The 72,089-nt window shown below is 35.5% G+C and overlaps 3 protein-coding genes across 4 annotated transcripts; 1 reads left to right on the forward strand and 2 right to left on the reverse strand.

Annotated features, from left to right (window-relative positions):
- The first annotated feature begins 3,780 nt into the window (after window positions 1-3,780).
- On the forward strand, window positions 3,781-5,850 carry LOC110795092 (protein OXIDATIVE STRESS 3 LIKE 1). Its single transcript, XM_022000067.2, has 2 exons — window positions 3,781-4,268; window positions 5,279-5,850. The coding sequence occupies exons 1-2, from the start codon at window positions 3,961-3,963 to the stop codon at window positions 5,775-5,777; spliced, it is 807 nt and encodes a 268-aa protein (XP_021855759.1). The 5' UTR covers window positions 3,781-3,960; the 3' UTR covers window positions 5,778-5,850.
- A 2,966-nt stretch (window positions 5,851-8,816) lies between these two features.
- Window positions 8,817-41,426, reverse strand: LOC110795093 (myosin-15). Its single transcript, XM_022000068.2, has 38 exons — window positions 40,970-41,426; window positions 39,366-39,509; window positions 36,891-37,036; window positions 36,568-36,724; window positions 35,707-35,765; window positions 33,785-33,941; window positions 32,288-32,437; window positions 32,080-32,216; window positions 31,398-31,544; window positions 31,215-31,316; window positions 30,852-30,909; window positions 30,372-30,473; window positions 29,910-29,947; window positions 29,679-29,805; window positions 29,393-29,566; window positions 28,315-28,446; window positions 27,073-27,182; window positions 25,327-25,387; window positions 24,133-24,310; window positions 23,424-23,629; window positions 21,083-21,202; window positions 19,786-19,884; window positions 19,222-19,443; window positions 16,283-16,422; window positions 14,988-15,099; window positions 14,470-14,520; window positions 14,310-14,396; window positions 14,012-14,182; window positions 13,751-13,903; window positions 12,272-12,448; window positions 12,024-12,155; window positions 11,019-11,089; window positions 10,850-10,949; window positions 10,699-10,755; window positions 10,543-10,599; window positions 10,349-10,429; window positions 10,004-10,086; window positions 8,817-9,475 (listed from the first exon to the last, which is right to left on the reverse strand). Exons 1-38 carry the CDS (start codon window positions 41,090-41,092, stop codon window positions 9,322-9,324), a joined length of 4,575 nt encoding a protein of 1,524 aa, XP_021855760.1. The 5' UTR covers window positions 41,093-41,426; the 3' UTR covers window positions 8,817-9,321.
- Window positions 41,427-58,301: 16,875 nt separating this feature from the next.
- On the reverse strand, window positions 58,302-67,329 carry LOC110795094 (LRR receptor-like serine/threonine-protein kinase ERECTA). 2 transcript variants are annotated; one of them, XM_022000069.2, is made up of 27 exons: window positions 66,304-67,329; window positions 65,631-65,769; window positions 65,281-65,352; window positions 65,109-65,180; window positions 64,943-65,014; window positions 64,785-64,856; window positions 64,602-64,673; window positions 64,430-64,501; window positions 64,274-64,345; window positions 64,120-64,188; window positions 63,958-64,029; window positions 63,703-63,774; window positions 63,471-63,542; window positions 63,260-63,331; window positions 63,107-63,178; window positions 62,951-63,022; window positions 62,791-62,862; window positions 62,639-62,710; window positions 62,475-62,546; window positions 62,321-62,392; window positions 62,173-62,241; window positions 61,998-62,069; window positions 61,777-61,850; window positions 61,282-61,413; window positions 60,618-60,971; window positions 59,676-60,046; window positions 58,302-58,974 (listed from the first exon to the last, which is right to left on the reverse strand). In XM_022000069.2, the coding sequence occupies exons 1-27, from the start codon at window positions 66,413-66,415 to the stop codon at window positions 58,606-58,608; spliced, it is 2,985 nt and encodes a 994-aa protein (XP_021855761.1). In that variant the 5' UTR covers window positions 66,416-67,329; the 3' UTR covers window positions 58,302-58,605. The 2 variants fall into 2 exon arrangements, with proteins under 2 accessions (XP_021855761.1, XP_021855763.1); XM_022000071.2 differs by having other exon boundaries at window positions 61,282-61,410; window positions 66,304-67,141.
- Window positions 67,330-72,089: the final 4,760 nt, after the last annotated feature.

Below are 72,089 nucleotides of genomic sequence, written 5' to 3' on the forward strand. Positions count from 1 at the left end.
GATCAATATATTGGTATATCGAAATATGGTGACCTACAACAACAACATAATTTGTCGTACGGTTAGCTTCTCGATATATGTGACGTGAAGGAACTTCATCAAATTAATTCAATATATATTTAACATCATCCATTAGCAACCGAATCTTCCATGAGTATTGTGTTTTTTTCCTGCAAAATAGTAATAATTAGTAAGTTAATTATCATCTTTAATGAAATATAATGAACATTATGTTCCATAACTAACAAAAGATTGTTTTCCGTATAAATATTTACATCGTCAATTACCATTTACTATCAATTTTATCATCAATAATGGAAAGGGACCACATCCATTATGATTAATTCCATTTACTTTATCATTTCGGCTTTTTTACATTTTTTTTAATCAGGTGACATTTTAAGGATATATAATAAGGTCTACAAACTCTTATAAAATACGATTGGTTTTAATTTATAAAGTACTCCGTAAATGTTTATGTTGTTGTTGTTGTAAGTTACGGAAAATGTTTGGTTGACTCTAAGGATTGGCAACCCCTAAAATACATGTAACATAAAATAATATACAAGCATAATTCACTACAAGAAATTGTATTATTAATGACGGGAAATCCCGTCGCGAAAGGCCAATAATCGTTGATTAACGACGGGATTTCCTGTCGCGAACCCGTCATAAAAAGGGGCTGTCGTTAATAGAAATCCCGTCGTAAATCCATCGTAAATCCATCGTAAACCCGTCGTAAAAGACATTTGCGACGGTTATTCCCGTCATTGTTTGGTTGTTAGCCCCGTCGCAAAAGCCTTTTGCGACGGGATTTTTGACCCGTCGTAATTAGGTTGTCGTTAAAGATACAAATTCTTGTAGTGATTAATTGGAGAGAGAAAGTGTTGTATGTAAAGTTTCAATGCATTTGTAACCAATCAAAATTCAATATTGAAAGGGTTACGAACCCTTAGGATTACTCTATCATTGTCTGTAAGTTACCATATTTTGTATATCAAATGATTAACTCAAAAGTAAAGTGGTTTTATTGTATATTTTGGTCAGATGGTTTAACGTAAAGCTTACTTGAAACCACTAAGTTCAAATAAGCTTGATTAAGTTTCTCAGTAAGCTATAAAAAAAGTGATAATCAAGTGTATATGTGGTTTAACATTAGTCCTCTAGCTTTCCCTTGTACTCCTCTCGTTGTTTTCACTCATTTAATGTCTAGCTAGATAATACAAAATATAAGATAATTTTTTAATAAGATAAAATGAGATAAAATAAAATAAGTTCAAAAGTTATATTTTACAACCAATAATTAAGGGCAAGAATTGATTAAATGAAAAATAAGATAAGAGTTGATAAGCTATTTCAGATAAGATAAAGATTAATAAGATAAATTCAAGGCCTATTATTAGATAATATTTCGTAATTCGTATTTATATAAGTGAACTTTAGGTAATGAAAACACTATCTTACTTGACTTATAAGAAGTTGTTCAAAATAATCAAGGAAATGGTGTGTCGTAGCAATTTGCAATCACCTACTAGTACTTGAAAACCAAAGAGGATAATCAAGAAGTGGTTCAATTGTATTTGTTGATTCGCGCGCTTCTTACAGTTTACGACATTATCTCATACAAACTCGTACACTTTGAGATAAAATTAGTATATTTATCCCGTGTCATGCATGACTTTTGTTATGTTTTAAAGCTGAGTTAAAATTTTAAATGTATCAAAAAAGAGTATATTCTTTCATTTCGTGTTTCACTAATGAAAATGGAAATGTAAATTGATATATTACTTGAAATTATTAGAAAAATTAAAAGATAAATGGACATGAAATTTATTGAAGGTTAATTGACATAATTTTTTTTGATGATGAAGAGACATGACATATTGACATTGGACAAGGAAGGGCATAAATTTAAAGAAAAAATGTGATAAGATGTTTTTAAAGAGAGACACATTAAACTTCAGATTTCTTGTAAATTTTTCTTCTATTTAATCCGAAGTATTTGTATAGATGTTGGAGTCACATACTCGCACGAGAAAGAGGCATGCAAAAAGGATTGTGAAAAATAACATTAAGATTATGGTATAATATGTACGGAGTATCAATTATATCCTTTAATCACGTAAAACGATGAATATAATTAATTTAAGGAAGATTTTCACTTCTTCCGAGGATATCTATTTTTAAAAAATGATGATTTCCTTGGAAGAAGTAAAATTTTCCTTGAATTTATTACTTCCGCAACGTACCCATACACCACCAAAGCATCATTAATTGAAATAAAGCTTAAACGTTTGATCCGCATTAAAAATGAAATAAACTAATTCACAGAATTAGGGTTGTAACCTTCGTAATCAAGAAAGAGAACAAAACTTAACGATGTTCGTAAAATAAAGAGTTACAATCATAAATGACAATAAAAGAGTTGTTACAAGAATTGGATACAAGAGACAAAAATGAACTTAATCAGGGAATTTCAAGAGATAAGAATGAACTTAATCTTAAAATATCAACACTATGACCATAATATGTCTATATAGTATATATCACATCTGACCCGTGATCAAACAAAAGCTCAAAATAAAAGACGTTACTCCAACGCCACTTCACAATTTTCCATGTTTGATTTAAGGGAATGAAAAATCTATACTAGTCCACATATGATTTGACACTAATGGTTTCAAATTAACGAAAAATTAGATTAGTGAGCTACTTTTCTTATTAATTATCAATTTTAGGTGGAATTCTGTAGGACTAGAATTCGTTACAGATCAGACAATGTCGAGTTAGGTCAATACATACCATTCAATTTTGGTTTGGATCAAGTCCACTCATCAAATTATGAGTATATTCCCAAGTGTGGTCAGGTTAATCAAGTCTAGTCATACCCTTTTCTTGTTTGACAATTAAAGGTTAGTTGTTATCTATTAGCCGATTTGACTAGTTGTTAGATGTGAAGCTGGTTGAATTAGCCAAGTGTTTGTGTAAAATATTTGGTAAAATAATTAGTTGTTACTTGTTAGATATTAAGTGTATAATGTGTAAATGGTTATTAAGGATATAATTTGATGTAGATAAGTAATAACAATAATTTATTCAATACGGAGTAATAGGACAAAATTGTCATTTCACACCCGATTCTTCAAATTAACTTTTTTAATGCCAAAACTTTCTTCCCACATCTTTTAACCATACACTCTAAATTTAAAATGGTCAAACCTCTAATTCACCTAAATATTTTTTTTCTCTTCTTAAACCCTCTCATAACCAAAAACTCTATAAAAAGCCTAAAATCAAACCACTCCACCCGTATATCTTTATCACTCTGAGTAATATTGTAGTTTCAACCAGCAATATCACAATATTATCTGGAAAATCAAGTAACTAATTAAGACCATTTCAACAATAAAAAAAAGATAATGATGTTAAACATCTTATGAGTCATCAATCAATCATTCATGTAACCATTTCAAAGAGGATTACATTTACAATTTTTCACACCTAACATTGTAGATTTGTAGACTCAAAATCATCAAATAAAACCTCTTTTAACCAAAAAAATAAAATAAGTACAGCATTAATTTTAATAAATTAATTTATTCCTCATCTAACATGGGGCAACCAAGTGGATAAGTCTTTTGGATAAGAACACCACATCGTGTCCTTTTATCTTTCTTTTACTTTTTTTTTAAAAAAATTCTTACATTTTATTTTTCATTTTTTTTTGCCATAATCTTTTGGATTTTATCCCACATCCTATAATTATCCCCCATTATCCCCACTTTCTTCTCTCTTTCTTTTTCTCTCTCTTTGGAAAAAAAAATGTGTGTAAACTTCCTTCTTTACTCATCTTGTTGTTCTAGAGTTTTTCAAAAAAATCACAATAATTAATTTCCATAAATTATAATTTTCCTAAATTGTTATTATTATTACATTTAACTACAAAAATTAACAAAAGGGATGTCGATTGCTTTGGGTAATAATCGTGTGGAGCAGATTTCTGGTGGGTTTTTACGCCGGAATAATAAAATGCAGCCGCCGTATAATCTGCCGCCGATTTTAGATTCCGGCGATCGGATGGTTGTTAGGGTGGTTGATAAGGAGGAGAGAGAAAATGGTTATTTAGATCCATGCAGTTCTTCTTCGTCTTCTTCGATTGGGACAAACAGTGATGATGAAATTGACGAAGAAAATGAAGCTGAGAGTAAATTGAAGAACACCTCTTTTGATTCTGCTGTTGATGCTTTAGAAAAAGCTTTACCCATCAGGTATATAATTTTTTTTTTTATTTGGGGTTTTTAAAATTTTTGATCTTGCTTAACTTACTGCTGAATTTAGTATGTTTTGCTGGGAAATGTTTGTAATCTGGTTTGATTTTGTTAGATTTGATTAATTATCTTAGTGGGTGTTTTTGTTCTTTGTTGAATTTATTGCTTAATTTTACTAGTAGTCTTAAATCTGAAGTGGGGTTTAGTTTGATTGGGGTTATTTTGTAGCTTGAAACCAAAATTTATGATTTTTTGAGGTTTGCATATTAATTTAAGAAAATTGGAGTTAAATTTGTGGGAATATTGAAGTTGGTTTTGTTAGAAATAGTGGATTTTTTCCTTTGTTGGTTGAAAGTTGGAAGTTTGTTGATGTAAAAACAGGATGAACTGATCTGAGTTAATTTTGGTGGAAGAAATTTTACCAATTTGATATAAACAGTAAATTGGAAAGGTGACAACTTTATTACATGTTCAATCAATCAATCAATCAATGTTCGATGTTCAATCTATGTCCCAGAATTTGGTCTATACAATCAAATTAAGATCTTTGAAAGTGGTAAAGTGCTTGATTTTGATTCCTTTTGTTCATTTGAAAATGAAAAATTTCTAGGAATCTTTCTAAATGATCCATTTATTCTGATTCGACGACGCGGCGGCCAGATTCAGTTAAAATTTCATATTGTTCATTGTTTAATCCATTGATTGTGACCATTTTATGGTGTAAATGGTCAATAATGTGTAGAGCACCCATGAAAATGCATGGAAGGAATGATGATGCCTTCACAAGAAAAGGTCACCAAAGAATATATCTTTTGACAAAAAAACAACTTCCAATGCCTTCATTTGAGACCCTTAACCCTTTAATTGTTCAAAGTTGGGTGTTTTAAATGTGTTTTTTTGTTTTAAGACCTTTAATTGTCCAAAGTTGGTGTTTTTTTATCATTGAATTGGTACATATTCTCTGAATATTCTCAAACATGTTAAGTTAAACATATTTTCCAACATTGCAGGAGAGGAATATCCAATTTCTACAATGGTAAATCAAAGTCCTTTGCAAGTCTAAGCGATGCTGGTTGTTCATCTATTAAAGAGATTACTAAACCAGAGAATGCGTATTCACGAAAACGTAAGAATTTACTTGCATATAATCTTCTCTGTGATAACAATGGCCGGAAATCCTTGCTCAAAGGTCATGGAATTGGTGGTGGTGGAATAGCCAAAAGACCCACAAACACTAACCGGAGCACATTAGCACTTGCCGTTGCTATGAACAATCGAGAAACTACTATTGATGAAGATGATGAAGATGGATTTATCCCCGAATCGTATGGTACGAACACGAAAAACACGTCTCCCTCGTCACCGTTATCGCCTCTTCCTCCCGCGCCGTGGCGGTCGTTTTCGCTTGCTGATTTGCAGCATTGTGGTGTTAGTGCTAGTGTTGTGAACTCTAACATGTCTTCTTCCCCTTCATTTGGCAAAAGGACTAAACATGATCAAGTGTCTTGACAGATAATTTTAGACTTTTGTTAATGAAGTTTAACTAATCATATATAGTATAGTAGATGATAACACTTTCTTATGATTAATCATGGCAAAATGTTTGCAAATATCTGAATCAGAGATAAGTTTTTCACTCCTGGGAAAACTCGTCCCAGAAACATGTATATCAACCTGATGAATGACCCTTCAAAGATTCAAATCAAAGTCCTCCTATATAAAAGTATGACAAAGAAGAAGTTTAAATATTCTTCAATTCTAGACAAAAGTTCATATGGAATACTCCGTATAAGATAAGTGAAATTTAGTGGCAACTAAACGCAGTGTTGTTAAGGGAGGATATGGAAAAGGATAAACTGATACAAAAATTATTTTATATCACAGTAAAAGTCAACTCATAATGTTTTTAGTTTATTTTTTTTTGGATTCAGGTGAAGAGAGGAGCTCTAAAAAAAAAAAAAAAAATACTCCCTCCGTATTTTTTTAAGAGATACACTTGCCTTTCCGGCCGTATTTATTTAAGAGATACACTTGCCATTTTTAGTAACTTATCAACCCCACCATCTAATTAAATAATACATCTAATATACCCTATCACCCACCATCCTATTAAACAAATATTTTCATAAACCCACCTCACCCTCCACCCACAAAAATGACATGGTCCCCACATATTTAATTATTAAAATATCTATCCAACCCCACTTGCTTTATTATTTTATTTCATTCAATTATTCTTCTTAATACCCGTGTCCGGCCAAGTGTATCTCTTAAAAAAATACGGAGGGAGTACAAAGAAATCAAAACAAACTACAGAGTATTGAGGAACTAAACGTGGCAAAGCCATGCCTCTCACGTCCTCATCTAAGATACGACTAAGTTTTAAAGGAATCAAACCTAAAATCTGAAACTTGCTAGCTTGTATGATGCCGTGATTTGCAAGCCAATCACCGCCCTGTTACCTTCTCGATACACATGAATTACTTTGGTATCCCATTCTTCATCATCCATTAGCATTCGACAGTAGTTTAAATGGTGTGCATTCTCTCCCTAACCAGTTTCTCTGCCGTTAAAGAATTGTACACAGGGTAAAGTTATTCGATACATATAAAAGTTATCTTTTTTTTATTTTAAGCAAAATATTCCCCTAATCAAAATAACTAATGATATGAAGTATAAAGGTAAAGTTAACTATTTAACCCTTTAAATTATTTTTTCATTTTTTATATTTTATCTATCAAATAAGGGTATAAATCTACACTCTATAATGTAAACTTTTCAAATATTTATATGCAACCAAATAACCATTATGAACTACTCCGTATGAAGTACTCCGTACTGCACTATAGGTGTTGTTGGAATATACGAAGTAATAGTCTTTAAGGAAGACGATGACTTCTTAATGGCTTACCTAATTGTGCTTTATTTAAGTAATGAGTTGGGCCTAATATTTGGGCTCGGATTTGGACTTTTGGCTATCCTAGTGTCCGGATTGAGTTTAGTTATGTAATGAATAATGAGAAGTGAGAACCACATATTACATACTTTCTCTGTTCTTATTTGTGATTTATACGTAAGAAAAAACATAGTCATCGTCTCAATAAATATTTTTTGGATATCAACTTTTTATAATTTTTTCTTATCCATAATTGAAGATATTAATGTTTGAAATCGTGCATTGGCAAACGTGACTAAATAACTGTGTCATTTAAATAAGAACAGAGGAAGTATATGTCATTTAAATAAGAATAGGCATGGTTGTTAATTTTGGTGGAATTTCGAAGCCTTTACGCAAGTACGCTTCCATGCGATAGGGAATTTTGCTTTATTTGGGAGGTTAGACCTTCCAAATGCAACTATGGGAAAAGCTGCAATTAACTAATTCGTATAGTATGAGAATCTTACAAGTTAAGGTTCGAAATGTTGTAATCTTCAAAAAAAAAAGGTTCGAAATGTTGTAAAAAATGGACTAAAAAGGGAAAACTCATTTTTCAAGAAAACATTTTACACCAAACTGAACAATCCCTTAATACCAAATATGTTTTCTCAGAAGAAAGAGAGACTAAATATGTTATGCTAATGTTGATAAACTTATTTGTGATGTTTTCCACTTCTTTATGTTGCAAAGCATGTTGGAGTTTTCCTCTCCAAGTGATGCTTCAAAAGAATAAAAATTGAATTGTCCCACATTGATAAAAAACCCACATGCTTCCTTATTTAAATATCCCACTACCCTTTAATGATTTGTTAGAAGACTAGAGAGGTGGGACTAGTAACCACACACGCGCGCGCCGGGCTCGGGCGCGTTCGTGGGTGTGGGTGTGGCCCCTTTTTCTTAACCGTTATTATTTTTGGTCACGTAATCTTTGCAAGATTGACGTAACGGTTAATTGATTTTCTTTGACGATTTGATTTCCGTCAAATATATTATTCCGATTTATTGCTTCAGTTACGGAATCAATCAAGGACTAATTGATTGTGCTTCCGTTTTTAGCTTAACCGTTTTGGCTATAAAACGCGACCTTCCCTTCCAGATAAAGACACAGAAAATTAAGATCTTCCTCTTCTCCGAAATGAAAACACAAAACCACCATTGTTCTGGGCATTGCTTAAGGGTGTTCTCAATCTAGTTCTTCGTCGTACACCGAAGGATTGGAGTCGTGTATCCCTGGGGGTCGGTTGCTACGAGTCCGCGTGTACTTAGCGGGGCAAATTCGACTTTAGGGCAGTGATTGGTGTCACGCCACGACATTGTTACAGATAAGCTTGTTCTAATTATTGTTCTTATTAGTCATAGTTCCTACAAAGCATACTGAACTCAACATAACCACGTATATTAAAAGGAAGCAAATGTAGTTGCATAGGATAGGAATACACGGATTGAAAACATTTTTTTTATTTTTTTTGACGGGAGGATTGAAACCTAGTTATACTCAATTGAATCAAGAAATGTTGTTCGTAAAAAGCAGACTAAATATCAGAGATTCCTAATGAAATAAATAACATCTTTGAGAATAAAGGCTTCAAATTTTTTAAAGAATAACCAAATTTACACCAGAAAAAGAAAAAATACTTCCAATATGCTGGTAAGTTAATCAAATGTCTCATTATGCATATCAGGAGCTGAATTGAAGCTCCATTATTACCAAGCGAATCACTGATTTCAATATTTACACAGTAGAATCATAACCCTATTCTTCTACAAACTAACGCGCTGCAATACCTACAGTTTATGTATATACAGACAAATTGACAAGTAAATTACTTGTGATCTTCTGGTGTATGAACACTAGTAGCTACATCATTTATAAGGTTGTCCATTAATAAAAACTAAGGGCAACCTTGAGTTTAGAACCAATTATCACCCTAAAAATGTTGATACTTCCCACTACCCATTTAGGGCTTTGCCAATGATTTACCATTGTTCTGTGATGATTTATCCTGACTAGGTGTTTTCCTTGTTGTAAATTCATGTACAAACTCATAAAAGAATAGGTGTAATGTGCTACGCATTGGCAAAACCAAATCTCTGAAAGTGCACAGCTGAGCTTACTCAAGTAGCAGCCGTAGGGGTCGAACAAATTGCTGGAGTGTCTTCGAGTAAGAACTTTGCTGCAGGAACATCCGATAAACATGTTGGGATTTTGACATCCATTGGTTCTATAGCTGGGATGGCTTTTGAAATATCTTCAGTAGAAAAGGGTATGCTGCAGAATAAATAAAAAATGTACACTAGGTCAATTGCAAGCAATATTATACACCATGATGCTAGAAAGATATATGTTGGTTTAATAACCAAAATAAGTCGAATATATCAGAAGGTTATCCCATGATAAGTTACAGTGAAGATAAGTCATAGTATTTCCAGCTTTAGAGCGTTACATCAATAAAAATTCTTGGATTCCAGTAAGCAAAGGAAATCACAAGGTTTACGCATGTGAAACCTCAGCCAAGAGAAGGATAATAATGATATATACTCAGGAAGTCAAATACAAGAAGTTAATAATAAAAAAAGCACATTCAAATTGGGGCACGAAAGATAAGTTAGGTGAATGCCAACATAACCTTTGACACTAAAGCACAATGGAATTCTAAACTAATCAAGGAATTTGAGCAGCTGAGACACTAAAAAGATGAATTTATGCATTTGGATTCAAATTGAGACAAAATGCACCCGGCAGCTCAACTTTAACAATGTTAAGAGCGAAGTTTGTATGTGGCAAAAACACGTATACCTTAGATCATCATCCAACAAGAATGAGTTCGTGGCTAGATTCTGGCTATCTTTATTCAACATGTCCCTCATTTGCGCCACAACCTGACAACCAAAACCAATTTTGTACGCTTATGAGATGTCAAAAATGCCATTTACATTTTTATATACCCACCGTTTACATTTTCTGAACACATAACTATTGGAGAGCTCATGTGCACTTTCAGAAGAAAAATCTTTAAGTGAAAATGCCAGGCAAAAGTAAGATAAAATTTACAATTAAATAAATTATCCACTTGACATGGTCAAACACAGGCAATACAGTGTACCACTTAAACAAATAGAGAGGATCGGGAATGCAGCTAACCTCATTGGAGACACTTTGGGTGCCATATTTATCATCCCAGTACATAGTGCTTATTCTGTATATTTGTCTTACTGTTAAGGCCTGACAAAGAAGCAAACAAAGGTTTCTAACAAAGTTCAATGCCAAGATTAGAGAATTTTTTTTTAATAGCAAAAGATCTGAATTTCAGTCTACAGGAGGGAAAAGGATCATACCGGGCATAAATCCTGCTTAATCTCTTCAAGAGACTTCTTCCTCTTTTGATGTATTACCTAAAGATTATTTCGTGTATCCCAGAAAGTCAAAATATATCAGAAAATCTTCATAGACCCAGTTGTAAAACTAACATACTACTTCCACACAAATCATACCAGAAAACCAACAGCTTGCCTAATATAGTTCAGCTCATGCCAGGCAGTCCCTGCAAACTATAATGGAGACAAATGAAGTTTCAGTATGACATAGCCACTCTGATCAGTATTGATCAAAAACTGAAAGAGAAAAATAAAAAAGGGTATTTACCTCCTCTGTAACACTCGCAATCCATTTCTCTAGTTCTGCTAAACCAGATTTTACATACTCGCCATTCGAAAAAGTGCAGCATTCACGTCGTAGGAGAAGGCTGCAAAAAATTGCTTAAGCATAAAAGGCAGAACTATGTCTAAAACAGCTATACCAATAAATCACTTACCTATTGAAAAGAGACATGTTGATAAAAGAGAACACCTGGGTGATTAGCTTGCGGATAAAAAAGGAGGGTACCTAAATCAAGTTTTAAAGTCGGCATAAAATTAGTAACCCAATAAACAATCATCCTTTAGTCGTTGAAGATAGCACCACAAACAAGAGCAAGTCTTGAAAAGCAGTAAAATAATTACTAAACAAATCAGCAATAGAGGCGATTTGCGTACGGAAAATATTCTTTGTTCAAGTACTGATGTAGTGGATGGTTTTTGTAATTTTATTTTTATACAGATAATGTTAGACTCTGGCCGTAGTTTGCAGAGGAAATTTGCCAAATGGAAACCCCCCTCCCCTGAAATAAATGAGAGAGAAAAATGGTTTCAAGAACGTGCATTAAATTCATGTTGCATGCAAAGACAAACTTGTGCTCATAGTATCATATGCATCTTGACTTTAGGAATTATATTAAAATATCTTCAAAACATACATTTCCCAAGTCAATATGCAATTCAACACATAAGAATATTATTCTCAGAGACAATACAAGCAAAAGAAAGAACTCGAAGGCAACAAAAGGAGAACAATTTTGTAATATGTGGCATGGTCAAGCAATTTTATTGATTATGGTCAAGACCCATATGATAGAGAAGGCCAGCACACCTGAACACTCATCATTTACATTTACATAATAATAATGCAGCATCAAACAATTAGGCCCTTGAAAGTCAAAAGTAAATTTTCTTCCATATAATTTTTTTCGGAGATTGTTCTTGTTCTTTTTTCTTTTTTTTAAGGGGGGAGAGGAGGGAGGGGGGGTGTGTGTGTGTGTGTGTAAGAAAGAAACATGCGATGTCACTCTTCAATCGTGAAATACGGGAATGCCATTGATATCTGTCCACTTCCATTTTAAAATTTTAACTAACCTATAGTATTCCGACACTCAGTAGCAAAGAAGCAAGAAGCAACACCATAAATATCAGCAGGAAGGAAAAGGACAACAAACTCTGCATACATGATTTTTTTGTAAACGATTCATGAGGGAATCCAAGAATTGAATGATGCTATCCCATTGATGACTTGGCAGCTGCTGTGGTGCACCACCAGGCGATCTGGATGACTTTCCACCTCGTGCAGCTTTTGGAGCCTACGTAACCAGTCCAGTAAATTACCAGTTCAAAGTTGTTTAAGAGTGATCTTTTTTACAAAGAAGATCTATATATTATATCAGCTCCACCAGTTCAGGGGATCAAATACACACACCTGTATGCAAACTCCTAACAATGGAGCTATTTCTTTCTTCAAATTATCACGAATCAAGCCAAATATCTTCTCAACGGAAGCTGTTAACTGTTGCTTAAACAGGATTGCTGGATATCTTGCCTCAACGTGCGATACACCATCATCAAATCCAATAAACTTCAAGGGTGTCTTTATACCCTAACATGAAGAAATTGAGCATGAATAAAAGGAGAACTTCTTTAGACAACTAGTTGAACATACATTGCAGTTAACAGCACAAATTTCCACCAACTCCATATCCTAAAATGAGAACAGTGCACCCCATTACACAGAAAGTAATTGCAGAGTCAGAGTAAGAAGTAAAGGAGGGTTGCCATATACGAGTATGTCTTCGTTTCAGTTCAAGCCTTCAAGGAAAGCTTATGGCCAGACAGGGCACCAACATTAACTATCAAGTGATTTGAAATTCAGAAAAGATTCCCCCCCCCCCCCCCCTAATTAGGTTCTGTTCTATTACCAAGGCGGTAATTCCCTGAGGTCTTTTGAACTCTTCTGAAATAAAATAATCTGAAGAATACTCTTAATCACATCCTCCTTTCAAATATAATACAATGAACACGACTAGCACACAGAACATTAGAAAAACAATAAAAAGTACCCTTGGTCACATTTCACAAAAAAAAAAAACTCCGGAAAACAGATAAGTTTGCACTACATACTGCAAAAGCATAAAAGATGTTTGTAAAAGAAGTCAGATTCAAAAGTTTTTTGAACATAAATTCACTCCATGTATAAATGCACCTGACCACAACCCCAATTCTGTTGATGGGTGGCTTTCACCAACTATTTTCGGGATTACCAGAAACAAATCACTCTTCCACATAAAATTTCAGTGTGAAGAAAGGACCATGTCCAAGACCTTCACTTCCTCATGAATCAGATCAAAACTGACCAAGTCACCTCCACTATGGCAAATTTGAGCATAATACTATGGCTTATTAGTCATACGACAACATCAGCCAGACAGCCACATCATTGTTTATATTACTTTTAACGATACAAGAACATGACTTATAAATAGTTAAACGTATACTTGTGAAATAAAATATGATTTTCATTATCATCTTAATAATTTTGCTACCACGTACCAGATTCCATGCTTGTAACACCAAAGAAGATTGAAGGGCTGAGCAAGGACACAGCATGATACACAAAATATCTTTTCTTGTTTACTATTCAGTAGTAAATGAAGTGCACAAAATTTTGTATGCCACGTCAACTAACCAAAGCCTTCCTTTACAACAGGGGATGACAGAGGCATTAAAAAGGAAGTCAATAGCAATCCTTTGTTCTAGGAAGATGCCTCAAATTTGAGAAGTACAACTACTTCCACAGGAATATACCCTTCTAGGAACAGAGTTGAATAAGAGAAGTACAGTCACACAAGATCAAAGAAACAACAAAAGTCTTTTAGCAAGTAGTTAGCAATAATGCACTTACTTGTGCAAATCTTCCACTTAGACCAGCAGACCCAGCAGCACGATTTGAGGCTGCATTCAAGAAACTATTTGATCTTAAACACCTTTGTAGGATGCATAAAAGCGCTGAAGTATTAGATAACCAATAGGCCAATGTTTCATTCTCTTCTTCCACCTGAAAGCATTACGAGAAAGAAGAATCAAACACTTGAACACATCGTAAATCAACTTCACCTATCATTCAGAAAAAGTTTAAGATGAGAACAAACTCTGGACATCTTACCTTCAAAGCATTGTTAATACACTCAATAATATGATCAAATATGGTTGTCCTCTCTGACTCAAAGGCATGCCAGTGAAGAAGACATTTATAAATAACACAAGCAGCCACAGGTTTATCATCTTGAAATCCCATATTTTCCTTGATGCATTTGGAGAGGAACTCACAATTTTCCTGCAAAACAAGCCAAAGGTTTTAAACAATAGCAATAGGCATGAAAAATATTTTTTTTATCTACTGCATTGATCATATAATGTTTTCACTTGAGATAAAGAAAAGCTCAATTACAACTAACATCAACCTGGTGCCTTTCAACAGTCGGTTTTGACCAACGTGATTCCGATAGTCCCTGAGGAACTGTGTTATGTTTCGTTGGCGTGGGTGTCTCCTGCATAGATCAATTCTTCAGCATAAAAAGCGTCAAATAAAAAATAAAAAAAAGTTGCTATTGTATTACTTACATAGATGGACTTCTTTTCAAGATATGGAAGACTCATTGCACTTGAGTACATCTAAGAGAAACAGCAAACTATTAGAACCATCTCAATACAAGGCATGGAAAATCTATAAGGTGGAAAGAAAAAAAAGCAGGAAGGGGAAAAACTACTGATAGAAAATACAGTCATTTCAAAAATAAATTTTCACAGAAATGATAATCAGTGCAAAATGTCTAAATTGTTGAGCATACTATCTAAGCCCAATGACCAGTAGACCTGAAACAGAAGTTCCATTAGCATGCTGCCTTACACTGCACAACAAGATCTAAGATTTTTCCAGGCCTCAAGCTTTAAACCCTCAATTTCATCAGGAATTGGAAGATTAAATTAGGTGAACCACAGAGTCTGAGATTTCAATTAACTAGGGCAAAAATAGGCTCATAAGGCCTCATGTACACTAGGACATGATTAACAATATTATAGATGTTAAGATGCATGGAACATTGATGAATGCACACGAGAACCAGTAATGACATACTTACATCAGAAAATGATTTCACAAAACCTGGACGGTTTCTCTTTGGGGAGAGGTTCAGTGCCTTTTGCCTTAACACACGATTTTCATTTTCTGAATTTGACAATTTGTCCTCCATACTGCAACAGATAATTCATCGTATTTGTCAGAACTTCATGAAGAGTATAATACCAACAGAAAAAAGCCAGAGTTTAACTGGGTGAGATATCACTAACACCACCCATGTCACAACTGACAAGGTGTCACCACTCCAACACCAATGTAAAATCGGGAATATGTTTTCAAAAATTGTCACTAGGGAAGTTTAAATAAAAATCTAATGGGAAAAGGCACTTTAATCTGAATGTATTTGTTTTTCATTTTCCGGGGCAGGCTACGAATCCATGTCCAAGTTCTGAACATGCATAGACACACTCAATCCTGTGGCCTTCTACAATGCCGTCAATAGTAAATAAACGCACATAATAACCATTCAAATAGTCTATGGCTAGAAACTTAAACAATAACCTGATCTGTAGTGCGCTAGTTAAATTTCATACTATTTCCTCAAGATTTTTTTTTAAAAAGGAATAACAATGCAGAATAAGAAGAAATATCAGGGTTGAAGATGGTCTTTGCCATAGTCCTCAGAGATAATAGACTAATATTTTAATCTGTGGACGCTAAGTGTAAGGTTAAGAAACATAAACATTCAGAGACTTTAGTAGACCTGATAAACATCCTTTGGCCATAATCACAAAAAGTTAAATTAAATGTCATGTTCCTATGCAATTTTAAAATACTACAGAACCTTCATATTTAAGGCACCCATACTTTTCGCGATCTATTTTTGACCATTGATTTACTCTCACAAAACTTAGATCAAATTATACACTAACAATTAACTTGTTGCTAAAAAGAACATTCACAAACTCCGTACTACTGATTTACAATTTTCATCACTATACGTTAAACAGTAATGTCCAAAGTTCAACCTCAGAAAGCAAAGGTATATGATGTGGTAACAGTTTTCATTCCTGAGATCTAGAAGAGCCTTAAATGTTGCAAATGAAGTACTCCTATCACACTATTGAGCAATATAGCGAGCTTCAGAAACTCCTCAGTTTACAAACAACTTCAAGCTTATTCCAAATTATATCCTGCATCCCTGCAGATCTGAGTTCGTAGCTTTCTCTCTCCACTTACACCATAATTGCATGAGTTTGCGAATGTCAACATACGCAATCAAGATATATAATCGCATCTCAATAGTAAAATTTAAAAGATAAACTTCCAAATAGCACAGTCTACTATGATATAGACCTTTGCAAATTCTGCTGCAGTTGTTCACAATTTTGTTCAACATCACGTAATTTTTGCAAGGTCCGGTTATTCTCTTTCTGAGCACTAGCCAGCTGAGTCTCCAGTAATAAATTCTTCCTCTCCAAGTCTTCTAAAGAACTCTGCAGATTTGCACACCACAACTTTAACCACAAGCAAACTAGTATAATACTGAGCAAAATATAAAGGCTCAAATGCGTAGTCAAATTACTTTAACACTCAAGCAGATGCTTAGCAAATTTTATAATAAGGAAACAACAAATTTCGAAAGTGCAGGAGGCAGTAAGCAAAAGTATCAGAAAAGGCTATCTAAAAAAATGCTCCCTCAGTATTCTTTTAGTAGTTACAGGTTCACCGGCGCAAATATTAAGGAAGCTTAGTTGATTTTTGACAGAATAATGATGCAAGTGGAGTAGTTGACAATCAAGATATAGAACAAAAGCAAGTGAGGTAAAATTTTTAATCCAAGTAAAGGGAGTGGGGTGTAAAAGTTACAAAAATTGGAATTGTTTATGTTTGTAGTGGGCCCTATCGGAAAGTAACAAATAATTGAACAATTGGGGAGTGAAGTGTAAAAGCTACTAAAAATAGAAATGTAACTCCTAAAAATTACTGCCAGAAATAGTAATTGTAACCCCCAAAATAATACGGAGGGAGTAACATGTCCTCCCTCCTTTTACTGTTCTACTCGCTTCCCATTTTTGTTCTACCCACTTTCCAATTATGTTAGATCTTAATTATTCTACTCACTTTGCTTTATTTTGTTTTGGCATACCCCTGTACCATCATACCCCTCTCTTACTTTATTAACATTCTTCTTACACCAACCCACCTTTTTACACTATCTCCTACTTTATCCTATATCTTACATCCACTAACCTTTTCAAGATTGTTCTAACTTACATGTCTGCAGAGTAAACGAGTAGAAAATAAAAGAACAGAGGGAGTATATATCTGTATTAGAAGTTGCGTGTCGAGCTCATGCATGTACCTTGCAAGGTACAACGAAGTTACTTTTTTGCTCATTCGTAGCCCCAAATGAGCAAATGAGAAAAAAAATTAGCCTTGGTTGTACCTTGCAATACAACTGGTTGGTTACTAAAAAATTGTGTGAGTTTGTCATGGTAATAGACTTCATCAATACCCGCTGTTGCTCACGATATTTCCCTTTGAAAATGAAATTCTGACAGAGACTCTCTTTCACCAATCCAAGAGAAAATTGAAACAGATGAGTGAGGAGCGAAGTATAATAAGTAAAAGCCGAGGAAAATGCTCCTTGCCTGTCACCCTATATAAATCACCTGCCTTGACCAGGGGATGAAGGCCAAAATGTCTGAGATAAACTTCCCAGGGCTAGAGAGTATCAAGCATGAGTCCATTCTATATTGCTATCACATCCCACGCATTCCAGCAAAGAATGCACTTGTCTCTAATCATACTATGCTACAGAAGTTCAAGTTTATGGCAATCACCGCTCATGCCATTTTTCCAGAAAACGAGATGATTTTATTTTTTGATGCAAACTACCATACCCAGAAAAGAACCTTCTCTAACCTCCGACCTATGGCCACAATAGTTTAAAAGGAAAAACTAAAGGAAAATACAAGATATAACAATCTTATGTGATACTTCATCTACTCCCTCTGTATTTATTTAAGAGATACACTTGCCTTTCCCGGCCGTATTTATTTAAGAGATACACTTGCTATTTTTGGTAACTTATCAACCCCACCATCTAATTAAATAATCTATTTACACCACACCCCCACCCTCCATCCCCTAAAATGACATGGTCCCCACTTATTTTACTTATTAAAATATCTACTCAACCCCACTTGTTTTATTACTTTATTTCATTCAATTCTTTTTCTTAATACCCGTGCCCGACCAAGTGTATCTCTTAAATAAATACGGAGGGAGTATCACTCAAACCACTCATGACCTCAGTTATCCTGAACCACGTATTTATGAGGGAGGGGGATGTAAATAAGATGGTATCAGAAGAAATTTTCTTTGATATAAGGCTTGAGACCAACATTTTAACAAGAATTGTCAATCAAGTTCGCCTCAGAAATCCTATTATGATAACAATACCACGAGTACAGGAGCAAATGTCTTACAAAATCAGAAAAATGTTCCGTATTTCACGTGTCCCAGCAAGTCGGCAACTGCTTCAAAAAATATAGCCTTACTTGGCAAATGACATTTGGTTATATTTTTGTATCAATTTTCAGCATTTTACTGTGGTCAAACAGAACCCAACAAAACTATTTGGTAAAAATGGTATTTCAATCAGAAGAAAAGTAAGCTCAATAGCCACTCTGATAAGTTAGACTGCAATAACTTGGCTATTAGCAAATAGCAACCAATAGCTGATTATAACAAACATCTCTATAAACATTTAATGCTAAACCCTAACTAAAAAGATCATAGAAAAAGCTAATACTACAAACTGGTAAAAACAAGACAGTTGGACCAGTCAGAAACTTACTGCTTTCCAAAAATGCATAAAGAGCCCAAAAGTGCCTGGCTCTTGAATAGTTCTCATAACCAACTGTCAGATTGTGTTCAAGTTACATAAAAGGTAATCTTATGTTTCAACTTTCAAAGACAGACCATTTTTTCTATAAATAATATCGATTTCTTGACTTGGACTTTAAATTACTTGGATAATTATGGGTGCATAAGAGAGAAAGAGAGAGATAATTTAGGTTAACCTGATTGGAAAAAATTGAGCAATGTATACGAAATGACCCAGGTGGTTGATGCACATTTATGGGTCACTTTGTACACTTTTGTGTACTACTTTCCCTAAGTTATCATTCAAGCCCCCGGAAATGTTCAAGTTTACATCTGCCAAATGATATAAAATATTCTTTGTCTATTTTAATGCACCAGACATAAGCAGTAAAGAAACTGACCTTCAAAATTGCATTTTCCTTCTTGAAATCTTCCATGTTCTGAAGTTGCTTTTGTAGCTCATATTTTTCTTTCATTGACAGCTCCAAGTCACTCTGACGCTGCACATTCTTGTTGCCCTGTTTAATAGTATGTGACTTAGCTTCCTTTAACTCAACATTGAGAGCATCTATAATCCTCTGTCGTTTTGTTATTTCAGCCACTTTTGTCTCTTCAACTGAAACCTGCAGTTTGGGCAATCTTTTGTTTAAAACAGACATTAAATAAAAAGAATGTTTTTCTACAAACACTCCGTCTGAACAGAACTTGTATACAGATCACTTTCGCAAACCCATTTGCTTTATCCATGCATCAAACATTCAAGCCACACAGACAAACACATAAGATGTTAACAGTAAAAGTCAACCAAACTAAACACAAATCAAACCATACGATAAAAGCTACAGCATTCTCCATTGGCCGTAGTTGAAAATCACTTCCAAGATAATATATTCACAGTCCATCTGAGTGTGGAAGTGTCTGTGTTTGGAGTGAAGTGAAGCAGAAAATAGTTGAGAATGCAATACCCGTAATCTCTTCTCCAAGTGCAACCTCAGAGTCAGATCTTCAAGTTGCTTTTCAAGTTTAGTCTTTGCCATACGCAAAGCACCAGCTTCATTAGCTTCCTGAAAAATGAAAAGTTTTTACAAATTAATAATTTGTATTTTTTGAAGAACAATTAAATACAGTAGATATTTAAATGCCAACCAACGATTTTATTCCTCCGATAAGCTTTACAATACAAAAAGTCATACTGTATTACTCTGCAGACCTAGTCTATTTTACACCTTCCCCTCCAACCCCAAGTTTTCACTCCACATTCTTAAGATAGAAAAGAAAATATAGTATAGCCGTTAAATACAAAAAACAAGAGAGAATGACAAGAAAGGCGACAAGAAATCCACCAAACTAAAAGAAAAAAACAGATAATATCCCCAATCAAGCATTATTCTGGAAGAGCTACTTGAAATCATAAGCATACTAGCCAAGACACTTGATCCATGAAGATTCTATTCTTCCTCGTCACCAAAATAAAATAACAAACTAGCAAAAGCCTGCTGCCTATAAAATGTAGTGCCAAACATCTTCCAAACCTCCAATACTGCCCCATCAGTGACCAAAAATCCGCCATAAAAGAATTTGGTTTCCAATCTATCCATCAGCAACAAAAGTCCGGTCTCCTCATAGTTCCAAACAGCAACAAAAATGAATGGATATAAAATAGAGTTGTCTCTCTCCCAAAGCCCATACTTCCTTAGAATCATCTCTCTCCCCTCCCTCAAGGTCAATTACACACAAAATTTATCTCGTAATTGAAGAACGTAGCAGAGATCGTATGATAAAAAATAGAATCATAAATCAAACACATTCGCAAAGATCTTATAGCAATACTCTTATATAAAGAACCGAACACATTTGAAGTTCTAAAATGCTAAAAATTTAAACATCAGAAAATTCCCACAGAACAACATACCCTCATAGCTCCAAAGAGAAACAAAAATCCAGTCCCCTCAATAAGTATGCATGCAGTATTCCTTAGGCTGTCTTCCTACTCAATTATTAGAAAGAAAAAACACTTCCCCAATCTGGTTGCTAAGAACCCTTCACTCACTAATTCATCATAATGAGCACACCAAGTTCATCCATAATCAAAGTGAAAAGATCCAGTGAAAAATTACAATAAATACACCTATCAGCGGTTAGTGAAAATGAAGCTATCTAAGATTCTTCATTGGAAAACTAGTAATGATAGTGGGTGCACTGCAAAAAATACAAGATGCCAAAGTAAAAGGAAAATGCCACTTGAAAAACAGGGAGGCATACTTGCTTGAGCCTTTTGAGTATACGTCTTGCCATTCTACGTCTCCAAAGACTCTGTACAAAAACAATTGATTTCTGATGTTGACAGAAAGCTGATTGAACCTTGAACATCCTCCAGTGAGCCTACAAGACAGATATACATATACAGGGGTATACTGTTTCAGTAACATAATCCACTCTGCTGACAAGACAGAAATCACAAACATCAACTAAATCCATAAAAAATTTGAGGCATTGAAAAATAATAGCCCCGTTTTCCAAGACTCCAATCAACACGAATACATCCCCTACTAAACTCCAGAATGTCAGCACTTTGTCTTCGTCTTTTCTAGACCTGATCAAGATGAGCCCGACCCGGATTTTTGCAGGTTTGGGCAGGATTTTTCGGCCCGGCCTGATGTTTTAAATTTGGGGGGGGGGGGTTTGGGAAACATAAAACCACAGTTTTTAGTTATAAATTTGTCCCGGCCCGAATGGCCCGATATTTTAGACCCGAAATAGCGGGCGTGGGCACATTTTTTGACCCGAATCTTGGCCCGACCCGACATAGCGGGCTGATGTTTATGCATCAACCCGAACCCGGCCCGACCCGCCATTTGATCAGGTCTAGTCTTTTCAAAGCATTAATCGTAAGTTAAATATATGTAAAAAGAATGCTACTCCCTTGTTCCATATAACCAGTTCATTTAACCAACTGTTTTTGTTCCATATTATCTGGCACTTTGTAACGTAATTCAATTTGTCACAACAAAGCATCAATGAAAGAGAATCAATCGGGTTTGAATGCAGAACCAATAACTACTGTTCTATAATTAGTGTACAGAATGAAAAGAGAGCGAGAATATGATGAAAGGAGTAAAATCAAAGAGTCCTTAAGAGTACCATTTATCTTACACAATGCACACATGATAAAACAATTTCAAATCTAAATTTAGCACAAGTTTTTGCCAGCAATATCTTTTAGATAGCATAGCATATGAATGCATCGACGATCAGAGGTTCTTAAAATCTTTTTCAGCAGGGAGAGGCCATTACAGAAGAAAAATCCACCAACTCGATAGATCATCAGAAGAGACAATTTATTTGAAGTTAAGGGAAAGGAAAGAAATAAAAAAAGATACGGAGTATTAAATATCTAGTTACCCGCTTGGTCGGGGAGAGGGAAGTATATTTAGTTTCTTTCTTTATATTTGGTTGGTGCTAGATACATTTGTCAAGACCTTATAAGCCTTTTTTACATAATTACAATCACAGACAACCTAAAAGCAATAATGCTCTCTTACCCAACCATTCTCAGTGCCCTTCCTCCATTATCTCAGCATTCATCATCGTCACTAATCTCTAGGACATGGCCTTTAGTGATCAAAAGAAACAATACGACTCCCAAAGCCTAGTGGTTTCTTATTTGCTGATCGACTTTTTCTATTTACTGTATGGTTGGAAATTGAAACCAAGTACTGAAGTACTTCATCATATGCATCATATGCCTTTTCCCAAATTTATAGATAAGACAACCCATTCAGTATCTTAAGTAGATGCTGATTAGACTCTTATCTTAATTTGTGAATCGGGTCATACTCTTTGATGTAATGTTCACCGGTCATGCAACTTAAGGCTCAGTCATATTGATATTGACGATAAAAGTTTAACACAGAAAAATACAATTACCAAAATCATATGCGATGATATGAATAGATGGACCAAATTGGTTAAAATCTAACATAAGGGTGATTTGGACTTTGGAGCGATGAACAGGGGAATTTTTAGTTCTGTAAAGAACGGAAAGGGAAAAAGAATATTGCTTACACTAGTCGGTAGAGGGAAGGATGTCAGGTAAAATACTTATTTAGACTTAAGAAAATAGTCTATTAGCATACACTGGTCTGAAGTCTGAAGGAATATCAAATAAACCAAACTTAAGCATTTTGGAGGAAAAAAATAAGAAAAAAGAGTATAATTCCTGACAATTACTAGACACGTCTTATAATACTTCCGCCGTTTTATTTCAGTAGACATGTTTCTTCAAGCACGTTTTCCAATGCATGATTTCAAACATTAACATCTTCAATTATCATCAAGCCAAAGTCATAAAAAGTTGATATTAGGAAATATACGTCGATACAAATCTAACAAGACCCCACATGAGACATGTCTATATTCTTTTATTAAGTATAAATCATACTCCGTAGGAGGAAGTCAAAGTAACTTATGTGAATAGTGCCAAAGTCAAACATGTCAACTAATAAGAAAAGGAAGTAAGTAGGTCATTATAAACAATTCAGATCCAGATGCAGAGACTAGAATAATTAGTAAAAGACACGCTGTGATTTGAAAGAAGTTGGACCTGAATGAGGGTTGCAGCTCTATATTCCTTTCCAAACAAAAACCTTTGTCGATCTGAGAATCCACGTATGCAAGATTGAATTACAATAGCTGAGCTGTACAGCTGTAAGTAGGCAATTCTTGATAGCCATCCACGCACATACTTCTGCAAAAAGATAGCAGCAAGTGTCTCTCTTTTTTCTGCATACATTCTTCTAGCAAGGCAACCTACAGATACATAAAAAGCAAGTACATTATCTAAGTGAGATGTTAATCCGTAGACAAAAAAATATTTTGACACTTCTTCCATGCAGAAAAGATACATGCATTTAGCACTCCTGAGAAATGATAAAGGTACAGGTAACTACATGCCTTTATGAAACTAAGGAAGCATGAAGGGTAAAATCATAAAAACAGATAAACAGAGAATGCATTTTATTGTTAAGAAAACCTGAGACAGTTCAGAGTCCACTAATTCAAATAATAACAACTTCCAATATTTGAGAAATGAACATCCATTTAATCATCAAAACGTAAAAAGTGTCAACACCAGCATTATTCTACACCAAAACGTCAAAAACATGATTACTGACTCATTATGCCACAGGCTCAGAACCAAACAGAGACAATGATTTTGAGACTAGAAAATTCATTGTGGCAGAAGAAGAAATGTGGATTGAAGTTATTAGAACGTCATGCTTGCAAGAGCACATTGTAAGGTATGAATTAACCTCTGCAATATGCTTGGACCGATAATGCTGCAGCTCGAGTGGAAATGAAATCTCTGCGTGCTATGTACATTTTAAAACGACCCTGTACATGTCTGGCAGCAGAATCTAAGACCTCAGTCCTTCGAGCATCTAGTACGCCAATCTGACCAGCTCGAAGGAAGACTTTTGACTTCCCCAACTGTCAAAATAAAGAAAGGGAGAAGGAATAAATCACAGAATACCAAGCATCTTACACACAATAAAATTCAAATTTAGAATTTTGTGCAAAAAAGAGAAAGAAAAAGGGAAGAAAAAGGAGATAAATGATGTTCAGCAGAGAAAAAAAATACAATACTGCACACGATAAATAAACAATCCAAAGGTAGGTCTATCATTCAGAAAAATGGAAGATAGACATAATCAAACTTTATATTACTTGTGAAAAGTTGTGAAATTTGAAGATGAAAACTTATTAACAAAAATTTGAACCCAGACATCACAAAAGTTTCCCAAAGTTCAGCTATCTATAATAAAACCTCGTCGTTTACCTAGAAGTACTGGAAGATTCCCTTTCATTAGAGAAAAATAAAATATCATTAACTTAAATAGCATCAGATACAAAAGTGGACAACGAGTTCTTGTAGAAATAAAGAGAAAGAAAATCCATTCCAATTAATGGAACATATTTTATGATTACACAAAAAATTGCAGACTGGTAAATCTATTCAATATATATAACACCCAAGCGGAGAGAAAATAGCAGCCAAAATATCTTGTCAATCAATGAAACCGAACAACAAATCTCAAATCATGATATATTTGTAAAAGATATAAAAGAACCAACGAACAATACACAGCTGAAATTATGATTTCTTTCTTTATAAAAAACATGTCTTCGGTAGGCGCATTAAACAGTGTGTTCAACAAAGACTAGTTCCATGCACACACATGCTACAATGGAAAAATGTCTTGCTAATGCAAGTAACATATTTAGCCATAAAATCAAGCAAAGGGAAAAGACATTTTTGCAACAATTTGTTGAGGAATACGCTAGACCATATTGCAAAGCATGTTGCTAATTGAAGAGCAAACTACTTACATGTAAGCAGACAATCAAAAAAATATAAATTTTGGATTTGACTGGATATGTGAGATTCATTGCCAAGCCCTGAAGCTATACACAAACATACACACACAAAGAAGTGAAGAACGTACTTGGAAATTTTCAAGCTTCAACTTCTGAAGGATTTTAAGGGTTATGGTCTTTTCGTCATAGCTGCAGCATATATAAAAGAAAAAACATCAACAGAGTGACAGCACTAATTCTATCTCTAAATAAGGAATATCAGGAGCCAGGTCTGTAAAATAATGTGGTGAAAAATAACAAAATGAATAGAAGAAAAACAACTTGATCCGATTGCAAAAATCAAAATCAAGTTGCACTACTTCATTATGGCGTTTCAAAGTTTTTATAATGATAGTATTACTAGGTTCTCATTCTATTTCTATAAATAAAGGAAAAACATCAGCACATATGTAAGCAGTGTCGGAAGCCTTGGAGCCAAAAACATTTCCATTACGAGCTCTATATGAGCATACCACAATAGCAGCTATGTTTAAGCATTTAATATATATCCCAAAAGCAGAAAAACTAATATTCGACAACACATAACGACTCACGATTTTGTCATAAGTTCCCAATGTAATACCATTTTAATAAATGTACTACTCCCTCGGTTCATTATCATTTGTCCCCATGAGAAGCGGTTAATATCCATATAGATTTTCCTTTTCCATGTCTCAATGCAGGCTTTTTAGAATAATGCAGATTTTATCTCTCCGTTCTAGCTAATTTATTAGCTAACACACTTTGATACTTCAAAGTAATAAATAACCGGGCATCACCATGGAGTACTAATACGCGCCCTTTGGTCAAGTATGAACCTACTCCGACAGCTAACTTTATAAACGATCTATAGTTTCCAATTATAATTATTTGCCAAAAGAAATATCTGGTAAAGCACTTCAATTTACCACATCCTAGAATGACAAAGTGAACGTAAGAAATAATATTTATCCATAACCCTCGTAGAGATAGTTATCAAAACCAGCATATATCACACACAATTTACTTTTTCAAAACAAAAACGGTGACCGGAAAGTGTTATACAGCGAATTTTTTAGTTTTTACCCTTTACAATTCCCCAGTTTTAAGTGTTTCAATAAAACCTAATGGCGTAAGAATTTTTTACTTCATGGTCTCCATCCATTCCAAATTAATTGCAAAAATTTGCCTTTTACGTTCGCCAACACACAACTTTGACTATTAATATCTTTAAATATCTATTCACTAAATTTATAAACGATGATAATTTGAAAATATACATTAAAAAGTATTTTAAAACAGTTCATGTATCAAAAAAGAAATTACATATTACTCGTGGTAAAGTTATTTGGTTTAAGCATATGAACAATGAAAAAGTTAAAGTCTTGCTTTTGAGACGAAGGAAGTACAATATCATAAAAGCAAGCATGTACTGGAAATATTACGGAGTAGTATTTTTTGTAGGAGTACACATATCGTTTTGATTAAAAACTTGAAAATTAAAAAATAAAAGTATTCGGAAATTTGTAAATATACAAAAAACAATGCTCTTTAAAAACAAAGTTTATTGCAAAATATAAAGTACTTTCGGAGGGGGGGGGGGGGGGGGGGGGGAGGAGATAAGGAAAAGGGTATATTAATTCAACTTTCATTTAAAGAAACAAATTATAAAAATTGCAAGGTACTGAGACAATACTTATCATATGAGCACCCATCATCTTTCATACTCTTTTTTATTAGTACAAAGAAAGAAATGTAAAGCAAACTTCACCATGGATTCAAAAATCACAAAGTGCAGAGAACACATTCATTTTGGGAAAAGAGAGGATAAAAACAAATAAAGTTATGGTCACAACCTTCCATCTATATATTCTGGCACTAGAAGTCCAAACCGATCCACAAACTCAGCATAAGTCCTCCGAGTTGGATAACCAGCAAGACTTATCCGTACTGCCTCCAAAACACCCTGCACATAACTACTGTATTGAGCCACTTGAAACATGATGATTAACGGAATTCGGTAAGGAATTTAAGAAGATACACAATTTGAAAAATATGAGGCACTAATAAGCTTTTTTCCTACTTAAAAATAAGGAAACAAAAATGTTGACAGGTAAATAGATAAAGGGTCTCAAACTTGTAATTGTATATGCCTTGAAATAGGGAGGAAAATAAGACAAGCACGAGCTTTCCACATTCTAGGACGTCAAACTAGATCTGTTTCACCTGATGTGACAGTCGAATGTGTAATTACAAAGTAAAGTCCTTCGTTATTGTACTGACAGAACATGGTAAACAAATATTTTGTCCATTGAAAACTTGTACTACAAAGTTAACTTCACGAATTATTACAACATTTAGGTGAAATACATTTTGGTACAAAGATTTAGAGCAGAATACATGGAGGAGTCCATTACTTCGCACCTTTAATGCCTATCCAATCAACGATCTGACAGAAACAGTACCACCCGAACCAGAAATAGAGGGATCGTATAACATAATGATACAGAGCTACATGAATGAAATCACTCCGAGTGGTGGTATGGTATCAGTTGCAGCATTCCCTAAATATTTTAAGGAGCTTTTCATACACCACATACATCGAAATAAGCATATTCAATGGAGCTATTCCCACCCTTTACATGGGCTTTAAGTGACGAAATTCTCAAAGTGAATGTAAAAGGTACTTCTTTATCTTTGAAGCTCTTAAACTATTAAAGCAACATTACAACAGTTTTCAAAATATCAAATTGGTATTAAGTTCAGGGACAAATAGAAACAAAGGAAAAAGGTGACAACAAATAGCAATTATACAAAGAGCAAACAGTTATTTTCTTCAATATCTGAATATCTTTATTTCCCCTAAATCATAAAGCAGATTGCCCATATTTGACTATTTGTAATGCTGATAACTTTCTGGGACTAAACAAGAAAAAGAAAGATAACTCAAGAATTATTATAGGTGAAATAAGAACACTTTGCAATAGTAGAGTCCTGCCTAACTAACAGAACAGCTTGTAAGCAGCATCGCTTAAACAGGATTATCATTGCATCTAAAATATCATTTGCAAAGCAGTAAGTTGCATCTTGAGACTTACCCCACAGCGCAATTGGTGCAATATACTCTGATTCTCAAAAATATTAGGTCGATTTAATGAGTTTGGCTTGATACAACGAATATAGTGAGGTTCCGTACAGTTAAGAGTCTCCATCAACGCTTGGAGTTGTTGCTATACAGAAAAGAAAAGAAAAAACATTGAAAAAAATTATTTGGATGATCATAGTGGTAAATCATAGAGGTGTGAATAGAAAAAACCTCAAATTCAATTTGCACTGCAAAAAAAACTGCATTAGATGTAGGGCTGACAAAAAAAAATCCACTCGCTTTTGATTAATGATCAAAATAGAAAACTTTCTTTTTTTTTGCATTTGGACTTTAGTAATTTTATTTCCAGTTTCAGATATTTGGTATTGGAATGACTTGGACAAGTACCCAACTAATTCTGCTTCCAAAAATTCGTAAACTAAAACCTGAATCAAGTTTACCAGATCCGAGTTTCGGAACCTCAAACCGGATTCGGGACTCAGTTCGCAATTTGAGTGCCCATAAAATTTGCTCACTCCTAATTAGATGACAACATTCCAGTATATACCAATGCCGCCAATTTTCCAATTAAACATAGCAAATTGTTTTATATTCATAGAAACCTCGGCTTTCACCTCTGGCTCCATCAAAAAGTACTCTTAAATGGCTAATTTTCATCCTGACGCTAAAACTTACCATTATTTATCTTATTTGGTTCAGAAGGAAAGCCATCCCTACAATTTCAGTTTGAATCAGTTGCTCTTTCTAATATTGTACATTATTAATACAACAGGATATATAATTATCTAGAAAATTAGAGAGCATGTGAACAATGAAAATCGATACTATGAAACTATACTTGTGGAAGCTACTTCGCCAACAAAATGCATAACATGGGGATTGGGACATGTTAGAAGACCATGCATGAATCAACAACATAATGACAAGTGATACCAACTCAAGAAATTGTCATTAAGCCTTCAAGAAATTACAGATTTAGCTTTTCTTTTTGAAAAATACTTCCTTCAGGAAACATGCACATGATTACCAAATTCACAGCCAAGATTTGAGAAGTGATCTAATCACAATACCTTAAATTTAGAGGATACAGAGGAAAACTTGTAAGATGATCGTGTTGTCTCCTCAGATACAGAAGGAAAAAGACCAGCAATCAATGGGCACTTGGAGGAGGATAAAACATGACAGTGCTCCACAACAACATAGTCACGGTTTTTATCAAGAAATGTTTCAGTTTGATAAGTAACCTAGCAAAAACCAAATATAAGAGAAAAAATAGATTAAAGAGAAACTTAAAAAAAACAAAAATTTTAAACAAACATGAAAAGAATTATATATGTTAAAGAGTAATGGACATACCTTGCCAGCATAATGAGACACAGTAAAATCCGTACGTGAGAACCTTGCTTTCTCCAACCTTGAGTGTGACGGGAAATTTTGGAATAGTTTGGTTGTAAAAGTCTCATGTGTCGACTTTGGAAACATGCTGCAAATATAGAAACCAGGAAAAGGATAAAAAAAAACAAGCTAAATTCCATTAAACAATTATACACGCACAATCAGCAATAAATTTTGAAGTTTAAACAGTACCAAGCTTCATCCAGAAGAGCAATAATCCCAATTGGTTTCTGCAAAATAGATACACAGGGTACTTTATAAGCAAAAATGTGGGTAACGCAGACAAGTACTATGCAGAGATTTCTCTACTTGGACAATACAAAAGTAAAGCACCAAAAAGAATACTCAAAAGCTACAGCCTCGGGCAGGCCTGGATAAGGCATGCTCCATATATTATAATTTGTCAAAGAGCTTACAAAGGGTGCTCCCAATTACTTTTGTCTGCTTTTTCAGATTACATAAAAAATCACAGGGAAGGGTATGAAACTACAGAATATCAAAAGGAAGAGTGAAATTATGAAGTGCATAACTTTATCAGACAATTATCAAAAAGACAATAAGAGCCACAAAAGAATACGGAAAAAATTAACAGTGGTTCATCACAACACCTCAAAGCATTATAAACTAGCAAAAAAAGAGTGTAGGAGGAAGCACCTTCTCAATCAAGTCTAGAACATCCTGATTATCAACAAACTCAATGTAGCTCCAATTAATCTCTTCTCGATTATACTCTTCCTGCTCCATCTTAAATACATGCTGGAAAACACAAAAACAGTAAGATACTTAAAAGAAAAAAAGTACTACGGCTACCTCCGTTTCCCATGTTCTAGTATTCTACTCACTTTCTACCGTTAGTCTGAGTTTTACTCATATTTACCTTTTTCCCTTTACGCCAACCTTTTATACATTCTTTTTATCATATCATACACCACCTTTAGGTAACCTATTATACTTATCAAAACCCCATATCTCTCTCCTCCTAAGAGTTAACGTACTCCAAAGGTGGACCCTTTTTTGAGTTTTCCTTGGTTTATGTTGCTACAGACCTACAGTAAATGAGTAGAACTAAAGAAAGTGGAGGTAGTATTTCACTAACAGATGGACCCATGGGGAATTCAAGTTATCACCACGGACCTCATTAAAATGCTGTTGGAGCTTTTCGTTTGCAAAATTGATACAGAACTGCTCGAAACTGTAGAATCAAAGCATTGAATATAAGCTTATGCAAAAGACGGGTAGAGCCACCATTACAAACTTGAAAAAATGGCGAAAAGGACCGCAAACTCTTGTTGAACATAACACATAACTAACAAAGTTGCCATAAAACCATAGACAACTTAGGTTCTGTTTGTTTCAACTTGTTTCAGAGTGATAAGTTCAATCAAAAAAAAGTTTTTCAGAAAAGTTCAGACAAAAGTCAGAAAACAACCTTCTTGGAAAAAGACAATAGTAACCCCCACTAAAAAAGTTAAAAAATATTAAAACAAAGTAAGGTACCTGTTATTCTTAAAGCACTCAAAGCCATATATATCCAAGAGTCCAATTTGTACACGAGAATTTGGATCTTGCCCAATAGAACTATTCATCTTCTCAACCAGCCTGAACAAGTCCCACATTATGTAAGTTTCAATTTCTTTTCCCCGATAATTTTTTTCTGAAACTACTTTAAAATGAGCATACCAATCAAACAAACGAGAATAAACAGTCTTAGCCAAAGCATCACGGCTAGCCAAAGCAGCATTACAATCCAAAGCTTTAACAATGGTGCCCTCACGAGTTTGAATGGATCTTGTACAAAGAGATGAAAGCAAAAGACTAACATCACACCTGTAGAGAAACGTAGCCACTCAATTCAATCAACTAATAAGCTAAACATGGAAACATATCCAAAACAAAATAGGAAACCAACAAAATCATTCAATACGTGCATAAAGTTAAACTAAAGGTCTTTTATAACAGAGATTTTATTTTAGGAAATGCAGGTTCGATTTTAAATAAATAGATTTAAAAAATAAAAAATAAAGGGAACTGAATGTCAATTTTGGGTTCATTTTGTTTGAACAAAAGGTTCTTATTTTTTGTTAATTTATATTTTAGCTACCGGGGGTTCTTTTTTCAAATACGGGTTCTTTTCTTTTTGAACTGAATGATGTACTCAGACATAAAGGAACTTTTCTTATTAAACTGAGTCGGGTTCATTTTTCTGCTCAACGATAACATTAGTACCAAAGGTCCAGCATTTCACATTTATCAGTTTAACTTTGTTGAAAACAAAGGAACTTTTTTAAACTGAAGGTTCGTCAATACATTTTAAAACCCATACTGAATACTCACACATAGTTTTGCAAAAAGAACAACTTACTTAAAGAGGTCAGCGGCCATCTGAAGATGGAAGCCAGATATCTGGTCCTTTATTATTGAGGAGTCGTGCTCTTTTCCAGGAGAAAATTCTACATTACCTAAATGCAGAATAGCAGCCAATGCACGAAATATTGCTTCCTGTACAGTAAAAACCTTGTCAAACAAACTGAAGGAGATGTGAAAATGCTAGAGAAACAAACTATTATAACCTGTTCATCCTCGCTTATGCCAACAATAGTCATTGCCCTTCGGGTTTTCATGTATTCATCTTTATTGCTGACCCCTTCTAATTCATATATCTTACTTTGATTTAAATAATGGAATTGCCTTGGATGTTCCAGCTTATACTTCTCAGAATCCTGCTTACAGGTTTATGAAGAGAAGAAGAATAAAAAGCCATCGTATGATAAAGAAACCCAACTGATACTTGAGCACAAAATAAATTAATGATTCAACTTCATAGCTAAAAAAAGAGATCAAGATGTCTTCCTAAATCATAAATGAACATCTATTTCCTTTGCTCAACATATCTGATCTTAAATAAAAGACATCACACCTAGCTTGTATCGATTTGATAAGTTCTCCATCACTCACAAATAACAAGGTTCGTTGTTGAGCACTAACCACGAACAATCCAGAGTTCAAAATAGGCAATAACCATCGGCTTACTTAGCAACACACCCAAAGATTATGATCACAGGACAATCTCAATCTAAGACAGCATTCAAGTTCGACAAACCAAAGTTAGCAAACTCGAGAAAGAATGTCATGCCTCATCTACTGCATTCGGCAGGAACTTATTGGAGTGGGAGTGTGCGACAAAGAGAGTTAGTGGAGGGGTACACATCTAGACCTGGCAAATGGGTCGTTTGGATCTGGTTCGGATCGGGTCCATTCGGATCGGGTCATTTTGGGTCACTTTCACTTCGGATCGGGTTCGTGTATGGGTCGAGTCCATTCGAGGTTCGGGTTTAATTCGGTTTTTTATGGCCGGATCGGGTCGGATTTGGGTCAAAATTTCGGGTCATTATCAGTTCGGTTCATTTCAGACCGGATCATATCAGATCGGTTTTTTACGGTTTAGTTCAGATACTTTCGGGTTAGATCAGACTTAATTTTCTTGTTTAATTTCAAGTTTTGATTTGGCAATTTCGCTTTAGATTTGGTCATCATTCATAAAATATTCAATTACTTTTAATATTATATATAACAATATTTGTTACAAAATAATTAAGGGATAAGCGTATACAGTTCGAGATTACTGGTTTACTAATAATAATAATAATGGATCGGATCATTCGGATCGGGTCAGTTTTTGCCAAGTCTATCCACATCACATGGGTCGAGGGGCTGAAATTTCCATTTTAAATAAATCCTTAAACATGGAGAAAAATGATAGGAGCACCAAGTCACCAACAACCTTCAGGTGAAAAGTAATATGGCAATTACTTACATCATACTATGCAATGGAAAGAGGCAATATGTGCCATACTTTAGCAACATTTCTGTTCTTTTTTCTTCATTTATTATTGGCAAAGGATCGTTTTCTAGAAACAACGAATGATCAGGAATTAATTATGAGATCTGACCAAACATAGTCACAACTCAGAAGTCAGTACATCACAGCATGACCAACCTACTAAAATCAAGAAACCACTGTATAATCGCCAATAAACCTTCACAAATATCAAATGTCTGAAATTTACCTCTTGAGATGCGCAGAGTTGGTAAAAACAGTGATAGTTCCTTTCAGGATCCGTAATTTGAACAACACGAGACCGCTCTAAAAGGTAGGTCCTAATTGCAGCACCAGATATTCTACCATTTACATCAAATTGTATCTCCACAAACTTGCCAAAACGACTGCAAAAAACAATGGAGAACAATATCCAACCTCCGGTAAGGTAAGTGGAAATGGAGAAAGACCAAGATAACAAACTGAAAAGGGAAAGACATTCAACAATTTCCTTCAACTTCACAGCTGCTTTTCAGGACCGGCAGTTATATTACTATTTTTTTACAAATTTAAGTGGATTACATTGCTCAAAGAATCCAGTCAACAAAGATCAGGGAATCAGGTGTAGAGTTCAAGTGTGTGCTTCAGTCATATTTTTCCCAAGCCAAGTTTGATCATTAATCAAAGCCCTCATACAACAACATAAAGCTCCACTGACAATGCAACTTGTTTTATATTCAAAAATGGGGCCGCTTATTGAAGATTCATAGATGTAAGGACGCAAGAGAAAAGGCTGGTTTGTTTTCAAGTGACAACTGACATTCTGTTACATCAACTCATCAAGTAAAAACCAAAACCATTGCAGTTATCTTTTCACTGATGCATACATGGATACCAAGGATAATATACCCTCTATCAACCACCAATTACTATAGTGATAAATCAATCATCAGGTCTGCATTCTCCATTCCAGTTATGTTCATAGTAGCTAAATTCATTAACAAGGTCAAGCTATCAAGCTAATTACTATAGTGATAAATCAATCATCAGGTATGCATTCTCCATTCCAGTTATGATCATAGTAGCTAAATTCATTAACAAGGTCAAGCTATCAAGCTCAAGATTACGCCCATTATTGTCTTTCCTTCACAAAACCATAATAAGTATTGAACATTAACTGAATTTTAAAAAGTTGAATTAGAAACAACAAATATCTCCACAAAAAAAATAGATCTAAACTTTCATACATATAACAATAACAACAACCAAGCCTTAGTCACAAAATGATTTGGGATCGGCTAACATGAATCGTCATGCGGAATGTGAAACAAGAAAAGTAAAAGGTTAAATCATGCAAAAATGAGAAAGTGAAGTTGAGGGTAACGAGGCACGAAAATTAGGGAACAAAAAAACAAGATAGGTCGGTTTAGAGAAGAGGCGCAAATATGTTATGAAAAATAATAAAAATAGAAAATGAGAGAAGTTTGCAAAGGAAAATAGTAAACAGAAACAGAAAAAAAAAGAGAGAGAAAGAGAGAAAAAAGAAGTCATGTTGAGTCGTCCGCATATATTATCTCCCTCCACTCTGCCCTCCTCCCTTCAAAAGAAAACTTTAACTCCCCAATTGCAACTAGGTTGGAAATTGTAACGGTAACAAGGTTGTGTAGAAAGTTGCAAAACACTACATAGAACTCATTATCATTAACTCAATGTGTAACTTTTTACCAAATAGTTTGGCAAGGTGCTCAATTGCTCATAAATCAGATCACCATTTTTCCTTTCACGGACGATATTATCATTCATCAAAACATGGAAACATTCCAGCTCTGTTTATACCTTTAAAAAGATGAGTAAAATAAGTTACAACTTCTAATAAGTTCAGATAAGGGCTACTCAAGTTCAATTCACGTTTAAAATAAATAATAATTAATTTGGATTCCAGATCCTTAATAGTAGATCTCTTGTCTTGGGATTTGAGTTCTTCCTAAAACCTACACTTTTTTATGTTCCAAAACGTGGTGATAAATTCCAAGAGGCTCAGATAAGTTCCAATAAGTTTAAAAAGTGAATTTTAAGTGAATACAACAAAGACTAAAGGACTTCCACATGTACCACACAATAAAAATAGAATAACACCACATAAATATACCAAAATACAATGTGCGCACAAACCTTGAGTTATCATTTCTCACAGTCCTTGCATTACCGAATGCCTCCAAGAGTGGATTAGACTAAAAGACAAACAAACAAAAATTAGCAAAATGATCATATTGGTTGAAACAAGTCACACATGCAACGCATAAAGTTAACCACTAAATCAAACTATATCGTGGGATACCAATAGAGGGCTCTTTTTTTGGACCGCGTGAATACCAACAGAAGCTCTTGTCAGCATTAAATGTGCTTTTTTTGTTTGAATTGATGAATGATTAATCTACACCCATATCTGAATCCTAATTAACGAAAAATCTTTTTTGAAAAAACTGAGACCTAAAAAGTTAAAGCTGTTACAATTAAAGACCATAATATTTCTAAATATTTAGAATCAAGTTTTTTATTCAGGTTGAACCGTTGAAATTATCAAAAACATTCATTCCACATTGCAGTAGCTGTGAATGACTGGATGTTAACGTCAAAAAAGATGGTGCTTTGGTGATTCCACAATCGTTATCGAAATCACATATCCCCCAATAAGCTCTAACCGTCATGTTGGACCAAGCCCCACATTCACATATAAACCTACAACTATCCAAGAGGGATATAGCATGTGCAACCCTGACCAAATGGCTGGATGTGCGTGGGAGCCAGCTATAAGAAATGAAAACTCATATCATAAATGAGCAGCATCAATTTCATTTTGCACACTTCCAGAGTCTTCCCTGTACAGTATAGAGGGCCAAAGACACGCAAAATCACTGCCAGGAGAGTAGAGTGCTTTCATATCCTTTCAAAACAAGAACAAAACAGAAGATATTTGACATCCTAAAAAATGGAAATTCATTACACTAAAAAGATGACTAATTGAAGACATACTTCCAGAACTTGCTGCTCAACTGATCTTTCACTGCCAGAAGCACGCCCACCCATATAAGCAAGATACTGCATGATTAATTTTGTGGTCTCCGTTTTTCCGGCTCCACTTTCTCCACTGACCAATATAGACTGGCTCTTGTGCTCACTCATCATTGCTCTGCATAACGAAGGCCAATCCAAAATCCAAGTACATCATTCTCTGAAGTAAAATTTACAAGTTAATCTATCTATGAGGGCCACTTCAAACATCAACCATCAACCGTGTTTCATAGGTCAATTCCAAAAACGAACATGTCTAGTTTCTATGTTTTATTACTAGATACCTATACGCGGCATCAGCTACTGCAAAGACATGGGGATCTAGCTCACCAAATGGCGCTCCCTTGTATTGTTCCATCATGTGTGCATTATAAAGATGTGGAAGTTTAATGAAAGGATTCACAGCGATCAAAATGCTTCCGGTGTAAGTCTGCCACAAACAAATTGCAAAAGAGTATGTCATCAATGAGGCATTAAGGGATATAATGAATAGGAAGATATCCTACTAACAATAGTGTTCAGCCATAAATCCACACACGCATGCACTCACGCGCACACATTCACTATTAGTACTGCACATATATCTACTTTGGTACCAAAACAATAATGAAAACATTTCAGATGTTAAAAGGGCTATAAATTCAAAAATAGCCTGCGGCAGATACATATGCAGTATGCATGAAAGTAAACTAAACGTAAAGAACATCGTGACGCATCTATTGCCAGGATTTGCCACGAGGTCGGCCTATAGTTATGACAATAACGGCATGTACAGTTCAACTTGTTTTGACTTACTTGAGACAAAATAAGTTCAGATAAATTCAGACAAATAAGTTCAGACAAAACAAATTGTGACCCTCACATGTTCAGCAAATTTCTCCAGATAATTTAGATAAATTCAGATATGTTTAGACAATAAAGTCAGATAGAATAGACCCTAAACCTAATGAAACAATAAACAGAAGCTAGGAAAAGATTGTCATGATCTATCAGTTGTAGCAACATGGGCTTTCCAAATAATAATCTTTTGAGTAGAAAATTCCCACGGTATTCCCATGTTAGCCGACCCCAAATCATTTTGGGACTAAGGCTTTGTTGTTGTTGTTGTATTCCCTGAGAATATATCTGGCTTCATTTGCATGTTTTAGATATTCATATTGGAACATAAATCCAAATACGACCAGCTCGCATAAACAAAGAGAGCCGTCAACAAACAGACCAAGGCAGAATATGCCATAACCATAATAACATTTCAACAATGACAACTGCAAAATGTATAAGTGGGCTTGATCCTGCCTTATAACCTCATTCCAATTCTTTGGTTTAGTTCGTTTCCTCTTAAATTCTTTCCAGGTAGTCTTCTTGCATATCCTTACATGTCACCCTAGTTGCCTTCTCTTAACATGCCTGACCCATCCAAATCATACTTCTAGCAACTTGTTCACAATAAACAATTAAAACATTACTCCTCCTTCTCATACCAAATCATTCTTCATTTATCCATCCTAATGTGGTTACAAATCCAACAAAACATCCTAATCTCTGCAACCCTTAACTTCAAGACTTGAGACTTTTTAGCTGGAAAATACTCAACCTGATAGAACTTGCCATGAGTTTAGATGGTCTGTTTTAAGTTTTAAACTTTTAACCACAGAGAAATCCCACGGAAAGGGAAGGGAATCTGAGCCATCCATTATAGTTGTGATGAGGAGGAAACTTCATTGGCTCAAAACTAAAGTAATAAATTTAAAGATAAGTAGTTGTACTTTCCTATGGAGTCAAGGTATCCAAAATGAGAACATTTTGAACTTTTTCTCTGACTTTCAGTGAATGAACTAAGGCAAAATGCAAAAAGAAAAACCCTGCATCACACTTCAACCTATTGAGAAAATAAAACAGAAGTTTGGAGGGGGGAAAACATAAATGGATCTCTTAATCAACTGAAAACGATATCTTTTGGATTTATTCAGAAGGAGTTTCGAATGAGCTAATGCTGAAGTCTTTGAGTTTCTCTTCTCCAGCACCCAGTAAAACAGCCAGATAAATAAGACCAGCAAGCAATCTGTCAAATTATTTATGCTATCGACGCCTTTTAGTAACAATTATAAATTCAAAGCAGCCATCAACTCCTTCTAAATGTCTAGTATTTTTATCTTCCCAAATCCAGCCCAACCCCTCCAACTCCCCTGTCACAATCAAGTCATTATTCCTTAAGTTGCTACACAACTACAAGAACAAGAAGTTCCTGCAACACATAAGATTTTTACCTCCCAGATACAGTTTTTCATTACTTTTAGACCTATCAAATGCCAATTTTCAGATATTCTTTCTCCAAAGTACTCGTCGATTATCTTTATTATCTTGAGATCATTCATCTTCACATTAGTAAAGAGCACTGAGATCATTCCCTCTAACTATTCTGGTATGTCTTAAAATAGTTTTCACTTATCACTACTATGTATAAATATATTACATACTCCCAAAATGGCCCTCATTTAATAAGTGATCCACTCGGATAAATGATTTTTTTAGTCACATTCAATGACATCAAATAGGGAGTAAAGAGTAAACACCCATATCCATTTATTACAATGTGATGTCACTATTAATGTTACCCTCTGACAAAAAAAAAATGGGACTTCTATAAAGGACAAAATATAATACGACAACAGACTATGGGAGCATGCCATTTAGATAGTAGTTATGCCATATACCACAACCGGAGTATAAGAGAAGGGCAATAAATGCATTTTACTCACATATATGCTGTCCAATGCATATCTTCTCTCTAGATTATATAGAACTCCAGGCTCATTCAAGTACGTCAATTTGGTCATGTCATCGACTCCGCCAAGATCCGCATCTGGATCCCTTAAAAGCAAATTTTCTGGAGAAGATAAAACCTGGAAAACAAAACCAAAATAGCTAAAATTTGGAGGAGTAACTACAGAAATATGTCCAAGATAGAACTACAAAATCACATAGATTCGTTGTTTGGATAATTAAGTTTTACAGACTAGTAATTGGAAATATACAGTGAATTGTTGGTCTTATTCTTCTTTGATGAGGATGATCTCAGAAACTCAAATAGCCAAGGGCCTAAGGCATCAGAAGTCTTTCTTATTGACAAAAGAAAAAGAAAAACTAACTTTTCCAATGATTGAATGATAGGCAATATAAAGGGGCCACTATAAAAGTAACACAAATTTTCAAAATCTATACAACTTGAGTTACACAACAGACGAGGCAGTTCCGGGGAAATAGCATGAGCGTGAAACAAAAAGAATTTAGACACACAACTCAGTCAAAGAAAATTGGGTTAAAAAGCAAGTCCTATTATTCCTCTTCAACTATATCACCAGAAGACAGCCAAGGCAGGCTGCTACATGACTTTCCATCTTTCATGCTCCACAGAACTCACATTAAACACCTGTAAGGCTTTAAGTGATCCAGATGTACCAGGACAAACCCATCCTTTGGCATAGGAACTAACACAATGAGTAGATAGCCAGCTTACAGTACGACAAATCGACAACAGATCGCTAACCATCTCACTGCTAAGTGTTAACATGACGCATAATGCACTTCAATTGCATACCTAACTAATTAACTATCGTGATCAATACATCTCAATCGCATCAACTAAGCAAAGCCAGTTTAGGTTTTTTGTAGCTGTTAAAAACTCATAACCCCCTTAATAAGCTCTCCTTTAGTAACTCTTGTGCCGCTTTTAATCTCAAAACCAATAATACCAGACACAAAATCTAATGTGCCACTTTTTATGTTTCACATTTGTGTCAATACTTTGTTTCTTCTCTAGCTAACTTTAAGGCTCCGACGCTTATTTTAATAAAATGTATAGAACATATTAAACCAAACCGATCAAAATGAAAGGCATATGAGTGGTAATTGTGGTACATAGAAGAGGGACTGAAGATTATGTTCCCAGTCACATATATGCTTCCCGTCCCAGATTTCAAGCACCAAGAATTCCGACATTTACTTGTTCAACAATGAAATTCAGTTTTCTTCTAACAATATTGCCTTTTGCTGCCTAATGCGCTCAAACAGAAATGTCCACTTGCTTTTCGTTAAGTATGCTTAAAATGTAGTCTACTTAATTCATTCTATTCAAAATTTGAATCCCTCAACAATTAAACCACGAAAACTATCAAATAACAAACTGCAACCAAAATTGGCACCAACCAGAAATCAATTTTAGTTCTCCATCTAGTTCACTTTAGTCAAAATCAGTGGGGCACACTATTCACACCTCCAAATAAACTTATATTTGCTTGTTTTGCATAGATTATTCATCAATTAAACTAAACTTCCAAAAAAAACAGAATAATTACAAGCTAACCTTTTTTCCGGAAGAAGTAAGAACTTGAACTTGTTTGCCATTAAAATCAATCACCTCAGCTGGAATCCAAGCCAGCTCCTTATCTTCAACCCAGACATTTGAACCTTTTCGAAGACTACTCATTTTAATTTCTTCAATTTTGAGCTCGAAATTTCATAGAAATGCTGCACAATTTGCTCAAAACTGACAATTAACCGACAAATAACCTAGAATATCATGGTATTCAGTGAAATTGCAAGTTGAATTGGGAGAATTGAGAGGACGCATAAACCCTAGAAGAGAGAGAAAGGGGTGAATTTAGGGGCAAGTTGAGAAGTTCCCGCCTTCGAAAACAAAATTGCCAGAATGCCAGGTAGTGCATACGACGGAAGTTGAAGAAAGAGGAACGTTCGTACTTCTTACATGTAACTAAACAAATGTTCGTGTGCGACACGTCAACTTTTTTGAATTTTGATTTTTGTTTGAAATATTCTGCAAATCTGCTGCCCGTTTTTTGTTTTACGGATGAATACGGAATACTTCGATTGTAGGGCGGTTCTGCCGTCCGAATTCGGATCGGAACGGACTCGATTGATTCGAAAATTATAATTTTGTAACTGATAACTAGAAACAGTTTGTTTAGACTGAAATTAAATCGGTTTACAAGTTTGTTTATAATTGGGAATTTGATTGGGTAACACTTCATATAGGTTCGGCTTTAATATGTTCAAAGTGATATACGAAACAGGGTCTTCAAAATTTGTGAAAATTTTGAATAAAAAAATATGCATAAAAGCTTTGCAGTTTGGCGTGTAAAGAGTATGAGCTTATTTACTTGGCAGAAAAAACTCTTCTATACTTTTTTTCTCTTTACTTGTTTAACGTGGTGTAATTCTCATTATGTGCAAAAGTTATTGGTAAACCATACAGGGGTCTTTTATTAAACTACTATCCTTATATGCACGCAATGTGTGCGAATATAAGAAACATATTGTGTTATCACATTTAACCTGAAATAACATGTAAAAAAATATAATATAAATGCGATGAATGCCAATATAAGAAACAGATAAGTTGGATAGAGATGAACGCAAATAAACAGATTGATTAAAATGGTAAGAATTTATTTAAGGGGCTAGATTGATTATAATGCTTCTTTGGGTTTTCATATTATGTAGGTTGTCATTATATTCTTTATTATATAAGTGTGGAGGGTATTTTAGTAATCCAAGGGGGATACCAAAAGTGGATTTACTAAAATAACCTCACATCTTTACTTATATAATAGAGATAACACAGGGACCCTACATTAATTGGGTCTGCCCTGACTCCACATTGTTGTATTGCTACCACAAAAATTCATGTCTACAACATAATCGTACATGCATGTGTCATGTGTGAGTTGTATCATGGTCGGGTTGGTGAATCATGAGCTACTACCTCCGATCCATGGACAGGATTTGTGTTGAACGGTATAGACGTGTGGGGGTGGTGGCTTTAGTTTGAGGTTTTGACTTTCTCAATAACTTCTTATCTGGACTCTTTAATGCCTTTATTCTGTCTTGGTAGAGAGACAAGGCATCATGTTGGCCAATGTATGTTGTGGCCCCTTACAGGGTCAACTCCCGTATTAAAAAAAAAAAAAAAAAAAAAAGGTTATCAAACTAATATTAAGTCGCTTTATAATTGTGTGGCCCTTTTCGACACCCCTTAATAATTGACTTTGGATTCACCTTTGTGTGGCTCTTAAGTCTTAACATCTTTCTTCATTTCTCTTCTTCTTCTTGTTTGAGGGGTATTAGAGATGATGAGGATTAAGAGGTTTGATGATGATGAATTTGAACACTAATGAGCTTCCTTTCAATCACTACTTTTCCGGCAACGACCTATAGCTCTTTTTTTTTCTCATTTGTTTTCCCATGCATGGTATGATGGTACTATAATCGTCTATAGGGGTGTAGCCAATGTATAAATTAATAGCGCATTTTGGGAGTGGATTACAATTTCATTGCACTAAGAAAGAATTTGGGCCTCAACTGGGCTTTGGTTCACCTCAATGGCAAGACCCTAATCCAAACACGTCATTTACTTTATAATTTATTTATTTTTATTTTTTTTGCTGACGAGTTACTTAGGGGTTTAGGGCTCATTCGGTATTAAAATGATCAACAATTTTTGTGCAAGACCATTTTATCGAAAAGACTATTTAGATTGCTTAACTAATTGGTTAATGTGCTTAACTAATTGGTTTCATTGTTTAACTAATTGGTTATATTGCTTAACATATACGAAATATGACAGCTTATATACAAGTTTGTATAAAACACTAGAACATATTACATGCCCCGGTTGTACGGTGTACCTTCTCAAAATTTCTCTTTACATGTGAGGAGAAACTGTGACAGGGACCACCAATGAGTATAAAAATACCTTGGAGACACAGTGCACCAGAGTTTACCTAATAATTTTCAATAAAACCATACTCTAATGTAGTAAAAGAAAGTTGTGATTTTTTTTAAAAGGCAAGATGAAGTGTCATATTAGGTCATAATTCCATACGACTTAATCTGGCCCGAATAAACAGGTTATACGCTTTAAGAATGAAAAATGATAATAGGAAACCCTCTCAAAGGGCCCCTAGTGGGAAATAACCCTCAATCTTTTGATTGGAAGGTGAAACCTTTTCCACTAGGCAGAGACATTGGTAGGTAAGAAGGTTATGATAATTGTTCTAGTATATGAAGTGACATATTGTAGACAAGAGTCTTATACAAAGTAGAAAGAGTATACCCAAACACTAAACAATTTGTTTGGTACCATTGAGATCTTGACCTAGTAGAGTACTAGTCTTATATGCACACGATGCGTGCGAGATAATATCAGAACTTTAAATTTTTTTATTGCAACTAATGACCAAAAATAATACGAAGTATGCCACAAAATTTGTTCACAAAGTTCATCCAAAGAAAAATTATACATCATCCCTATCTAAATAGTAACCGACAAAAGTGATCTCTTTCACCTAATTGCATATGCTTAAAATATATTGAGAGCCTCACTCGTGTACCCACTTTGAGCATAAGAAAATATCTCTATTATATCTAAGCAATAAGATCCTTTGGATGAAGCTGGTCAAACAGTGTAGCCGAGATGGGTCCGCTTCACCAAACTTTTCAGGCATGTAAAATGTTGATAGTAAGTCTTGCTATAAGCAAAGGACCGTGATGGAGAAATAAACAGGTAGAGGCTCAAGAGTTTCAAGCATTCTGCAGCCAGCGTTAAAAAGTAAACAAAAGACCAACTACATGTTCTAGGTAAGGTCAATAAACTGTTTTTACACACTGACACCAACAGCCAAATCTGTGAACGAAGAATGAAGACAGTTTGTACCTGCAGTTCATCAAAAAATCTGTGAATGAAGAATGAACACATCAGAATGTTTGTACTGAAGGAAATAATGCCTTTGGTCCAAGTATGCATTCTATGATAAGTCTAATAAATGCGGTTCAGTATTAATTAACAAGTTAATAATTCAGTGAGATCAAGTGAGCTGAATGCCTAGCTAGAGGCCGCTTCAGTTCAAGTGGAATTAATGATATTAATCCACAGCTTACTCTTGACTGAACCCGTAGGGTCACACAAATAGTACGTAAACGGATCAAGTATTTAATAGCATTAAATACTCCATCTATGAATATTCGGAACCGACGGATCTTGGTTTCAGTGGGAGCTAAGATCGTCACAGGCAAGAAATGAATACTCCGGAAACGATGATATTGCCGGAAACGGAAATATGGATCGTATCGGAAATATAAATATTATCCAAGTCGTAGATGTTGCCGGAAACGGAAACATGGTACGTATCGGAAAATATTATCGGAAATGGAAATATTGCCAGAATCGGAAATATTGCCGGAAACGGAAATATTGTCAAAATCGGAAATATTACCGGAATCGGAAAATAATTCCGGAAACGGAAATATTAAATATTTGTTCGAAACGGAAATTAATTCCGGAATCGGAAATATTAAATATTGTTCGTATCGGAAATGAATTCCGGAATCGGAAAATTTAATCGGAAGCGCATCGTACGAATAAGCATCGGACGAGGCCTGCCGGACGAGGCCCAGCACGAAGCCAGGCCATCGCCCAGCAAGCCAAGCGCGCCGCACAAACAGCAAGGCCAGGCCCAGCAGGCTGCGCGCAGCGCGCAGCGCGCACAGCGCGCACAGCGCGCGCAGCGCGCAGCGCGCGCGGGCGCTGAGTGGGCTGCTACTCGCGCGCACGCATGAGGCCCATCGTGGCTGTCGTGCGTGTGTGTGCAAGTGTTTGTGTTCGTGCACGTTTCCTAAAACATGCAGAGTTCGGTTAATGATTAAATTCCTAATTCTATTTGATAAATTAATTAAATTAGAGTTCTTGTAGGATTCTAGGTTTGATTAATTTGTATCTGAATAGGATTTCGATTCCCTTTCCATACCGCTATAAATATGAGGCTAGGGCTCACAATTTATAACACAAGTTTCAAAGTATTCAAAGTGAGTTTTTGAGAGAAATTTCAAACACACATCTTGCTCAAATTGCCGAAATTTTCTAGTACCTTAAGGGCGATTCTAGTTGGTCAATCTTAAGGCGGATCCGGACGTGCTGTGGACTATCTACGGAGGGACGACACTTGGAGTCCTAAAGACTTGTTCTTGTTCGGTTCGGGCGCAGCTAGGGAAGGCACGCAACAAAGAGTATGCATCTATTCTATGCTAAATGATTATGTGTAAATAATATGTTTTCCTGGGTTTTATGGTTTTTCCGCATGATTTATGAATTGTCATATGTATCATAACCTAACAGTGGTATCACGAGCCCCTTATTATTTTCATAATCTAAATTGCATGAACATGGTTAAATATTACAAATTTGCAAGAATTAAAAGGGGTGATTAATTTTCGTAATTGTTAATTAATTGCAAATTGCGTTTATTTAATTATACGTACGCAGTTTTTCGGCAGTTTCTTCGTTACTCATCCGAATTGAGTGATTTTTGTGTCAATTCCGCATGTAAAAGGCATTCTAAAATTTTGACAAAAATAGTATTTTTCTGCCGAACCCAGAATTCTCAAATTCGAAGCCTAACTATGACTTTTCGAAGGTTTTAGTTTTTCGAATACAAAATTTCGTAAATTTAAGATGTTAAATTAAATATTTGCGATTCTTGTTGATAAATCTTGAATTTTTGATTGACCTACTGCATATGTTTAACAAGTTTGAATGCCTAGTCTTGTTAATTATGCAATCTAATTTGTAATTATGATTAATTTGTTGAAAATTAGAATAATTTAGAATTAATTTGATTTTCATAATTAATTGTAATTTAATTAGAAACCTATGATTAAAAACCACCATAAAAATTGTAAATTTACGATAAATTTTAAATTTTTATGACCTAGACTTGAATCCATAACAATCGGAAATCAATTGGATAATAAATTTTCGATTTTTTCGCCCTAAAATTATGAAATTAATATTATTTATTAATTTGTCATTAATTTTAAATATAAATTTTAAATTTTTATGCGATTCGTTCATAAAACTTGCACGCACGAAGCAATGGACGCTTCGTGTTACCCTTAAGGGGTGTTGTATAATGCGGGCATGCGACGACGAGCAAGGGAGCTCGTCGCCCGTGCGGCACGAATGCAATGAGCAAGGGCGTAGTGCACGAGCACAAGGCAGCAGCCCTGCCTTGTGTCGTGTGCCACGAGCAATGAACGAATGGGCATGGGCGAAGGGCGAGCCAAGGCAGTCGCGTGTGGGCAGCAAGCGAGCTGCGCCACAACGCGCGCTGCCTCGCACAAGAGCGCGCAGCCTCGCGCGCAGCGAGCGCAAGCTCGCATGCCACGAGCGCTGCGCCCAGCATTACTCGCGCGCACAGCGCGCGATGTCGCGCCCCAGCGAGCGATGGCTCGCGCGCACAGCGAGCGATGTCGCGCGCCCAGCGAGCGATGGCTCGCGCGCCCAGCGAGCGATGTCGCGCGCCCAGCGAGCGATGTCGCGCGCGCGCACTGCGAGCGATAGCTCGCGTGCGATGAGCGCTGGCGCGCGCAGCGAGCACCAATGCGTGCGGAGGCTTGCGATAGGGAAGCAGCAGCTATGCGACGAGCGCATGGGCTGCGCGCACATGGCCAGCAATGGCTGTGTGCGTACGGCCCATGGGCGTGCAACGCGTAGGGTGTTTGCGTTACGATTAGATCGTTTTGAATGTTTAATTTGAAAATTTCAGTTCACGTAATTTTAATTAATTTTAAAATTAATAATTTGAATTATTTTCTTGGATTTTAATTTTGAATATTATAATTATAATAAATGTTATTTATTCTAATTATTTTACTAAAATTAAAATCATGAATTAATTTAAATACGACTGAAATTAAATTAAATTTTTGGATTCAATTATAAATTGATATGAGCTTTAAATTTTAATTAAATTTGTATGTTTCCGGTTAGACTAGAAATACATTTTTATGTTTAAAATTGGTAAAGCATATGAATTTATTGGTTTAAGTGGGAGCGCTTTTTAGTCATAAACTCTTGATTAGGTCTACAAATCCTTAAGGTTAAAACAACTTGATTAGAATTAATAAGGACTGAATAATTGGTAGATTATTGGTGCCCTTGATTAATTGCTGCAAATGTTTACGTGATGCATAATGTGTTTTACTAACCAGCTATGTGGGCCATTCATGATAATGAATGGGTGAATGGTATATATTGTATATGTACTGTTTTGCAGGTTATGAAGTGACTAGTATGGCCCAAATAGGATAGAAAATATGGTCTGCGTACCATTAATTTGAATGTAATTGGTCTAAAGTACCAAAGTTATTTTTCAATTCAAATATGGTCTGCGAACCATCAAATAGTTGTAATTAGTTATAGCTTATCCTATTTGAAGAAAATGGTGCCTCCCACGGAGATTTTCAAGACGGACTTTGAAGTCAAAGCTTCAAGATGAAGTCGGGCCATACTAGATCACAAATATCTTATGCATGTTTTAAGTTATTTATTGTCTTTAAATATGTCTTAAAATGCATGAGATCAAAAGCTTGATTATGTTGCATGATTAAGGATTTTAGTTCACTTAAAATCTAACCAACATAGTAAGAGCCTTAAGTTCCAAACTTAAAAATTGAGTTAAAAGGTGCCATGCCAAAATATACACTTGCTTGGATATCCTTTACATCAATCTAGTAATAGTTTTCGCTCAGCGAGGTGTTACTTATTGGTCCTAAAGGGGCAAGGTACACAAATAATTGTGAGTACATGTTAGTTTTGGTGAAACTCAACGATATAAGTAAGGAGTCCTTTTATGTCGTGGCAAATTCGATAGGTTTACCTAATAAGTTCTTAGACGTACCTATCAACCAAGAATAGTTTCTAGACTATTAGCAAAAGGCTTTTGCTTACCTAAGATGTTCTAGGATTAAGTCGACAAACTGTGCTTAGTTCTTCAATGATTTTAGGATCTTGGAATCATTTTATTCACACCTGCCGGAACACATAACTTGAATAAAATGCTTAATAAACATTGAATTATGCATGTATGCTAGAATTTAAGTTTATTAAGAGAAACTGTGAATGGTTATTTATTTGTTTATTCTTTTCAATTGTAGTTTTTAATATGGCAAACAACAATCAAAACATCATCATGGGTTCTGAGCTTATGGTCAAGCTGAACCTGACAAATTTTCTTGAATGGGAAGCTAAGCTAGTTGAAATAGTCAAACTCAATGGACTTGAGTATGTACTGTCACATCCCATGCCAAGCTACTATGCCAGAGACATGACCCCTGAGAGGTTTTACGCCTGGGATGCGGATCTCAAAAAGGTTATGAGTCTCATGCTGAACAATATCCCTGATGATTGGGCTAGAAGGTTTGTAGCCTATGAACCTTTTACGCTCATCAAGAATCTGAGGGATATCTGTCGTGGAAGTACGGAGGACAGGGACCTGAACGTCCATGAGTTGATTGAATCAATGTCTGGTCTAAAGGTTAGTTCTCCCAACAGGTGTTATGGGATGGAGGTCCAAGAAACACATGTTCAGCTCCTTCGCACTAAACAGAGGGTAGGCGTCCCACTGAGGTTCCATGTGGATCTTATGTGTTCATATTTTGATCGCCTAAGTCTACTAGGAACACCAATAAGCGAAAGGATGGCAGTCTCTGTCTTGCTCAATTCACTACACAGTGGGTTTGGTCGCTTCAAGCAACTATACCTAAGTGAACCAAGAGAAGAAACAGTTGCAGAATTTATTCACCTTGTCAGAAAGGCTGAAATAGTACTGGACTGTGAAGCCAAAGATTTACTCAAGGCTAGAAAGAGATCATTCAAGAAAGGTGGAAAGTCCAAGGGCAATGCTAAATCAAAGCAGGACAAGTCCACATCAAGCTGTCTTTATTGTGATGGAATAGGCCATTACAAAAGAGAATGTCCAAAGCTAAAGGAAGATCAGAAGAACGGAACAGTCGTTCCATCTTCAGGTATTTTCGTTATAGACTGTATACTTGCTAATTCAACTTCTTGGGTATTAGATATAGGTTGTGGCTCACACTTATGTTCCAATCCACAGGGACTAAGAAGAAGTAGAAAGTTAAGCAAGGGTGAAGTCGACCTACGAGTGGGAAATGGAGCACGGATTGCTGCATTAGCTGTAGGAACTTACTTTTTGTCGTTGCCCTCCGGGCTAGTTTTGGAACTGGAAGAATGTTTCCATGTTCCAAGTCTTACTAAAAACATCATTTCAGTTTCTTGCTTAGATGCTAAGGGATTTTCCTTTTTAATAAAAGACAATAGTTGTTCGTTTTATTTTAAAGAGATGTTTTATGGATCTGCTAGATTAGTCAATGGACTTTATTTATTAGATCACGACAAACAAGTATATAACATAAATACCAAAAGGGCCAAAAAGGATGATTCAGATCTCACTTATCTGTGGCATTGTCGATTAGGCCATATAAACTTGAAACGCTTAGAAAGACTTCAAAAGGAAGGAATTCTAGAACCATTTAACTTAGAGGATTATGATAAATGCGAATCATGTTTACTTGGCAAAATGACAAAGCAACCTTTCTCTAAAGTTGGAGAAAGAGCAAATGAACTATTGGGTTTAATCCATACAGATGTATGTGGACCAATGAGTACAAATGCTAGAGGTGGTTTCAGCTACTTTATCACTTTCACTGATGACTTCAGTAGGTATGGTTATGTCTACCTAATGAAGCATAAGTCTGAATCCTTTGACAAATTCAAGGAATTTCAGAGTGAAGTAGAGAATCAATTAGGCAAGAAGATCAAGGCACTGCGGTCTGATAGAGGCGGTGAATATCTGAGCTATGAATTTGATGACCATCTGAAAGAATGTGGAATTCTATCAGAATTGACTCCTCCTGGAACACCACAATGGAACGGTGTGTCGGAACGGAGGAACAGAACCTTGCTAGACATGGTCAGGTCAATGATGGGTCAGGCCGAACTTCCATTAGAATTTTGGGGACATGCACTAAATACAGCTGCACTCACTATAAATAGAACTCCGTCTAAAGCTGTCGAAAAGACTCCATACGAATTATGGTTTGGAAAGCCTCCAAATGTGTCTTTTCTTAAGATTTGGGGATGTGAAGTATACGTCAAACGATTAATTTCAGACAAACTTCATCCAAAATCCGACAAATGTATCCTTGTGGGCTATCCAAAGGAAACAAAGGGGTATTACTTCTACAATACATCTGAGAACAAAGTGTTTGTTGCTCGAGATGGTGTCTTTTTGGAGAAAGATCACATTTCCAAAATGACAAGTGGGAGAAAAGTAGACCTCGAAGAAATTCGAGTCGAACAACAAACTCTAGAGAATGCTCAAGATGACATTCAGGATGAAACTCAGAGATCTTTAGAAGAATCTGGTGAGAATCATGGTCAATCTAGAAATGTTACCCCGCGTAGATCGCAAAGATATAGATCTCAACCGGAAAGGTACTTGGGTATTTTGACGAACGAGAGCTATGACGTTCTATTACTTGAAAGTGATGAACCTGCGACTTACAAGCAAGCTATGACGAGCCCTAGCTCCAAGCAATGGCAAGAAGCCATGCAATCTGAATTAGACTCCATGTCTGAAAACCAAGTATGGGATTTGGTCGATTTGCCAGATGGCTACCAAGCCATTGGAAGCAAATGGGTTTTCAAACTGAAAAAGGACAAGGATGGGAAACTTGAAGTTTTCAAAGCTAGATTGGTTGCAAAAGGTTACAGGCAAGTCCACGGTGTGGATTACGATGAAACCTTTTCACCAGTTGCAATGCTAAAGTCTATTCGAATAATGTTAGCAATCGCTGCATATTACGATTACGAAATATGGCAGATGGATGTCAAAACTGCTTTCTTAAACGGCGTTTTAACAGAAACTGTGTTTATGACACAGCCTGAAGGTTTTGAGGATCCAAAGAATGCTAAAAAGGTATGCAAGCTAAAGAAGTCAATCTACGGATTGAAGCAGGCATCCAGGAGCTGGAATATACGTTTTGATGAAGCAGTCAGTGACTTTGGTTTCATCAAGAACGCGGACGAATCTTGTGTATACAAGAAGGTCAGTGGGAGCAAAATTGCTTTCCTAGTATTATATGTCGACGACATATTGCTTATCGGAAATGACATTCCTATGTTGAACTCTGTCAAGATTTGTCTTGGGAAATGTTTTTCGATGAAGGATCTAGGAGAAGCACAGTACATATTGGGCATCAAGATTTACAGAGATAGATCTAAAAAGATGATTGGACTTAGTCAAAGCACTTATATCAATAAGGTGCTTGATAGGTTCAAGATGGCGGACTCCAAGCGAGGCTACCTACCCATGTCTCATGGAATGACTCTAAGCAAGACTCAGTGCCCAAAAACACTTGATGAGCGTAGACGAATGAATGGGATTCCATATGCATCATTGATTGGTTCAATAATGTATGCTATGATATGTACACGCCCGGATGTTGCGTACGCACTCAGTGCTACGAGCAGATACCAGTCAGACCCAGGAGAGGCGCATTGGACTGCTGCCAAGAATATTCTGAAGTACCTGAAAAGGCACAAAGATGACTTCCTGGTCTATGGTGGAGATGATGAATTAATTGTTAAAGGCTATACGGACGCAAGTTTCCAAACCGACAAAGATGATTTCAGATCACAGTCTGGGTTTGTCTTCTGCCTCAACGGAGGAGCAGTAAGCTGGAAAAGTGCTAAGCAAAGCACCATTGCGGATTCTACAACTGAAGCGGAGTACATTGCTGCACATGAAGCAGCAAAGGAAGCTATATGGCTAAGGAAGTTCATAGGAGAACTTGGTGTAGTCCCCTCCATTAAAGGACCAATAGCCCTGTATTGTGATAATAACGGAGCTATTGCACAGGAAAAAGAGCCTAGACACCACCAAAGAGTCAAGCATGTACTTCGTAGATTTCACCTTCTACGAGAGTTCGTTGAAAGAAAAGAAGTCGAGATAAGCAAAATTGGAACTGATGACAACATATCAGATCCAGTAACTAAACCTCTGCCGCAAGCGAAGCACAACTCGCACACTGCAGCTATGGGAATCAAGCATATTGGAGAATGGCTTTGATGTCTCTATTTAATGTTTTAAAGTTTTAGAGTTTAAATCTTTGTAAAACATTATTGGTTAATCATTCACAATAAATGAAAGGAATTCATTTTTCCATTTAATTTACGGTTTATTAAATGATGAGTCCCTTCAATTTGACGATATATTCAAGATAGACTGTCAGGACCAGTCCTGTGACTAAGAAATGTCTATCAAGTGAACTTGAATGTCAAAGGTTGAAAATGGTCCCTAATCGGAGTTTTCTATGAAATTGGACGCATAGAAAACGTTAGACGATTAGAATGCAAGATGACTAGTAGTTCTGTTTCTTGAACTATGTGGACATGGCAATGTCATAATCATTTGCATAGATACTTACTTTGGGAAGACTAGTATCGGACAAGACCTATGAAACCTTACTGTAAGAGATGAAAGTCTGTCATAAGTAAATTTCATTAAATTATTAGACACTAAATCCTCAATACCTGAGTGATTTGAGATTACTTGTTTGAGAACTGGTTGCTTTGACGTTGACCAACCGTCGCACCGTAAAAGGAGGCTATAAAGGCAACGCTCAGGTAATCACCTATCAAACGAAGTCTAATCTCAAGATCGAAAGATTGGGATTGTCCTCCCATAAATCGGGATGAGATGCTTAAAAGTTGTACAAGGCCACTCGGAGAGCTAGAAACTGTGAAATGCATGGCCGTGCTCGGATGAATCATAGGCTATGATTATCTGTTTATTTGATCAGTTGAACTCTGAAACCGAGGAACACCTCTGGACATAATAAGGATGACAACTCTTACCTTATGTTCAAGAGCAAGCATCGAGCGACAAAGGAATTAGGAAATGCACACTTGTCCCTAAGGACAAGTGGGAGACTGAAGGAAATAATGCCCTTGGTCCAAGTATGCATTCTATGATAAGTCTAATAAATGCGGTTCAGTATTAATTAACAAGTTAATAATTCAGTGAGATCAAGTGAGCTGAATGCCTAGCTAGAGGCCGCTTCAGTTCAAGTGGAATTAATGATATTAATCCACAGCTTACTCTTGACTGAACCCGTAGGGTCACACAAATAGTACGTAAACGGATCAAGTATTTAATAGCATTAAATACTCCATCTATGAATATTCGGAACCGACGGATCTTGGTTTCAGTGGGAGCTAAGATCGTCACAGGCAAGAAATGAATACTCCGGAAACGATGATATTGCCGGAAACGGAAATACGGATCGTATCGGAAATATAAATATTATCCAAGTCGTAGATGTTGCCGGAAACGGAAACATGGTACGTATCGGAAAATATTATCGGAAATGGAAATATTGCCAGAATCGGAAATATTGCCGGAAACGGAAATATTGTCAAAATCGGAAATATTACCGGAATCGGAAAATAATTCCGGAAACGGAAATATTAAATATTTGTTCGAAACGGAAATTAATTCCGGAATCGGAAATATTAAATATTGTTCGTATCGGAAATGAATTCCGGAATCGGAAAATTTAATCGGAAGCGCATCGTACGAATAAGCATCGGACGAGGCCTGCCGGACGAGGCCCAGCACGAAGCCAGGCCATCGCCCAGCAAGCCAAGCGCGCCGCACAAACAGCAAGGCCAGGCCCAGCAGGCTGCGCGCAGCGCGCAGCGCGCACAGCGCGCACAGCGCGCGCAGCGCGCAGCGCGCGCGGGCGCTGAGTGGGCTGCTACTCGCGCGCACGCATGAGGCCCATCGTGGCTGTCGTGCGTGTGTGTGCAAGTGTTTGTGTTCGTGCACGTTTCCTAAAACATGCAGAGTTCGGTTAATGATTAAATTCCTAATTCTATTTGATAAATTAATTAAATTAGAGTTCTTGTAGGATTCTAGGTTTGATTAATTTGTATCTGAATAGGATTTCGATTCCCTTTCCATACCGCTATAAATATGAGGCTAGGGCTCACAATTTATAACACAAGTTTCAAAGTATTCAAAGTGAGTTTTTGAGAGAAATTTCAAACACACATCTTGCTCAAATTGCCGAAATTTTCTAGTACCTTAAGGGCGATTCTAGTTGGTCAATCTTAAGGCGGATCCGGACGTGCTGTGGACTATCTACGGAGGGACGACACTTGGAGTCCTAAAGACTTGTTCTTGTTCGGTTCGGGCGCAGCTAGGGAAGGCACGCAACAAAGAGTATGCATCTATTCTATGCTAAATGATTATGTGTAAATAATATGTTTTCCTGGGTTTTATGGTTTTTCCGCATGATTTATGAATTGTCATATGTATCATAACCTAACATGTACCTGCAGTACATCATATAGAAGAATCTCAGTCTTGGGACTAAAGCATTTCAAATAAACACCTTTTACATAGTACTAAGCCATTAGAATCAAAACTAAATCTTATGCCAAAACTCAAATAACAGACATTCAACTTTTGGAGAACATAGATTGTTTATTTTCCACAACATTTTGCAAGTTTTGTGACCAATTCGAAGAACCCACGTATCCACATTAAACACCAATGATCAACAGACTGCCCTCTGGAGTTCTCTTCCTGCAAGTCTTTTGAAGCCAGGACAGGTACTCATTTTTGGTGAATATTCCCTCAATTCATAATATTACTCCCTCCGTCCCGGAATACTTGACCTGTTTTCCTTATCGGGCCGTCCCTTAATATTTGACCTGTTTTTAAAAATGGAAATATTCTAACAATATTATATTATTTCTCACTCCACCCCTATTAACCCACCTACCCCCTACTCCATACAAAAAATAATTAAAAATTCAACCCCTACTCTCCCCCAACCCCACCACTTTACACATTTTCCACTACCTACATTAAAATAATACCCCACTATCAACTACTACCTATTAAATTAAATAAGTCAATTCAAGTCCCTTAAACTCTGTGCCGGTCAAACCGGGTAGAGTATTCCGGGACGGAGGGAGTAGTATTTTTCTCAAATCTGTTATGGTTGTATAATTTTTATCAGGTAATGCTTAGGAGAAGAGACTCAGCATCCTTAGTTGCAGGAGAAGCAACTACAGCTGCAAATCTTGTCAAGTGTATAGAGTAAGTTGTTCATAGTAATCTCTAAACATAACTTAATTTGGTATTAAATTAAGCTCCTATAGTTAATTAACACACATTTTGTTTCACTCAGCATGTTTGCAGATCTATGTTCCTTTGCTTCACCACAAATCCTCATGTCTCTCTTGCAAAGTTCACACCAAGTCATTGATCAACAAAGCTCCTCAAAGGAAAAACTTCTGATATTACACAACAATTCTTCATCACAAAGCAACGATAAGCCTAACACAGCACCACCACCACTTTCCCTCAATGGAAAAACAACACGAAATCCTTAAAGCCACCACCAGAACTAAGCTTGGGTGATAAGTTTGAATGGTCTAATAAAGGCCAAGGAATGAATGACACAAAAGAGGTCAGACTAATCCTATTGAAAGAATCGCGATCATGGTTCTTGAGGTTCTTTGATGCAACATTAGATAGTGGTTTTCGAGTGGAGAAGAAGAAATGCATTAAAGATAGCTTTGAGAGGAGATCAAATTCATGATACGCATGCTTAATGATTTTCTAAAAAAGATAGTTGTATAACCTTTTGTATAGTACATCATTTGTTGCGAATCAAAAAGAGAAAGAAGAATCTCTCTCTCTATTCAGAAGATGCAGATACTCTATAGTTCAAATTCAGAAGATGCAACTTTCGTTTTGTGCTTATCAAGGTTTTATGAGTCTGATTTTTAATTTGAAGCTGCAGCCAGGGCTGCTATCACATCATTTGTACATTACAATTCTCGTGCATATAAGGTTAAGTGTAGAGAAGGGAACACGCAGACAAAAAATAGGCAGACAAAAAACTTTTGCAAGAGTCACGCAAACAAATATTAATTATGGCAGAAGTCTTTATAAAAGAGATCTGAGAGCTAAGATAAATTCAAAAGTATCCATGGGAAAGAAATTATGCACCAATGCAGGAAAGAATGGGAAATCAGGTAAAGTCAACTCTGCTAAGTACTGCTGAAAATCTCACAATTAAGATCACTGATATATACCCTTGTGAATTATTCAATTTCAAACCCAAAAGAGACCAAACACCTGCAGGACATCGTTGTTTCTCCAACATTTCATTTGAGCATCTATAGCTGGGAGCCATCAATACAGATAGAAAGCCACTAACAGTGCATATTCACCATATCAACTAATTACTGGTGTTTTGGTAATAGAACATCTAGACATGTTTGAATGGTGACATATACGAAGTGCATATAAGGTTAAGTGTAGAGGAGAGAATTAGTTACCCAAAAATTCAGCACAGACATAAGGTCCAAGTCTGAGATGAACATAGAGTCCAGCTTTCTGAACCATCTTTAAGAATCTAGCCAAATCATATCTTCCTTCAAAATTGTACTAAAACAAATTCAATTCAACCAAATAAAAAAGCCCAGGGTATTATGAATAAAAAAAACAGTATTTCCTTCCTGTTAGTCTGTTACAAAATTCAGTTCTGAATGTAATACATAATTTTTGTTGTTAACTTACTGATATTTCACCCTTGTCTTGGCTTTGTTCCTGCAAACAACGAACCTAGGTTTGCATCCAGAAATACACGAATTCATCAGTTTTCATTGCAAAAAAATCATCAAATTCTGCAAATTCCACAAACATTAAGCCTAGAAATAAGAAATTTACAAAATGACATTTATGTCAATTTATTTATAATGACAATCTCAAATTTCATGCCCCGGTTGTACGGTGTACCATCTCAAAATTTCTCTTTACATGTGAGGAGAAACTGTGACAGGGACCACCAATGAGTATAAAAATACCTTGGAGACACAGTGCAACCAGAGTTTACCTAATAATTTTCAATAAAACCATACTCTAATGTAGTAAAAGAAAGTTGTGATTTTTTTTAAAAGGCAAGATGAAGTGTCATATTAGGTCATAATTCCATACGACTTAATCTGGCCCGAATAAACAGGTTATACGCTTTAAGAATGAAAAATGATAATAGGAAACCCTCTCAAAGGGCCCCTAGTGGGAAATAAACCCCCAATCTTTTGATTGGAAGGTGAAACCTTTTCCACTAGGCAGAGACATTGGTAGGTAAGAAGGTTATGATAATTGTTCTAGTATATGAAGTGACATATTGTAGACAAGAGTCTTATACAAAGTAGAAAATAAAGTAGAAAGAGTATACCCAAACACTAAACAATTTGTTCGGTACCATTGAGATCTTGACCTGGTAGAGTATGGTTCAAATGTTTGACGGTCTAGTTCAATTCGAATGCAAGACTCATAGTACCGAAAGCCCAGACCATTTCCCAAAACTTACAGCAAACCTATCCAGTCTTTTAAGTAAATATTCCATGACCAAATCTTGACAAAATACTGAAAGCATTCTAAGGTACCACAGATCATCAGTAAATATGGCACTTTCCCCCTGAAAGAACATGATTATGAACTGTTTACTGCCAGAAAACACCAGAAATCTCATGAATCATACTAAGTTGGTATTTTGGATGTTAATAAGATGGCAGTTTGCATTAGTTAATAGTAACACAGAACAAAAATTTACCAGTGTAGTACATACAGATTAGGGCTCCACTGTATTATTGCTGCACAACACAATAATATAAAGATTGCTGCAGAAATGTCAGAAAATACTTTATAAGAATCACAAGAGAAGCTTGAATGTAGCAGAATAGAAAGACCCCACATATAAATATTCATTCAATTTTCAAACAAGAGTACTACTCCACAAAAACTACCATCACTTGGTAAAATGGTATCTCTAAAACTTTTTTCCTTTTTTTACAGCCTTGAAAATTTAACATATTACTGTATCTGATATCATTTCTTCTCTTCTCTACTACAAGTACTTGGTACTATCTCCTTCTAACTTGCAATAATTGGTACCAACCATATACACATTTCATTGTTTATATAATCTACTCTTAACAACAACAATAATAATAATAATACTAACATATGATTTAATTTAATCACTGTTCTGGGATATGACTTCGCCGAACTTGAGGAAGAGCTGAGCGTCCGAGGTGCTCATTGTAGGGCAGTTGACCATGTGAGAAGCTTTGAGATTTGCATACTCGTTCATGTATAGCGGCATCTGAGATGGCGGTAGTGGTGGTAGTGGGGATAGAGCTATTTGTTTAACCGGCGATTCAGGGACAAAGCTAGTGAGCACACGGGTAACTTCATGCATCGTGGGTCGGTCACCTGGCTGCTTCTTGGTGCAGAGGAGCGCGAGTTGGAATACCTTCTTAATGACTGCTAGATCCTTGCAGGTGGCTGTGATCTCGGGATCGACTGTTTCCATGACTGCATTATTCGCCGTCTTGGATAAAATCTACACAGTTGGAGTTAAAATATTTTCAGAGGTTAGCTAGTCAATAGTGAAAGCAGGCAATATACGCGTGAGAAAATAGGGGTGTTCATCGGTCCAAACCCGGACCGGACCGAAGACGGAATTTTGATAATTCAAGACCCGGAGACCGGACCGAACCGGAAAAATCGGTCCAAAACTCGGACCGGACCAATTTGGACCGGTTGTAGATCTATTTCAATATTTTTTTTTATTTTTTCTAAATGGATAAAATATATCTTGCTTACATAATGTACCGATTTAAAAATTATGGTAAATGATAAGAGTATAAAACTAATATTGGGGCTCCAACCATCAGCTTAGAGATTAGTTTTATACTCTATCAGTAAAAAAGACAAAAAAAACCAATTGTTTAAGGCCTTTTTCTGAAAGCTAAAATAAAATATATCACAATATAATAATATTTACACCATATTAAAGGAAAAAATATCTTTTTAAATAGTTTATACTATATTTTTTTAAGGAAAAACCGGTCCGGTCCAAAACTCGTTTTTAAAGGGTTTTGAACCGGACCGGACAAAAGACCGGAAAATGATATTTCTCGACCTGGAGACCGGATCGATTGCCTCCGGTCCGGAACGGTCTAGGTCGGTCCGGACCAATTTTCGCAAACCCTATGCATGACCATGATTGAACAAAAATAAAATGTAAGATGCAAAACTGACCAGATGATGCAGATTTGATTCATTGTCAACAGCTTTTCTTCCAGTGAGCAACTCAAGCAGAACAATCCCATAGCTGTAAACATCAGACTTCTCAGTGAGGCGAGAAGTGCGAGCATACTCAGGATCAATGTAACCAATTGTGCCCATAACATAGGTTGATGTGTGTGATTTTGAGACACACACAGTCTTTGCAATACCAAAGTCGGTGAGATGTGGTTCAAAGTCCTTGTCAAGTAAGATGTTAGATGACTTCACATCCCTGTGGATTATACGAGGGCTACAATCATGGTGAAGATATGCAAGCCCCTGTGCTGCTCCTAATGCTATTCTAAGACGAGTTTCCCAGTCCATCTTTTTCTTCTTTGCATGCCCTGGTTAAAGACAGATTAAACAGAAGGCAGAAAAACTCAAGACCTGATTTAAGCAGAGTTTAGTGCAAAATGATGGAGAAAATCACTGTCAGACTAACTAGCACAAACTAGCACAGAGGAAACAAAAAGGGAGGAATCATATAGTGGGGAACACAAGTTTCTAATGGAACTCTCTACCAACTCAATAGCAACACCAAATAATAATAGACAACTAAATTAGGTCACGTGCACGCAGGGATATTATAAAATTATAATTTGACCATTTTTTTATAAAGTATTTGAGTAACAAAGAATTGTTCGAAAATAAATTAGCATGAAGTATAAAAGATTATGAATTAATAAAGTTTTTGTCAAATATACTGAATCTTCTCCACACAAAAAAAGAAAAAAAGTTTTGGCGGGAAAAAGTTTCAACAAGAAGTGACACATGTAATTCCTGGTGCCTGTTTTAATATAATGTAATGTAATAGATCACACAAAGTAGAAACTTGTCACACGGAGCTTGTTATAAAAAATGAGACGTGGCAGATATCTAGTTAAAGCTTGTCATTCAGAGAGTAAATTAAATTACCATGAAGAAGATCCCAAAGACTCCCATTATCCATGTAATCGTAGAAAAGTAGGTTCCCGGTTGGCGAAAGGGAGTAACCCTGGAGGCTAACAAGATTTCGATGCTTGATACTCCCAACTGTCTCGAGCTCTGTCTCAAATTCTTTGAGAGATTGAGGGTAGTGTGAGTAAAGCTTTTTAATAGCCACGGGTTTGCAGTTCTTCAGCACACATTTGTACACAGTACTCGAGGCTCCATAACCAATTATGTACTTCTCACTCAGATTCTCAGTCATCCTCATGATGTCATCATACACATGTAGTGCCATGTTCATATGAAGTATCACAAGCTTTGGCGAAGAGTAATTGACAACAGCTGAAAATAAGAAGTACTCACACATTAAAACAACGGATGTAGGTGATAACCGAAACATTGTAAATTACTTAATTCATAGAAAAGTTTACTCCTTTAACCCTTAGATGATGCATATAGTAAAAAAAAAGAACAAAAAGGTATGGCATCCATATTAAGAATAAGTTTGTCCATTAATAAACATGACATCATTCTGCATAAGAACTACTAGTAATCACAGAATTATCATCCTTGTATTGTTACAACATGCTACAGTAGGAAAATATAGCTACATTTAAAATATAAAAAAAAAAGAGGCAGTGGGAAATATAACCTGGTTTTTCCACAGAACCATCAAAATATGGAGCTGGCTTTTGGGGACGGCAAGCTGCAGCTAATATCATCAATAGAATCACAAGTCCACCCAAAGCAATCCCTAAAATGGCGGCCTTCGGAATAGAAACTGCTGATATACAAAAAAAATACGAGATCTTAGACCAAAAAACACAAATAAAACATCAATTTGGAGATAGAAAGCAATAGCATATGCCTTACCTTTAATCCTAATAGAACCCCGACATATTTTTCAATTTATGTAGGCGATAGGGAGAAGAAAAAGGTGCATTTTTTTTTTGGTGTAGTAGGAAAACTTGTCATATTCTAAATTGGGTAACCCCACAATGGTTTTAAAACAAAAGATTCAAGTAACAATAGGAGAGTACATACACTACATTGTGAACAGTTATTGAACCATTAAGACAATACAGATCATAAGTCACTCGCTCAAACACTAGAAACGGAATACATGACTTAAAGTCAAAACATTTACCTTTGCTTGGTGCAGGCGGATCATGACATCCTGAACCACGCCAATACCCGCATAGGTTAGGATTTCCAATGAAGCTGTGAACAGTGGGTAAAAATTATCAAATACGAACATGACAAAATCATTAAGAAGTTATTTTGTTAAAGAAAAAACAAGCACAAAAGTATTTGATGCAGTAACAGATATGAACTGTAGCACATTATCTGTTCACAACAAAAAATTACCTGTTAGGTGCGAATCTTGAAAAATTATTGCTTGTAGGTATATCACCAACCAAGTCATTGTAGGACACATTTCTGCATGAAATCAAGTAACTGAGTGATACAATAGAGAGAAGCTGGGTGGGGAGAGGGGGTAAAATATGAAGGCAAATAAATAGAATACTTCTAAATAACCTACAAAGTGGCAAGACTGAGACAATTCTTCAGTGACATCACATCTCCAGATAAATTGTTGTATTCCAAACTCCTGCCATTAATTTTTACAAAGATGTGTCAATACAAATATGAGGGAGCAAGAATTAGTAGTTATCATCTAGCAAACTTACAGAGAGAATAAATTCTGCAGTTGACCCAACTCTTGTGGGATTGTACCATCAAGCTGATTACTAGACAGATCTCTGGAGGACAAGGGAAAAAGTCAGTATGGTGAAAAATCTGTGCAGGAGAAACTACAAAATAAGAACAGTAAAAAAAACTCACATATCAACAATGCTCCTGAGATTGCCAAACTCAGCTGGTATAAGTCCATGTATATGGTTTCTGCTTAAGTTTCTACAATTGAAAGAACGGGATTAGACTATTAGCAACGTAAATGATGTTTATTATCATTTTATGGGTCAGTATCTCCAGATAGTAAAGCATACAGCTTAAGAAGATGTTCCAAGTCTCCAAGAGGTGACGGAATAGATCCACTGATTTGGTTGTCAGAAAGGTCCCTGAACAAAACAAAATTACCCGTTATCTAGCGGAAACAAGCAAGTTGTACCAATAAGAGAAAGTAGGCATAGCAACTTACAGAGTATCAAGATTTCCCATTCGAGATATCTCAAGTGGTATGGGACCTCTTAAATTGTTGGATGACAGATTTCTACAAATGAGCACCCCCGAGTTATGTTAGAAACTTATGCAATCTTGCGCTAAATTTTCGTTAGCTCAAAGAGATAAGAATAACTCACAGGTAGGTCATACTCTCCAGTCTTTGGAAGGCAGCTGGAATAGTTCCATTCAACTTGTTCCCATGCAGATTACTGTCACATAACAGAAGAAATATGTCATGATCAAATGTCCGGGACATTGAATTGTAGAGGAACAACATCAAGATTGTAACTCACAGACTATTGAGATTAGCACATGAACTAAGATTTCCAGGTATGGGCCCTTCAAGATTGTTGTTTGCGATATTCCTGATGAAATAATTTCAAATTAGAAGCTTGAAGTGATTAGAGCCATCGTTGATGAATAGAAAAAAGTGTGCAACAACTTACAGGTCAAACAAGTCTGTAAGCTTCCCTAACTCTGGTGGAATATGGCCAGTAAGATGGTTATCATTCAGTTCCCTGAGTATTTAGATGCAAGGAAGTATGATCCATCATTAGTATGCGTTAATATAGATATATCATTTCAATATAAACGTAGCAGCAATTAAGGGAATTGTGATGAAAAAATCTGGCAATTATTGAGCCCACGAATACGTACAAGTAATGAAGTTTTGTCATGTTTCCGAGCTCAGGAGGAACTGTACCAGTTAACTTGTTACCATGCAAATATCTGCAAAATACATCAAGTCAATCAACAACCCATAAAGAGTAAACATGGCACATCCTGTAGCTCTCCGAAGTAAAACAAAATAATTGTAGATAAACTGACTAAGAAGGATATAAGATAACAAGTAAAAGACACAAAACAAAAGAGTTACGCAGATACTTACAGCTTCTCAGTGTAGCTTAAATTCCCCAATATTGGAGGGATTGTCCCAGTCAACTGATTGAAGCTCAAATCTCTGAGGGGGTAAAAGAACCACAAATTAACAATGATAAAGGGGGTAAAATAAGAACCAAAATTACTCAGTGTGTAACAAAATTAACTGTTATCATGATAATGTAATAGGAATCATCAATATGACAACAAAATCCAGACATTAACTTCGAATAAGCAATATGCATGAACTTCAGAGGGTACTTACAACACTGCAAGTGCCTGCATCAAGCCAATAACAGAAGGAATCTCCCCTGAAAATTGATTTCCTTGCAATGACCTATGCAATTACAGAAAAAAATCACTTGGATAAGTACGTGTAATTAATAAGAAATGTCGATAATTAGAGGAAGCTTTTGTGTGATCATACAAGGTTGCAACTTGCAAAAAACCTATGTTGAATGGAATTTCCCCAGTAAGCTGGTTGTATGACAGGTCCCTACAAGAGAAAAGAATGAGAAAGATTCATTTGAGTTATGATGCTGCAAAATATACATGAGCAATCACGAAGATTAGTGACGTACAATACTTGGAAGGCCGTGCAATTGCCTATACTCTGGGGTATACTTCCAGTCAAACTGTTGTTTCTAACATCACTGTAACAATCAGAGGCAAAAATAATATTAAAATTCAAGTCGGTGACAAAAATATCGTAGAGTAAAAAAATACAGGTGACTTACAAGTACCACAACCCAGTTAGCTGACACATATCAGGTGAGAGTGAACCGCCCAATTTGTTGCCACGAAGCCCACTATATATCATTGAATCATGGAGCAGATTAGATATAAGCACAAGTGTGCATGAATATTGCTCCATAAAAAGATTCAGTGAAGTGCTGGTATTGAACTTACAGAAATTGCAAAACCTCATTCCAATAAATAAGCCGAGGAATTTCACCCGTCAAAGAGTTCTGGGCTAGGTCTCTGAACAAATATGAAGGTAAGATTTCTTTAGTCAAATTCTTGAACAGACAGCACACGAAAAAGTGCTACAGAGCACGGGATTGCAACTCAAAAGGAGGACAAGAATTTTACAGTATTTTCAAGTTTGGAATCTGAGAGAGGGTGGAAGGAATTGGGCCTGTCAGTTGATTATTCTTCAAAAACCTGAAAAACCGTTGACAAGGAAAAGTAGGTGAACATTGTTCTATACCCTGATAAACCTACCAATTCAACATAGTATGAATGCTTACAGATACTCCAATTGCTTCAACTTGGATATAGAAAATGGTATATCTCCATACAGCTCATTGAAAGACAAGTCCCTATTATATGTTCACCATATTAGCTATGATAAACTTTGCAAATCAAAAGTGTTCAAATCATGAACCCAAATCATAATGTCAAAATGGAACATACAAGGTTTCCAGTGTAGAGCAATCTCCGATCTCATCAGGTATTTGTCCTGAAAACCTGTTTCGACTAAGATCACTGTTCAAATATCATAACATTTATCAGCACCTCATCATCACATATAAGCAAGAAAGAGTGGAAAACTTTAGCAAAAAAAGTGAAAGGTGGTACAATGTACATTGTTTGCAAGCTTTTAAGATCTCCAATTGCTGATGAAATCTCTCCATCAAGATTTAGCCCTGAAAGATTCCTAGATTGATCCCACCATCCAAAAGGCAAACAAAATCATCATTCACTTTACATAAAGAACGAGCTCAACATGCAAAACAACCAAAATGATATGATAATGACTTAGGTTGACTAACTTGATAAGATAAGCACAACTAGCATACCTAGATTATAAGTTGTACTCATTCATCAAATTACTAATTCATATTACACTATGGATGTTACTATTACTCTGTATTTCTGAACAGAAGTAATAAAATTAAAAACTAAATGGAAAGAAGATGCAAATATAAAACTCACAAGGAGAGGATGTTGAAGGTGGTATTGTCACAGGTGACCCCTCTCCATACACAATAATCTGCTGATGGTGAATCTGACCAGTCATATAAGACATTATCCACATCCCTAATTGACTTCTTAATCTCCAACAGTGTTGCTCCTTTAATCCCAAAAGCAAAAACAAAGATTAATAAATATTAACTAAAGTTAATTAAATTCAATTGCACCACATAAGAATCAAAAGACATTTCATTTTCACCTACTCAAATAAAGAGGGAACAAATAGCAAATAGTATAACAAAAAAAAAACCTTTGACAAATCTAAAGAGTAAAAAATCATTCTCAAATGATAAGACTAAACCTAAGTACTTCTTTCTTTGCTTTAAAAATAAAAAAACGGCTCAAATTGTTGTTACCTATATCAACGACAATTATACCCACACTTATTTAATATAATGAAATATACTTCCATCGAAAGTTTTGTTTTTTTAAGTAAGAAGATAGAGCCGCAAAGGTAAGTAATATAGACGGGATTAAGTCCGAAGTCTTGAGATAAGATAATTAAGGACAAAACAGTGACATAATATATTAATCACACAGAAAGTAGGTAAATTAACAATTGTTTAGACACAGACAAAAATCAATTAAAATAATAAGAGAGAGAAAGAGAAGATTAAGTAGAAGTAGAACTTACCATCGTCAGAGTCCACAGAACCCAAGCTACAGAGAAGAAGAGAACCAAGAAAAACCCAAGTAGCAAAAAATTGTCGCCATTGTTGGAAACCAGAGAAAAAACCCACCTCCATTTTTTCAAATTTGGAGAAAACCCACCAAAAAATCCACAGAGTTCTGGGTTTTATCAAGTTCAATCAACCAGTTGTACTCCAAAATAAAAACCCACCTCCATTTTTAGAGCTCTAAAACACAGTTTTTGTCTGGGTTAAATTAAATGAAGTTCAAGCAGCGAATTCTTTTCTGGGTTCTTCTATTGAAGAGAGAGTAAAAGTGAAAACAGAGCTTAAGAAAGAGGAATCACGAAGAAGTTGCTCTCCCCATTTAATCAATCGGATTTTTTTCTCTCTCCTCAAAACACCCTTTTCAACCTTGAGAATAAAAACTCAACCCAATGTACATTGCATTTCCTCCTTCCCAATTCATTGAATTCTAGAGATAGAAAGAGAAAATGTGATAAAAGGGAGTAATAAAGGAAAGTCTTCTGCAAAACTTCTGGGTTATTATCACAAAACACCAGCTACTACTCTGCTACTGCACTCTGCTTTTCTCTCTCCTACAATTCTAGAGTACTGAAGCTAGTAAAATTAGCAATAAATTTTGAGCTTTTTTTTTCTTGGGTTTGTATTTATTTGATGGATTATCATTATTTTTGCAATAAATTTGTATTTTTTTGATGATTTTTTTTTGTAAGAGAGAGAAAGAGGGGTCGTTTTCTGGGCTCTGTAAAATTTGGCAGGAGAGAGAAAGAGATGAGGGGGAAGGCCTGAGCAGCTGCAGACGCCTCCCTTATTACTACTTTTTGGACTTGACAGCGATCCTTGCTATTTTCTCTCTCCTACTACGAGTAATTAATATTTTTTTTTAGTTAAATTTTGGCAAGTGTTGCTTCTTTTGTGTATCACTTTTTGGAGATTGGTAATTTTGAAATTATTGATTTTGCACAAGGTTTGGGTAGGAAGAAGAAGAGGGTATAGAACGACTATAGAGTATAGAGTGTGGACACCTTCTCATCATTTTTTACATTTATGGTTTGTAGCATAGTTTGGTAGTTATACTTTTGCCCATCTTTCTTCTTTTTTTACTACTTGTACTACTATAGTCTATAGTACTATTGCACTAGTCCCTCCCTTGGACCTCATAGGCTCATGTTCAATTTGAGTCTCCCTTAGGCTCATGTAGTCATGTTCAATTTGAGTCTAGTAGCCACCACGGGTACGACTATATGAGTATTGTAGGGGTCTCTCGTCTTTTACAAAGCAATCGCAGCCACTAGATAACTGCAATCACTCTAAGAGTGTTAGGTATACACTTGTATGGGAGGATGCTCTATTAGCATGCCGACAGGACACTCTTTACTGTTAGAATGATCTAAAGATCATTCAGAGACAGTTTACCTTAGTCGGCATACAAACTTTACTAGGTCATGTCGGCCTAATAAATGGATCAGGCCACGTCATTCTAGTACGGGTCGTTACCCTACGAATCATATCCCTGGCTATCCGTAAGGGTCATCCACCTATATATATGGATCCTCATTTAGTGCCAATTGTACATAATCCAACCATTATTATAAATACATTTATTGCACAACAATCAACATTACTTACTTAAGAACCGGAGGGTGATACTCGGACCACCCCCGAAGCTAGTTAACTCTTTTCACTATGCAGGTCATTGTCTGATCCAGGATACAAATTCTCATGTCAGGCTTCCCAATCCCACAAACGGAGCAAATATATTTTGGTATTAAAAATAAGATATGGTTCCTTAGACCTAGTTAAATCGATTCCTACCTAATTACTCGATCTAATAAGCTGAATGTCACTTGAAGTCACTTGATCCAACTTATACCCAACCTGGTTTTGACCGGACCTGATCTGAATTTACTCGACAACTATGTGTCTAAAAATGATTATTTTGTAAATAAGCCTATTAACAATAAAACGAATACGACTCAACGCAAAGAGAACATATCCAAACCCAAAATTCACCCAATTAATTCTTCTGTTGAACTTGACCATCTCTAAAGTAACCCGACTCAAATTCGATCCACAAGACTCGATTTTCACATCTATGATATGAATACTATGCTAAACTATTCACAGGTAAAACTAGTTCAACCCAAAAACTCAACTCATATTGGAAAAATTCAACTGGAGATGACCCGACTTGAACCCCAACCTGAATCGTATTGGCGCAATAACATAACCTACACTTGAATTGTACGGAGTAGTCAATTGTATTACCTATTAGAATTCGGCAACTTTTGTGTAAGACCGCCTTACCGGAAGACCATTTTTATTGCTTAACTAATTGGTTTCATTGCTTAACTAATCGGTTTTATTAGTTAAATAATTAGTTTAATTCTTTAACTAATTGTTTACAATGCTTAACTAATTGGTTCGGGTACTTAACTATTTGATTTCAGTGCTTAACTAATTGATTTTATTGCTAACTTATATAACACCAAAGCGGTCTTTTGTGTAAGACCGCCTTATATAAACGTTTGTAATTAGAATTTATGAATAGCTAAAAGTATTTGGTAAATTGAGTATTTTCTTTTATTTTTATAAATTACGGAGCACGTAGTAACCGATGCGGAGTACTTAATACGGAGTAGTTTCTTGTAAGAGTTTTTCTTTTCTAAAAGAATTTTTTGGATAAAAAAAATAACTCTTTCAAGTTGCAAACAACTACTCCCTCCGTATTTATTTAAGAGATACACTTGGTCGGGCACGGGTATTAAGAAAAAGAATTGAATGAAATAAAGTAATAAACAAGTGGGGTTGGGTAGATATTTTAATAAGAAAAACAAGTAGGGACCATGCCATTTTAGGGAGTGTGGGTGAAGATGGGGTGTAGATATATTATTTAATTAGATGGTGGGGTTGATAAGTTACTAAAAATGGCAAGTGTATCTCTTAAATAAATACGGCCGGAAAAGGTAAGTGTATCCCTTAAATAAATACAGGGGAGTAATAACCGAATACCCCAAATATATTTTTGAAATAATCAACAAACTAATTGTACGTTCTCATCAACTTGTTAATACTCCGTAATGACTTAACAAAAATTAGTACGGAGTAAAATTCATCGGTCAAGTTGCACAAAAGTTTATAAAAAGTAAAATAAAATACTACTTTATACGTTCCTAAACAAAACAGAGCTTCATTGTTAAGAGTCAATTCATTTGATAGAATTATATTTCGTACGTAATATTTTGCATGCACGGGCCATAATCTTGGTTTTAAATATCAACTTTTTATAATATTTTTTTTTATACATAATTCGAGATATTAAGAGTCAAAACATGTATTGAAAAATGTAAAGTCAAATATGATACAATATTTAAGGAACTAATAAAGTAATTAGTTTCGTGTTAACAAAAACAAAATTAAGTACCCAAGGTCATGGTTCAAATCTTAACAATTTCCTTTTTAATGTTCTTTCCTTTTTACGTTTACTCCGTAATTGAATAAGGGCCTCATTTCGAACAATTATATAGGTCCCTATAATCACGACATCACTGTTGCCCCCCACACTGATTCAAAACAATACAACCCTGTTTGACAATCATCGATTAATTTAACTATTTACATTAGTTGATTTGACTAACAGGTAAAATTAGTTATTTGTGTAAAGTATTTGATAAATTAATTTTTTAACATGTATATGATCATTAATGACATTGAAAAAATGTGACCTGAGTTGATAAGTGTTATAATCTAACTATCTAAGACAATATTGTCCATTTACACTAATTGAACTTTTTCAAAATTAATTTCCAATCACAAAACTTTCTACAAATCAATTTTCTACAAATCTTTGATGACCAAACAATACCCGTATGGAGGTGAGAGAGAAGGAAGATGTACAATGAAAGAAAGAATTGAGGGGGAGGACCCGTATTCGATCCCCCGCAACAATAATTGGGAGGGGACTGGAACCTAACCATTCAGAACTCGCCCCGAATTCGGATTAACACTAAGAGTGAACCGGATGCTAAAACCAAAAACAATGAAAGAAAGAATGGGACCCAGAAAGGTCCAAATCAAATCAAACAGTACAAAAAAGAAATCCAGAAATCATATCATGAAAAATAAAAATAACAGTTGATGTAAAAAATGAAGATGGTGGGGTCATAAATTTTACCAAGTTTGGCATTGTTTTACCACTGTTATAATGAAAAGTTACTCCACTCTTTTTCTCTATCCCCTCGGGAAGGTCAGTTGTCCCTCACATTTTTTCTTTTCCTTTTTTTTTTTTCCCCTTCTTTTTCCTTTCGTTTTCTTTTTTTTGATGAGAGCCAACTGCCAAGAGGCATGCAATCAGCAGTCAGAATTGCACTTCCTCCTTTCATTCTCAACTATTCCGTACAATTTTATTACTGTACAACTACTCCACTTCTACAAGTACTCCGTATTCGAAATGTTTGAAGTACGTATTTCGGACTGTATTATGTACAATTGTACACCGTATTAGCAACATATATGGCCCAGTTTGGTTAGGAGTTATTGGTTGTTAACTGATAGTAGATTTGACTAGCTGTTAGCGGTTAGCGGTTAGCATTAGCTGATTTGACTAGCTGGTTGCATTAGTTGTTTGTGTAAAAGTGTTTGGTAAATTAGTTGATACGGAGTAGATGTTATTTCCTCCGTATTTATTTAAGAGATACACTTGGTCGGGCACGGGTATTAAGAAAAAGAATTGAATAAAATAAAGTAATAAAACAAGTGGGGTTGAATAGATATTTTAGAGAGTGAGGGGTGGGAGTGAGGTGTAAATATATTATTTAATTAGACGGTGGGGTTGATAAGTTACTAAAAATGGCAAATGTATCTCTTAAATAAATACGGACGGAAAAGGCAATTGTATCTCTTAAATAAATACAGAGGGAGTAGCTGTTTAATATGTAAAATGACAATTAAAGACATTGACATACTTTGTGTCTTATTAATATTAGACAAATATTTTATTGTGTTAATTTTTTCTCTCTATATTCTAATAAACATTGACTAAATAAAATAATTTTTTTTAAAAAAAAATTATTTATTTAATTTATTTAATAATATATATTTTCAAATAGATAAATATTACTAATGAAATTTTAAGCATGATTGCAATATACTTCAATTGCATCAAAGTACTAATATAAAAATGAATCTAGTAAATATGGTGAAATGAAAAAGAAAGTGTGAGTAATGTTTTTAGGAGAAAAATATGTAGGGTACCAAAGTTGATAGTGGTTGTAATAATAGGAAATAGTAGGACAAAAGAGTCATTTTCATCCACTTTCTCAAACCTCTAATTGCAAAAAACTCCTATATTGAGCTTTTTCACCCCAAAACTCTATTTCAATCATCTCCTAACCAAACACTCCCAATTAGCTTTTTCTAAAGGTCAAACCTCTAATTCACCCCAAACAGCTTTTTTTCCCTTAAATCTCTCCTAACCAAACACCCTCATATACTTTTTTTTTTTTAAGAACAAATTCAACGGTGAGTTACAAGATATTGTGATTAAATTTGCGACATCAACGACAAATTGAAAAAAATTATACGGAGGTATTATTACAGTTTTATTATTTGCATGGCTTAGGCTCCGTTTGGTAGGGCGTAAAACGTTTTCATGGAAAACGATTTTCCCATTTTCAATCATTTTACGTTGTTTGGTAGGGTAAGGGATGGAAAATAATTTTCCATGACTCCCTCAAATGTGGAAAACTCTTTTCCATTTGAAATGGAG

This window comes from Spinacia oleracea, chromosome 1, assembly GCF_020520425.1.
Source record: "Spinacia oleracea cultivar Varoflay chromosome 1, BTI_SOV_V1, whole genome shotgun sequence".
Classification (NCBI taxonomy): domain Eukaryota; kingdom Viridiplantae; phylum Streptophyta; class Magnoliopsida; order Caryophyllales; family Amaranthaceae; genus Spinacia; species Spinacia oleracea.

What these genes read in the sequence shown, in the direction of transcription:
- LOC110795092 (XM_022000067.2), top strand. Translation starts at nt 3,961, where the DNA reads ATGTCGATTGCTTTGGGTAATAATCGTGTGGAGCAGATTTCTGGTGGG. An exon ending in GAAAAAGCTTTACCCATCAG is followed by an intron (nt 4,269 to 5,278) that starts GTATATAATTTT and finishes CCAACATTGCAG; the next exon opens with GAGAGGAATATCCAATTTCT.
- LOC110795093 (XM_022000068.2), bottom strand. Translation starts at nt 41,092, where the DNA reads ATGAGTAGTCTTCGAAAAGGTTCAAATGTCTGGGTTGAAGATAAGGAG. An exon ending in GTAGCTGATGCCGCGTATAG is followed by an intron (nt 36,725 to 36,890) that starts GTATCTAGTAAT and finishes TTCGTTATGCAG; the next exon opens with AGCAATGATGAGTGAGCACA. An exon ending in AACATGTCTCTTTTCAATAG is followed by an intron (nt 10,950 to 11,018) that starts GTAAGTGATTTA and finishes AATTTTTTGCAG; the next exon opens with CCTTCTCCTACGACGTGAAT.
- LOC110795094 (XM_022000069.2), bottom strand. Translation starts at nt 66,415, where the DNA reads ATGGAGGTGGGTTTTTTCTCTGGTTTCCAACAATGGCGACAATTTTTT. An exon ending in TTCTGTGGACTCTGACGATG is followed by an intron (nt 65,770 to 66,303) that starts GTAAGTTCTACT and finishes TTGGGATTAAAG; the next exon opens with GAGCAACACTGTTGGAGATT. An exon ending in TCTTTGGGATCTTCTTCATG is followed by an intron (nt 60,047 to 60,617) that starts GTAATTTAATTT and finishes GTCTTTAACCAG; the next exon opens with GGCATGCAAAGAAGAAAAAG.